A 72,089-nucleotide genomic window follows, 5' to 3' on the forward strand; every position below is an offset into this window, starting at 1 on the left:
AAGCCTGAAAGTGTGTATGTGTGTGTGTGTGTGGGTGACGTTTTATTGTTGTATGATGTTGTAAGTACATATTGTAAGCCACCTTGAACCATGGGGGAAAGGAGTGAAATGTTTTAATAAATTAATTAAAATTAATACCCACACCAAGTTCAAGGAAACCTGTTTCTCTAGTCTGTGCACAGTGCTGATTGGCTGACGCTTGCACCAGTCACAAAACCTGGCTGCCCCTCTTCTCAAACCAATTCTTCAATCATTAAGAACCTTGTGTAAAATGGGAGTGAGCATTAAACAAATCTTTAATCAGCTAAACAAATAATTTGCTAGACACAACAAGGATCCTGCCTGAAGCATGGAAGGAAAGGCAAAGAGGAAGAGGCAATCAGTACTGGATCTGGAGGCAATGTCTACTGAGGAACAAAGGAGGCAATGGGGGAAGGAGCTGAGCTCACCCCACAGCGAGGAAACCTGCAACATAGCTGTGAAAATACGAGCACATTCTATGTTGAATGAGCCTTCCAGATCTATCACTATTTTTATGTATTTAATACAAAACACTAAGCATCAATAATTCCCATAAATGTTTCTAGTTTCTAAGATCTCTGGCTTCAGAAGGATTTATGTAAACTGTGTACAGAATGATAGGTTTGGGGTATTCATTCAAACGCCATTTAAAGATTAGTACATTCACATTACAGAGCTGCAGCAGCATATGTGATAGAAAGTTGTAATTACAATAACAGAATATGGATTTCAGCATCATACCTGGGATTATGGCTTCAGGATACACTTTAGGATGACTTTTCATTACTGCACAGTAGATCAAAAAGTAGACGGTACTTGTAAGGAAGATGCCACTAAAGTGCGCAAAGACATAATCTAAATCTGAAACAGAAATGCAGATTTTGCACATTGCTACGTATGTGGCAAACAAAATACATTTTGAGAATTCACCAAAGATTATACCAAAAATATCATACAACCTCGCAGCTTTCTAGAAAGCATGATCACATTGATGGAACAGGCTCACACCCTAAATATACAGATTTAAAGCCTCCTGCATTTTTGTTAAATAAAGATGTTGGCGGAATCATACGTAGATGTATTACGTACATCAACTCATGTATAGATATTATCATAGATATCTCATTACTCTGATCTCAAAGTGTCATCAGTTGTAGTCCCATTCAGGGGAGAGGGAGTGGGGATATAAATTTGATAAATGAAAATAAATAAATGCTTCCATATCCTTTACAAAAATCATCACTACTACAAATTCTGTGACCAGAATCTGCTACAGCAGACTCGCTCAATATGGGGAGCTTCTAGACCACAAAGACTTAAGTGACTGTGGTGCTGTGATCTGTTTATCAGCCACCACCAATTTTCCCTCTAAACTGTGGAATCTTGTGAACAAAAATTCTACTTTATGAGCTACTGCCATTAAAGTTGTGAGTGAGCAATTTGGCTACTGCATAAATTAGTTTGCTCTGGAGCCATACTTCCTGAGCTAAGACAAAAATGTGTGAGCCAGAGGCTAAAAAACTGTGAGCTAGCCCACACTAAGCTTAGAGGGAACACTGGTCACCACTATGGAGGCCACTTTCTGAGACACCTGCTGCCACCAATCAACAAGCCAATTGAGCAGATGGACATGTTGGACATACAGAATTTCTGGGAGTTTCTACAAGTCAACTGCCTGCAGTGGGGCATACTGGCGGAGGCATGTAGGATGGAGGAAGCAAAGGAAGATATGGAGAATCTCCGCTCTTCCTCTTCTCTGCCCCTTTCCTTCTCTATAAATTAGCACAATCCCTTTGTATACTTTACATTCAAAAATGTCTCATCTGCCTTTACCAAACTGACTCGCTCCTGTATATGTCGTTCCATTTCTTCGGCCATGATCCTTGATGTAAAGCACAGGCACAAAACTAGAACCGTACAGTATTCCAGCTATCACAGCCAGGGAACAGCCTCTTAGAGAAAAGAAATACAAAGATAATCCAAATTCATTTCTTGAGTTATACTGCTTCCTGTAGATTCACAGGCTGTCACAGAAAATAACTGTTTATGGTATTCCAAGAACTGCTACCTGCTGAAGTCAGAGCTCTGAAAACTATAATGGCATCAGTGTAACTAATTCTCAGTGTGACCCCATCTATGGATACTTAAATCCAGAATTTGGAACCATGGACAGACAAGGCAGATGTTTCCACAAACTTGAGAAAAGCCCCAAGTATTCTGGTTAATCAAGTAGTGGATAACAAAGCTTTTACTGTAGTACCTCACATGCAATGGTATTACGGCAGGGTAGAGGGCATTCACCAGAAAGAAGAAAAGAACTTACATAATTCTCTTTCCTGATGGAGAAAGATTGTCCACCCATGATACATCATTTCGGTTTTCATTCCTACGTTCAGAAGTATTGATTGACTATTGATAAAATGAAAGTCACCGAGATTAAGATTTCTGAAAACAATAATTCAAGTGTACATTTTACTAGATACTATAACAATACGTTTAGATAGGAAAAACAGTCTTTACAACTTAGCATGCTCCTCCAGAATTCCCAACTGGTGTCTCTCCAGATTTTCTTGCCAAATATCAAAGGAAAGACATACTCCAATTTTCCACTGCTGTTCTTACCTCCTAATTAGGAAGATTTTTTCTTGATATTTAACTGATTTTATGACATCTTTTATAATATTCTGCTTTTAATTGTTAGCTGGCTTGGTGGCCCTCTTTGGGCCAAAAGCTAACTTCTATTAATTCATTGTTACCTATCTTCAGTGGATAAGAATTGTACTGTGGGCATACCTTCCTTTACTTTTGTGGAATTCAAAATATACCTCCAGGCCCTGACATCTGTCTAGAGAAAAGATAGGCTCTTAAGAATGCAAGTGGCCTCATTTGGTTCCTGTTACCCTCACTAACTGCAAATTTATTCTAGATCTTTCATATTTCTATGAAGATTTCCCCATTTGTAATGAATCTCTTGAATAATGGGAAGTACCAGTGAATTCTAGGCTCCAGAGGCTAGTTCACACATGCATGTACATCACATGATTGCTCAAAACTTGATCAGTTGTCACATGATGCGTGAACAACATTCATACAGAAGTTTTGAGATGGCAATGGGCAATGCAGAAATGCTCTCACTGGTGATTAATTTTGGTAATGAGCAGTTCATCATTTGATGCTGCTTATGAAGAACATCCTTGTGAGAAATTGCCAGAGAAATTACCAAAAAGGAGACAGCACTGTTTTCTGAGTATCTGATAAAAAGATGCCCTCAATACAACCTAAATATCATTAGTCTCTTGGGTCACAGTATTGACTCACATCCAGTTTGCTATCCAGCAACCTTTTTCAACAATGAAACTGCTTTACCAGATTTCTCTCACCTACATTTGAATTTTGGGCTCTTTTCTGTCACATATACATTGGATTGGATTGCATTTTTAGCAGAACCTGCTACAGCTCTCTTCTCTAACATATTTGCTAGTCCTCCACCATCTATTTCCACTGAACTATCAATGAAAATTTTTAAAAGCATCAGACCCAGAAATGAGCCCTGCAGAACTTCATTTGAATCAGGGGAACAGGGAAGTTGGGGGCTTCCTAGGAGTTAACTCAAAGCCTAGGAAAGATGTGGAATAATTCATGGATTTGTGCTTTCTTTCAGTGCAGACACATACCCTCACTGTTTTAAAGTAGTAGAAAAAATGAAATACTTACATGTTCTCTTAGTAATGGAGTGCTTTCTGATGATGAAGAAGAGCTCTGAACATCAGTTTTTACAAAAAGAAACAGGATAGTGCTGCAAAGGAAATGATTTCAAGCAGCACATTCATAATGACATAGCATATTAGATATATAAAAATTATGCAGACTATATTTCAAGCATATATCTTTTCCTCAAATTGTAATACATTTTTAGTATCTATAAAATACTTCCCGAGCATTAATAAATCTTCTACACACATGTACACAAACTCTAAATACCAATATGCATATATTTTATATACGTCTCATCTAATGATGTTTTAAAAATTGTTATTAATAAAAGGGAGATTTTTAAAAATACCTTAACACTGAAAGTCCAGCTCCAACATAATTTAAGACTGGGTTTGCCACAATTTCTGGATCAATTCCAAACCAGCCAAACCTGTTTCAACCAAAAAAGAACTCCTTTGAAAGTTCTTGAAATTAAATAACAGAGGGAAGGAAAAACAACATTAGATTGGCATACTCAGATTGTCTCTGGGAATGGTAATAAGAACATAAGAAGAAGCCTGAGGAGTCAGACCAGTGGTGCACCTAGTCCAGCATTCTGTTTCACACAGCTGCCAACCTCTTGCCCTGCAGGGCCAACAACCAGGGCACAGAGACCAAGGCCTTCCCCCGCTGTTGCCTCCTGGCACTGATATTCAGAGGTTTGCTGCTGCCCCTGTATGTGAAGGTTCCCTTCACCCACCATGGCTAGTAGCCACTGATGGACCTCTCTTCCATGAATCTGTCTAACCCCCCTTTTAAAACCACCTGTGTTCATGACCATTGCCACTGGCAGTGAATTCCACAATTTAATTACCCATTCTGTATGTCTTGAACCTATTTTTCAACAATTTCACTGGGCCTGGAGAGGAAGAAAAAGCTCTCTCCTATCCACTTTCTCCACACCACACATAACGTTATGAATCTGTCATGTTCCCCCTTTGCCAGGGCTCTAGTCGGGGGGGAGCTCTCAGGTACGGAGCTCTGGAAGAGAACCTCTAGGGGGCGGGGCGGTCACGTGGTGAAGCCCCGCCCCCTTCTTTACCCCGCCCTCTGCTTCGATCCTCATTCCGTTTGGGAATGAGGATGAAGCAGGAGGGTAAGTAGCCGGGCCTTCTGACACACTTCCGGTGATGTCAGGGGGTGTGGCCTTCTGTCACTTCCGGTGATGTCAGGGGGCGTGGCATATGCAAATAAGTTATGCTAATGAGTTATGCTAATGAGCTCCGGCAGCTCTTTTTCTACAACAAGACCCCTGCCCTTTGCTATCTTTTTTCTAAAGTCCCAGACACTTTAGCCCTTTCTCATAAGAAAGGTGCTCCAACCCCTTTCTATCTTGGTTTTCTCTTCTGTACTTCTCTCCAGCTCTGCAATATTCTTTTTGAGGTATAGCCTGTGACTAGGATCCCATATTTCCATTGCACAACTTATTACAAGTAAACAATAAGACAAATGCTTTTCATAAGAAACTTGATTTATTTGTTGTAAATATTTAAGTTAATCACAAACACATCAATTACTATCTAGTTAGGTATGTAGCAATTTTACCTTGAACTCGCCCAACCAGTTAGCAAGTTAAAAGAAGCCCAGATTAAGAGCCCAAGGCCCAGCCCAATGGTTTTAACAATGGGGACCACTGTTACATTACCTGCAATATGAAAAACACAAAAGCAAAATATGTCACAATTAGACGCTGATTATATAGATGAAAAATAACCCATTAGCATCTTTGGCTTGGGTCCCACTATCTTTTTCACCCACTCAATTAATCCCCCTCCTTACTGCAGCCTCTTTCCTACATGTTTTTTGTCCATGCAGGTCCCATTGTCCCCAGAACAGTCTTTTTGGTGGTCAGAGTGGATTCCCTCCTCTCTTTCAACAGCAGAAAAGTGGGTTAGATCCAAGTCTTTGATTACAATACACATAATTGCACCGTTTCCCTTGCTCGAAAGCCAGTCGAATCCGACTACAGCAGGCGGTGCTCATCTCCATTTCCAAGCCGAAGAGCCAGCGTTGTCCAAAGACTTTTCCATGGTCATGTGGCCGGTATGACTAAATGCTGAGGTGCACGGAACACTGTTACCTTCCCACGAAAGTGGTACCTATTTTTCTACTTGCAATTTCTTGTTTTTGAACTGCTAGGTTGGCAGGAGCTGGGGCCAGAGATGGGAGCTCACTCTTTCATGCGGCACTCAGGTCTCAAACTGCCAAGCTACCAACCTTCCGGTCTGCAGCTTGATACAAAAACTATCAGCTCAATATAAACCAAGTCCAGAAACTCCCAACATCTTAAATAAAATAATTACTACATCTGTCATTCTTTTTTCCAGCTATGTTGAAATTCTTTCTAACACTCACTTAATTAAACACAGAATCTCAGTCAGAGGGGAAAATGGCTATCATATCCATTCAACACCCATAAGCACAATTTAGAAACATACAAGTAACTGAAAGTATAAAAACTGTCAATCGTTAGGAAGATATACTTAGGAATACACCTTCTGCATGCAACAGTTATGTAATAAAATACTTCAAGCAGACTTTCTCGTACTGAATTACACAACAGTCGGTAGGTAAATGCAAGAATAGGTCACAATATTTATAATGTATTTTCTGTCCCAGGTCTAATTACTATATTTTATGGTGTGATGTTATCCCACTCTGTGATCTGTAAATTTACATGAGTGATTCTAGTTACATTCCAAAAAAATCAGGAGTATTTCAGCATTACCTGTAGCCCATAAAAAGCCCCCAACCATAGCAAGAGGCCAAAATCTAGGGCAGTTCTGAATAAGGTTGACGATTAATGAAACTATCCAGATAGAAGTGCAGAGAATCCACTGGAAGAACATCCCTAGAACACACAAAACGCCCAAATAGCTAAGTTCCATTGATATCACAACATTATCATTCTACAAAAAAGGATAGCAAATCATACTGAATTTAAACCTGTATTATAAAATGCTAAAGTGGTGATGAAGTCTCTTGTAGCGATTGATTGAGCTAACATCATGGAATGTTTACCGACTGCTCAAAGAATGCTGCTATCAACAATCCAAGTAGCTGCTGGGCCACAAATTTGAGCTGTCATATGTCAATTGCAGGAAGTGCCTTTAAGAATTTATGTAAAAGAGAGAATTGTTATAGGTGCAATTTCCCCAATGCAGGAGTTCCATTAACTGGCAGTACTAAGGGAACAGTAAAGGCCATTGAATCTCACAAATTAATCTGAACTAAATTGCCTGTCCTTTGCTTTAGGACTGCTAAATTGAATAACAAGACTAATCACCTGTATTGTCCTTTCAGTGTTCAAAGCATTTCACATACACAGTCACTGTAATATTTACTACATGCCTGTAAGGAGTCCTTTTTAGGAGAAAGGTGGGATAAAAGTTTTAAAGATAAAATGTGAAATAAATTGTAGACGGGGGAGCTACAGCTGAGAGTGAGTGGCTTGTCTAAGGCCTTCTACAGCTAAATGAGACCTGAACTGCTAACCTCCCAAGTCACAGCAAATACTCCTAGCCACTAGGCTATACCCACTCCATTTGCAAGGTCTGCTCCTGCCTTAGAAAGACATAGAGGAAATATGGGCTACACAAGCCTGTTGATACAATGACTCATTTTTCATTCTATTTATAAGGATAACTCTTTAATTACAACTAGTTCATATGGAATCTATCTACTTAATTTATTCATTTGAAACAAGTTGCCATTTGTCAGTATGTGAATATGACGCGACATGTGTATGAAGTAGGAATAAGAACATTTAAAGTTAGCACAAATTGTTTACCATCACCAGTGTCAAATTTCTTAACCGGTACAAAGTTTGAGCCAAATAACAAGACTGCTATTGCTGATGAGGTGAAACCAATGGTTAGATCTGTCCCATTGCTGCTGGTGGAACTGTTGCTTCCTTGCCAGCTGCCCATCTCTGTCCTTAGCAATGACATGACTTCTTTCAGGAATGGCTTCAATTCCCTTTCTTCCTGGCTGCTTCTGGAAATAGAGAGAAGAGAAAAACAAATGGTGTTGTTGGGCAAATAATCAACGCTGACAATCACAACAGTATTGATATATTCCCCTACATGGTCTACTGTGGCAAATATTATGAATACTGCTCTATTGGATAGCTAACTGACTGCTCCCCACATAGAGAACATAAGGCAGAAAGCACTGGCTTCTACAATGGATGCTCGGTGGGACTCTCCAGGTACGCAGAAAACCATGACAGTAAATTAACCAAAAGAAACGGAGTCTGGGAACCAGCAGCATGATAATCAAAACAAAATCTGCTCCAGAAGGGATAGAATGCTGAAAACAACTGAAGTGTCATTTAAAGGGGGGAAAGGTGGGGGATTAGCCCACTCAAGCCCTGAGAGTTTACAAAATCTTAGCAGGGAAGATTCTGAAAGGAGGGTGACACCACATGGGAGGCCTCCATGGATGGAGCGGCTGCCCGCTCCAACTGGTGAGCGTGAGTTTTTAAATTTTTATTTGAATTTTATTTTTGTGACATCAGTGCCCCCCAACTTATTTAAAGGCCCCAGAATTTAAAAAATCCTGGCTATGGGCCTGCTGACATTTACAAATTGCTTTCCCCATGATTCCTTGTGGGCCCTCAGATTTTTCTATAACAATGACTATCCAAATACTGTTCACACTATTCCCCAATAAGGGCAGTTTTTGCATTTTTCTCCTAATCAGATGTACACTTTCCATATTTACATTTCACTCTGTACTTCCCTCTGTATTTTGTGGCCTCTTGACCCTGCTTTCTCTCCCCCCCCCCAACTTCCTACATAAAATGACCGCATAGAGAAAATCCATTCATAATATCTAAAGATCATAAATCTTATTTCGTTTATAATAGCATAAATTGGTGCAATAGATGAACCTACCCCTCTGGAATTCATGAATGCTGAGCAGAAACTACAGTATGGACTAGCTTCAGAGCAAATTGTTTCACACAAACTGTTTCCTCTTGAAACATATTTTGGAAAATAAAATATTTAATCCATGACAGCTTTCACTGCAATGCACACAGTGATCTATCAACCCAGAATAAACTAACAGGAAGATACAGCCAAATTTAGGCACATTTATGTCCCATTGGTTTCAATGGGAGAGTAACTCAACAGGACCCCAAAATGCTTAACTGGGGCCAGATCTTTCCTAAGTAATAGCAGCCAACATGCTGTTCTCTGTATGGGGGGGGGGGGGAACAGATGACCACACTTTAATTTCATGCAAGAAAAGCAGGCTGTTGGGATTATAAATCACTTTCCCAGGTGTATTTTACAAAATTAGAGAAAAAATACTGATAATTCAGGATGAAATTATATCTTATGATTTGCTAAAATAATTTACTGTCCTGGGTTTAAATCCTGGTTTTTGAGGTTGCAGGTTAAGTTTTCAAAGGTTTTTGCCTCTGAATGCAACACAGATCTAAACTGTTAGATATTGTATATGTAGTATCTTCTCCTGCACTGAGAGTAATAGGAACTCACCAAGAACTGGCCAGTGAATGAATAAATTTACAAAGTTAGGATACCATGTAATTATCTACTTCTCACTAAATCCCCTATTCTGTTCTATTTTATAATCATTCGACGTCCCCCTTACAGAAACTGCCAATGCCGGTACTGAATTTCCCACCTCTGATTACAGCTAGTGGTGTCCTGCATAACATCCCTTTATCTTCCCATTAAGGCCGTGGGGAGCTTAGTCTGAATGAACCAGTGGATTTTTATGTTGAGGGAGGATTTGATCCTTTGAATCTACTCACAACTCTGGGCAGGAGAGGCTCATTACAACTGATTGACCCAAGGTCATCCTGTAAATTTCATGGCACAGGGAGGAATTTGAAATCCTCCTACTAGGATACACTTTAAAGAGTTTATTTTAATAGATAATAATAGTTATCATTTAATTTTGGCCTGTTGAAACGCTGGCTTTGATTGTTCTTTCCAGTTCTCAGTTCAGAACTTACTTACTTCCGCCTTTCAAAAACAGTATATTTTCCTTCTTTCCTCGAGATTCCCTGGCAAATCTATTTCTGTCTCCACATATATTTTACTTACAAAACTTCCCTACCAACCCGGCTTCCTGCTCAGACTTTCAATAGTAAACGACAGGAAAGTGCAAAGAACTCCACTCTGTTCTCCTGTCTGGCAGTCCTCTTTCCCCCGTTTGTTTTGGAAACCCAGCAGCCGAGGCTACAATTGGCACTCCACTGATCAGTCCTGTGCTAAAAACCAAAGGAGCAGCACGAAATCTGAAGTATTAAACCCATTCCTGTTATGCTGGCACTCTCGGTAACTCCCTCCCCCATCTGTTTCTGAAACCTCCGCCTTCAAAAATCACGTGCACGCCGGGCGTCAGGAGCTAAGGGCGAAAAAGAAGAGGAGGGGTGCTGGCTTGTTTAAGGTCGTCTGACTGCAGCTGTTGTAAAGGAGGAACGCTTTGTTTCGCGTGTCTCTTCTGATGATGAATAAAAGAAGCTGCTCGAATAGCACTTGCACAGAGAAAACTTTTATTGGATTTTGTATGTTAAAAGGAGTGTCTTCCCCTCCCCCCGTCGCTTTTAGTGCACCTTGAAATCTGCTTGGTATTCCGGCCGTCTAATCTGATTAATTTTGCAGCACGGCCTGAGGACTCTACACACTCCGCACTCGCGGATTCACTATGCAAAGAAACATAATATAATACTTTTCTATACCTCCACTTTTTTTTGGGTACTGAACTTCCAGGGGGTTATGAAGAGTGCTGGGAAACTTGCAAGCTTGTTTATTGTATTTTGGGTTATTTCTGTTGATGTTCAGAATGCTGAAGTTACAAAAAGGGAGAGAGGAAAGCAGCCTGAAACACCCCCCCCCCCACTTTATTTTATATATTTAGGTGTGTAGCCCTTGTTATGTTCTGAGTTATTTCTAAGCTGTTTAGTTATCCTTTGTGGGGATGTACTAAAAGGAAGGACAGGATTGCCCATTGGAAACAATGGGAGACGCTGGAAGGCCCATTGGAAATAATGGGGGCCAGGAGTGCCAATTGACTTGCATGGGCTCCATTGGAAAAAATTACGGTACAAGTAGAGTTGCAATAAAAATGCGGAATGGATTTTCAATTAGGGTCTCTGGGCCCAAATACACTACTTTGAGGATGGAATAGAGACCACAGAGTGGAATGACAGCCCTTGGGAGTAACAAAAGTGTTCTGGAACTGGGATGACAGGCTACTGAGTGGAATGACAGCCCCAGGGTGTACCAGGCGTGTTCTGGGACTGGGATGACAGGCCACAGAGTGGAATGACGGCCCCAAGGTGCAGAAGAAGTGATCATAGACTGGGATGACAGGCCACGGAGAGGAATGACAGCCCCAGGGTGTACCAGGAGTCTTCTAGTACTGGAATGACAGGCCACGGAGGGGAATGAAAGCCCCAGGGTGGAGCGGGAGTGTTGTGGAACTGAGATGACAGGCCACGGAGAGGAATGACAGCCCCAGGGTGTACCAGGAGTCTTCTAGTACTGGAATGACAGGCCACGGAGGGGAATGAAAGCCCCAGGGTGGAGCGGGAGTGTTGTGGAACTGAGATGACAGGCCACGGAGAGGAATGACAGCCCCAGGGTGTACCAGGAGTCTTCTAGTACTGGAATGACAGGCCACGGAGGGGAATGAAAGCCCCAGGGTGGAGCGGGAGTGTTGTGGAACTGAGATGACAGGCCACGGAGAGGAATGACAGCCCCAGGGTGTACCAGGAGTCTTCTAGTACTGGAATGACAGGCCACGGAGGGGAATGAAAGCCCCAGGGTGGAGCGGGAGTGTTGTGGAACTGAGATGACAGGCCACGGAGAGGAATGACAGCCCCAGGGTGTACCAGGAGTCTTCTAGTACTGGAATGACAGGCCACGGAGGGGAATGAAAGCCCCAGGGTGGAGCGGGAGTGTTGTGGAACTGAGATGACAGGCCACGGAGAGGAATGACAGCCCCAGGGTGTACCAGGAGTCTTCTAGTACTGGAATGACAGGCCACGGAGGGGAATGAAAGCCCCAGGGTGGAGCGGGAGTGTTGTGGAACTGAGATGACAGGCCACGGAGAGGAATGACAGCCCCAGGGTGTACCAGGAGTCTTCTAGTACTGGAATGACAGGCCACGGAGGGGAATGAAAGCCCCAGGGTGGAGCGGGAGTGTTGTGGAACTGAGATGACAGGCCACGGAGAGGAATGACAGCCCCAGGGTGTACCAGGAGTCTTCTAGTACTGGAATGACAGGCCACGGAGGGGAATGAAAGCCCCAGGGTGGAGCGGGAGTGTTGTGGAACTGAGATGACAGGCCACGGAGAGGAATGACAGCCCCAGGGTGTACCAGGAGTCTTCTAGTACTGGAATGACAGGCCACGGAGGGGAATGAAAGCCCCAGGGTGGAGCGGGAGTGTTGTGGAACTGAGATGACAGGCCACGGAGAGGAATGACAGCCCCAGGGTGTACCAGGAGTCTTCTAGTACTGGAATGACAGGCCACGGAGGGGAATGAAAGCCCCAGGGTGGAGCGGGAGTGTTGTGGAACTGAGATGACAGGCCACGGAGAGGAATGACAGCCCCAGGGTGTACCAGGAGTCTTCTAGTACTGGAATGACAGGCCACGGAGGGGAATGAAAGCCCCAGGGTGGAGCGGGAGTGTTGTGGAACTGAGATGACAGGCCACGGAGAGGAATGACAGCCCCAGGGTGTACCAGGAGTCTTCTAGTACTGGAATGACAGGCCACGGAGGGGAATGAAAGCCCCAGGGTGGAGCGGGAGTGTTGTGGAACTGAGATGACAGGCCACGGAGAGGAATGACAGCCCCAGGGTGTACCAGGAGTCTTCTAGTACTGGAATGACAGGCCACGGAGGGGAATGAAAGCCCCAGGGTGGAGCGGGAGTGTTGTGGAACTGAGATGACAGGCCACGGAGAGGAATGACAGCCCCAGGGTGTACCAGGAGTCTTCTAGTACTGGAATGACAGGCCACGGAGGGGAATGAAAGCCCCAGGGTGGAGCGGGAGTGTTGTGGAACTGAGATGACAGGCCACGGAGAGGAATGACAGCCCCAGGGTGTACCAGGAGTCTTCTAGTACTGGAATGACAGGCCACGGAGGGGAATGAAAGCCCCAGGGTGGAGCGGGAGTGTTGTGGAACTGAGATGACAGGCCACGGAGAGGAATGACAGCCCCAGGGTGTACCAGGAGTCTTCTAGTACTGGAATGACAGGCCACGGAGGGGAATGAAAGCCCCAGGGTGGAGCGGGAGTGTTGTGGAACTGAGATGACAGGCCACGGAGAGGAATGACAGCCCCAGGGTGTACCAGGAGTCTTCTAGTACTGGAATGACAGGCCACGGAGGGGAATGAAAGCCCCAGGGTGGAGCGGGAGTGTTGTGGAACTGAGATGACAGGCCACGGAGAGGAATGACAGCCCCAGGGTGTACCAGGAGTCTTCTAGTACTGGAATGACAGGCCACGGAGGGGAATGAAAGCCCCAGGGTGGAGCGGGAGTGTTGTGGAACTGAGATGACAGGCCACGGAGAGGAATGACAGCCCCAGGGTGTACCAGGAGTCTTCTAGTACTGGAATGACAGGCCACGGAGGGGAATGAAAGCCCCAGGGTGGAGCGGGAGTGTTGTGGAACTGAGATGACAGGCCACGGAGAGGAATGACAGCCCCAGGGTGTACCAGGAGTCTTCTAGTACTGGAATGACAGGCCACGGAGGGGAATGAAAGCCCCAGGGTGGAGCGGGAGTGTTGTGGAACTGAGATGACAGGCCACGGAGAGGAATGACAGCCCCAGGGTGTACCAGGAGTCTTCTAGTACTGGAATGACAGGCCACGGAGGGGAATGAAAGCCCCAGGGTGGAGCGGGAGTGTTGTGGAACTGAGATGACAGGCCACGGAGAGGAATGACAGCCCCAGGGTGTACCAGGAGTCTTCTAGTACTGGAATGACAGGCCACGGAGGGGAATGAAAGCCCCAGGGTGGAGCGGGAGTGTTGTGGAACTGAGATGACAGGCCACGGAGAGGAATGACAGCCCCAGGGTGTACCAGGAGTCTTCTAGTACTGGAATGACAGGCCACGGAGGGGAATGAAAGCCCCAGGGTGGAGCGGGAGTGTTGTGGAACTGAGATGACAGGCCACGGAGAGGAATGACAGCCCCAGGGTGTACCAGGAGTCTTCTAGTACTGGAATGACAGGCCACGGAGGGGAATGAAAGCCCCAGGGTGGAGCGGGAGTGTTGTGGAACTGAGATGACAGGCCACGGAGAGGAATGACAGCCCCAGGGTGTACCAGGAGTCTTCTAGTACTGGAATGACAGGCCACGGAGGGGAATGAAAGCCCCAGGGTGGAGCGGGAGTGTTGTGGAACTGAGATGACAGGCCACGGAGAGGAATGACAGCCCCAGGGTGTACCAGGAGTCTTCTAGTACTGGAATGACAGGCCACGGAGGGGAATGAAAGCCCCAGGGTGGAGCGGGAGTGTTGTGGAACTGAGATGACAGGCCACGGAGAGGAATGACAGCCCCAGGGTGTACCAGGAGTCTTCTAGTACTGGAATGACAGGCCACGGAGGGGAATGAAAGCCCCAGGGTGGAGCGGGAGTGTTGTGGAACTGAGATGACAGGCCACGGAGAGGAATGACAGCCCCAGGGTGTACCAGGAGTCTTCTAGTACTGGAATGACAGGCCACGGAGGGGAATGAAAGCCCCAGGGTGGAGCGGGAGTGTTGTGGAACTGAGATGACAGGCCACGGAGAGGAATGACAGCCCCAGGGTGTACCAGGAGTCTTCTAGTACTGGAATGACAGGCCACGGAGGGGAATGAAAGCCCCAGGGTGGAGCGGGAGTGTTGTGGAACTGAGATGACAGGCCACGGAGAGGAATGACAGCCCCAGGGTGGAGCTGGAGTGTACAGGGACTGGGATGATAGCCACGGAGTGGAATGACGGCCCCAGGGTAGAGCAAGAGTATTCTGGAACTGGGATGACTGGCCTCGAAGTGGAATGACAGCCCCAGGGTGCAGCACGAGTGTTCTGGAACTGGGATGACAGGCCACGGAGTGGAATGACAGCCCCAGGTTGGAGCAGGAGTGTTCAGGGACTGGGATGACAGGCCACAGAGTGGAATGACAGCCCCAGGTTGGAGCAGGAGTGTTCAGGGACTGGGATGACAGGCCACAGAGTGGAATGACAGCCCCAGGTTGGAGCAGGAGTGTTCAGGGACTGGGATGACAGGCCACAGAGTGGAATGACAGCCCCAGGTTGGAGCAGGAGTGTTCAGGGACTGGGATGACAGGCCACAGAGTGGAATGACAGCCCCAGGTTGGAGCAGGAGTGTTCAGGAACTGGAATGACAAGGCCAAGAGTGGAATGACGGCCCAGGGTTTACCTGGATTGTTCAGGGACTGGGATGACGGGCCACAGAGTGAAATCCTTAAAAAACAGGATCACGAAACTGCAGAGGAAATCGGGTAAAGCCACGGGTCAAAATCAGGCCTGCAGCTTCGGGTGTGAGATTGACCAATAGAACTGGGGCAAACGGCGGCACAACAGCAAGGCAGCTCTAGTGCAGAATCAGTCAGGAGGCTGAAGTTGGTTCCTTATTCACACTTCCTTATTCATTCCTTATTCGTTACTTATTTGTGCAGTCATTCAGAAGCACTAAGGAGAGTTGGAAAGCTCTGAACCCCAAAATAAGGTCTGGACCACCACATATCATATACCCCCACATTCACAGAACTCTCCCCTTCCAGGGGACATATCCTGTATCCTGCTCCAAAGCACGGTTCTGGTGCTAGCTGCTCCAAAGTGCATTGCCCCCACACAAGCACACAGGCAGAAAATGGGGCCAGGCTGCACCCCCCAAAATATTTGAACCACCCCAAATGACACATCCCCATGCTCTGGGGATTGTGCCCTGCAGGTTGATATGCAGTGATGCCCGGTCCAAACACCGGTTCTGATGCCATGAGCTTCAGTTTGCAGGTCTTCCCCGAGGCCTGTATTTCAAAGCACATTTGAATAAGGAAGTGACCCCTGCACCCAAAATAAGGTTTGCACCCCCACACTTCATACACCCCCGTCTTTAGCGGACCCTCTCCTTCGAGGGCACACATTCTGTGCACTGGTCCAAAGCGCGGTTCCGGTGCCAGTCGCTCCAAAGTGCATTGCCCCCAGACAAGCACACAGGCAGACACTGGGGCCAAGCTGCACCCCCAAAAAATATTTGAACCACCCCAAATGACACATTCCCACGCTCTGGGTACTGTGCCCTGCAGGGTGACATGCGAACTGAAGCTCGTGGCATCAGAACCGGTGTTTGGACCGGGCATCACTGCATGTCACCCTGCAGGGCACAGTCCCCAGAGCGTGGGAATGTGTCATTTGGGGTGGTTCAAATATTTTTTTGGGGTGCAGCCTGGCCCCATTTTCTGCCTGTGTGCTTGTGTGGGGGCAATGCACTTTGGAGCAGCTGGCACCAGAACCGTGCTTTGGAGCAGGATACAGGATATGTCCCCTCGAAGGGGCGAGTCCTGTGAATGTGGGGGTATATGATATGTGGTGGTCCGGACCTTATTTTGGGGTTCAGAGCTTTCCAACTCTCCTTAGTGCTTCTGAATGACTGCACGAATAAGTAACGAATAAGGAATGAATAAGGAAGTGTGAATAAGGAACCAACTTCAGCCTCCTGAATCAGTCCTTGAAAAAAACTTCGTTGGTCTTAAAGGTGCCAGTGCACTCAAATTTTGTTCTGCTGCTTCAGACCAACATCGCTACCCACCTGAATAAGTAACTAAAGAAAAGTAAAAGTAGTCTCCTTTTAATTCAATGGGACTTACTTTGTCAATTCAATGGGACTGACTTTGTCATCAATATGCTTAGGTAAACTCTTACAAATGTCCCAAATTTTCTTTTTCGGAAGGAATTATATAGTATTAAACTTTTTTGGTTGGCATACACTAGGGGGCCCTCAGGAGTCAGAAACAGATAGGACAGTGCTGTACTGGTTTTGGAAACAAGACAGCATACTCGGCTTTTCCACTGGAGAATGTAAAATAGCTGTGTTTCCTTAATTAATATTAATCACAAACCAACATTCACGTAATTGTGCAGCAGTAATCAGGAAACAACTGTCTTAACCAGTGAAAATATGTAGAAGGGCTATTAAGTCTGTAAAGAAATTTCTAAAGTGTGGTGGACTTCATCCAGATGTGTGTTTTATGTTTCTGAACTTTGAAAAACTACTTTGCATTAATATTAGAGATCTGTGAGGACAAGAACTGGGAGAAAGAGTTCGGAGAAGCTGTACAGGTAAGATTCCGAACCCAGAGAGAGATACCTCTTCTGCTATAAAAAGCATTATTGTGTTTGTTTATGTGTAATGTTCTATTTTTGTTTAAAAAGACAGCCACTGGAAAAAAATATTTTGGCTATGCAATGTCAGTTAGCTGCTACATTTACCAGCAAACATATGAATCATGGCTACTAAATTTAGCCCAGTCTATGCCTCATGTATTTATTTAATAATAAAAGCATTCTTGTTTGGCTTAGCAGACTTCTGACTTGTTAAAGTAATATTTTCTTATATTAATAGGAGGCAATAAACTATGTGGTTTTACTGCATATATCTCCTGTAATTATCATGGAGAGGGGAAAATATATCTTCATTAAATTTGAAAATATGTCTTCTATTCACAGCTGTTATTATATGCTTAGTTATTCTGGAACATAATTTAATTCCTAGCTATACTTAAAAGTGTTTTATTGTTTCCTATTAATTTGATGTAGATAGCATGAAATACCTGGATCTTCTTTCCCTTTGGGTGTGCACATATAATCACTATCTATGCCTTTTAAATGCTGATGTTTAGATTGTTAGAACTAATTATGTGGATAATGACTGAAAAACGTTATTTATAATTCTCTCCCTTGTAACAGTGTGCCAGCCCAGGAGGGACTCACAGACTTTTCAGACTGTGACTCAGTTAACTTTGTTTACACAGCCAACTCCATCCATCCTCTGAAATAAAATCACACCCTCTGTGGTGGCCGATAAGGAGTAGCCTGTCAGATTCATTAGGATTCATCATTCTCTTTCTTAGGGCATTCCCCTCCCCACACATGCAGATGGAAAAGGAGGAGGAGAAATCTGGTATTTTAGAAGGCACACATCATCCTTCTCGCTTGCAGCTACTGAAGTCTTTAAAGTACTTTCATCATGTTGATTCGCTGGAGAAATGAACTTCCTGGATCACGCATGCCAAATTATAAACTGGTTCATTTGTTCTTTGTGCACACCATGTTTGCTGAGACTTTGGAGTGGCAGGTGCCCAAGGACGAGAAGGAATTTGATATTGGGCACTGCTTTTGTGATTTACTTGGGGTTCCTTGTCAGCCAAGTAGGTCATGTTCTACCACAGCATAGAGCGGGATCACCGAAAGCGAATTCCAAGAATCTCCAAGATGCTGCCCAGACCCCTTTCCTTGAGATCCCACTGGATGGTACCCTGTCACTTCCTGATTTGCAAAGACCCCTGATGGAGACAAATGATACCTCAGCACTGCCCAATGTGGTCTACATTACTCTGCGGTCCAAGCGCAGCAAACCTGCCAACATCCAAGGCACTGTGAAGCCCAAGCAAAGGAAGAAACATACAGTACCTTTTCCCTATGGAAATAACAATCCATCAGTTTTCACTGTCCAGGAGAAGCATTTAATGCACAAGTCATCTCATGGGAATAGCAACTCCATAGGACTAAAGAGAGCAGTAGTCCAAAACAAAGCAAGGCGACGTCAGGAAAAGGACAAAGAGAAAGAAATACCCCCAAAGGGTAAGAGATATTGGCAATCTGTTAACATTCTAAGAGATGAAAATGTGCAGCCCCATACTCAGGAGAGCAATATCAGGATGTACAGTGAGAGGCCACCATCTTGGCTAAGCAAAGAGGACATCTTACATATGCATGTTCTGGCAGATTTCAAGATAAACGCTGTTCAAGAGGGACAATCTCAACATGGAACACTTCTGGTATTTGAGAGGAAGTCTGTTGTGAATGGATTGACCAAAGCTACTTCTTGCAGTCAAGGTTTTTGTGGCCTCCTCAAGAGACCTCTTGACATGAGTGAAGTGTTTGCTTTCCATTTGGACAGGATCCTGGGGCTGAACCGGACCTTGCCTACGGTAGGCAGAAAATCAGAGTTTGTCCAAGGTAATTGATTCATAAAAATCACAGCAACTATACTAGAACAGTTTCTCTCTTTGCAACAACCAGCAATAAATGTGGTTTAAAAACTATATAGAGCAGACTAAAAGTGTTTAAAAAAGCTAAGATAAATGATTGCTGATTATTTGGTTTCCAGTAAAACTCGTCCTTTCCTGGTCACAGTTTCCTCATAATTTATTGACTTCCCAGGTACCTTCATATATAGTTAGTGTAGAAAACAATTATAAGCTAATTGACTGGAAGCTAAATTCTGTGAAGTAAAGGGTATGGAGGATTCATTTTGATTCTATTTCTAGATAATAAGGAATTGTACTGCTTTGAGAGAGAGAAAATGGATTGTGTGACAGAATCTGAAAGCTGACATAAGACTAGACTTGCTTGATCTTGTCAAGGTTTTGTTCAGTTGGGCCTTTTGGGGCATTTTTTTTATGGGCCAGAGATGTCATTCAAGGGTATGGGCTACCACATGTTACAGCTATGCAGTTTTCATCATTTCAGCAAAGCTGTGGTAAACATTTAGAATAAATTGATAAAGTTAAGGAAGATTCTGAAGCAGCAAAGCCTGGTAGTTTGAATCATGGGCTTAAGCCTAGTAAACCATCAAGGTAATTTGACGGGCATGTAATACAGTTAACATTTACTCCCTTTCCATGCTGCTAGATTTTTTTAAAGTTATCATAATTACATAACAGTGGATTTATTTTGTTTCTTTGGACAGTTTAGAAGAGAGCCATTTGTGTCTAGTCTGGGTAACAGTTTTTAAAATTATCCTTCCAGTGCTAAAAAACAAATGTAACGACTAGCTTGCTTTTCATCCTTATTTTTCCTTGTGACTACAAAATGTCTGATATACATTATTCTGCACATTATGTAAATCCCAGCACAAAATGTAAATTAGACCAAATAAATGCAGTTTGATGTGGCATCTAAAACATCACTGGTGTTAAACTGTGGCTTCAGCAGAAGAGCTAGGCACAAATAGTCGCCTAGAAAGGGCTGCACTGCATTTTAATGAATCTCTGTTAAAACAGTTCACTGTTTTTTCCCTGGTGATTGCTTTCTAGTGCAACGATTACATTGTACAAAATCAATTATCAGGGTATATTTCTTATTAAAGACAAAGCAAAACATGCAGTAACAACAGAATGCAGATATAACTGCAGTCTCTGCTTTATTAGCTCTATACCTTCCTGTGGGCAGTATATATGACAGGGTTTGTAGATCCATAAGAGAAGCAATGTGCTTCCTTCATTGCCTCTCAGAGTATTAAGGCTACCAGAACATGGAAGACTCATTACGCATACATTATTTTGTTGCTGCAAAGCTGTCAGAAAGAACCCAACAGTTTAGTTCCAGGGATCATGGGTGGTGGGTTCATACACATTGCAGAATGCAGGCTTCCTTGTAAATGGCTCTTAGCCTAACCTTAGAAACAGTTGCTTTTGGTTGCAGGGTGTCAGGAAGAAAGAAGGAGAAATGCAGCCTCCGTCAGTCTCTAAGTGTAATTGGTGAGGTTCCCAAAGGCAAAGAACTGTTGCTAGGTGATGAGAAATGGGGAAAGGGATAGCCAGTTTTTCATTTTGGTTACTTTTTGCTGGGAATTTTCTTAGCTACGGATGAGATCAGAATGTGGAACAGCCACATCTTTCACTGGAAATATTTTTGGTCTGAAATGTCCAATTTTAGCCACCAATGATCATAGTTACTTTGAGTGTAATCTGCCATCTGAAAACACTGGTGAATTGGAGCTCTTATTATCTCCTACTTCAATGTGGCTTGTGCAGGAGCATTTCTCAACATACTGTACTTCTCATCTCTATTTTTTATTTGTCCATTGAGAAATTTAAATACAAACATCTTTATGCTGAAGTAGAATGGACTGGAAATTAATCCTCCCCCCAGTCTCATGAATTTTTATGTCAGAAAAGCAGTATGTGCATTTTATCGAAGTCAATAAGTAGTTTTAAAAATCTAGCTGCAAGGGCTGGCGTTTGAGCTGCTTTAATTAGAAGAAAGAAATCAAAGCTGGACTTTTGAGTTCACCAGTCCTATTCACTGACTGCATTGTCCTTTTTTTGTCATATGTGCTTATATGCATATCAGTTTCTACCATCTATGTGACTATGATGTTAACACCTCAACAGGATGCTCTGCTTTTGTGATTCTCACTCCTGATGTGATATAAAAAGACAAATATGCTGCCATGTTAACACTCCCCTTGAAAGCTGCCATTCATTTCATGGAAGCCCCTTTTCCAGAGATGTACTTAGGACCTGATATGAATCAACTGTAGTTTATGCTCCTCTCACCCTCCCTCCATCCTTCCCAGTGACTGGCTGCCCTCTGTTTGCTGTTGCCCAAATGAATGGCGAACCTTTGAAATGGAAGAATTCACATTGTTCTTTGATACATCTGCATTATCAGAAGGAAAAACTGACTCCTAACAAGTCTTGCATTAAAACTTCCTTACTTTTGACAGTTCAAAATTCAGACAGGCATGGGGACCACAAGAGAGGAAAGACTCCTGTAGTTTGGCTGGCAAAGCAAAGCACGCGTAATTTGTAATGTCAGTTGCAAACATGCTGCTTTTGTCAGGGAGCTGACATGTGATGGTAGCCAAATGAAGGCCCTTGATCTAAAGAGGTTTTTTAAAAAATGAACAGACCAGGATGTGAAAAGGGAGATAAACTTGTATAAGCACATAGATCTGTGTTTTCTGAAGCTAGGTTGTGGGGCAAGGTAAAATGGAACGGAATTTAGATTTCTACACAGTGTTTACTTAGGAACATTAGGACTAGGGTTCAAAGAGAGTTACTTAAACCCCAACCCCCCTTGTATGTACAGAACTAGTTGTGTATTTCTTTGGATCCAGGCTTAGTGAGATCTAAGCAGAAGGTCTTTTCTTAGAAAAATAAAACACTACTATTACTTAGCAATGCTGCTCACTCATCATTGGTCAAATAGAAGACAGGTTTGCCAAGTCTGGGTTGGGATATTCCTGGAGATTTGGGGGTAAAGCCTGGGGAGGGTGGGGTATGGGGAAGGGAGGGGAAGGACCTCAACAGGGTATAATGCCATACAGGCTACCCTCCAAGGCAGTTATTTTCTCCAGGGGAACTGAAGGCTGCAGATCTGCTGGCAACCCAAACATGGGGTTTCTAATCATGGGGAACTGAATCACCAGTGGAAAGAAGGAAAAACGGTAGGGTATGTCCATATGTATGTATGTATGTACGTGAAAATGCTGCCTTGGCAGGCCACTTGGTGAAAAGCTCAATTAAAAAAAGAGAAAACAAATGCATGGGATGATTGGCAGACCATGTACACTCTTTACCAGCAGATTAGACAAACTACTACAGCGGTACAGAAACATATTTTTCAGGTAGTGTCACAAACCATGATTGTAAACTGACGTTAGAATCAGCCCCTGAGATAAGAGTTCAGTCAGATATGTGAGCTGAGAACACAGGATGGAGATGGGCAATAGTTTTGTAAGAGAACCAAATGTGGTGTGATGGGGCATTATTCTCTGTGGTGTACATTTCTTGTGCCTCACACTCCCTTCTGCTCAAGATTTTGAAGGGCTTATAAAAACACGTAAAACCTATCAGATGGCTGTGGGATGAGTGCTATTGTAACACCTTGTAATGCAAATATGAACATAGCCCATTGTCTGTCTCCAGCCAAGTGCCCCACAGTGCAGTGAGAAGTACAGCTGAAACCCTCGTGCTGTCCGAACAGTTCCATGAACACAATTTCAGTCTACAACACTAGCTGAGGGGCCATCTCAAATGCAGAGCTGCTTTTGCTCTGAAAGTGTAGAAGAGCTTTTAACTTTGAGTCTCATTGTGTTTGCTCATTCCATGATCAGTCTTATAACAACAGAGGCTGGGAACTTGGCACAGACAAAAGAGGAAGCGCTGTTGATTCCGTTTACCATGTTACTTTTGCAGTCTCAACAGGCTGATAAGTGAAGTGAAAATGATGCCTTAAAAAAAGAAAGAAATTAATGAACGAGACACCAATTATGTTCTTTATGGCACATTTTAAAATTGTATTTATGTTGGTCAGTTGGGAAAGAGAAAACACATTTCGGCTGGTGCATTCAGCTTTATTGCATACTGTTTAACAGATCCAGCAGGTTTTTTTTGTAGCTTGCTCTCATATTCCACGATGGGGTCTCCATTGTGGTGTCCCTGCATGCCATGGCATCCACCGACATCCTTCCTGGCACCTTCCAAAGGTTTTTACAAAGTGGGTGGTGCCAGGTGGAGCTATGACCCAGCAGGGTTTCTGATTGGTCACTGACAATCTAATTGGCTGTGCAGATTTTTTAAAAGTTGCTTTGGCAGCCGCTTCCACCACAGCACATGTTCATTTTAAAAGGTATTCTGTGAAACAGAGCTTCTGCCTGAACTGCTGATGTTGTGTAGTGGATTAGCCGCATGGAAGAATTGATGAGGCACGCATGATACACTGCACACTTTACTAGTACACAACACGCACCCCCACCAACGGCCGACCGGCTGCTTATACACAGTCTGGGGAACCTTCCATTGGCCCATTCAAACCTCCCGCCAATGTCCCATTGGTTCCCTAGAGGCAGGGTGCAGGAGCCTGGTCCCCATTGTTCTCCGGACTCAAGCTCCACTGTATCGCGGGCGCCCAGTGGCGGTCCGCGGACACAACAGTTGAAGAGTTACTATTAGAACTATGCATGACCTTGCTCCTTGACATTTTGTGATTGGCTCTGTCTCTTGTGGCAACCATTTTGTGGTTGGCCCCACCTCCTACAGCAGCCATTTCTTACTTAGGTCCACAATGTCGTGTCAGAATTCCAAAGGTGCCTGTGGGCTCAAAAACATGGAAACAATACCTGTTCTAGTATTTGACATATTGACTAGAGTGCAAAATAATAGAGTGGACAATAACAACCTGTTGGAGAGCTGTGGTTTGTTTAGGGGGTGGTTAAAATCTACTGATGTGATCTCTTGATTATGTATGCCCTCCTACGTGTATTAATATTTGCATTTATACACAAAGCAAGAATGTTTTTCTTGTCCAAGATTTCCTCCAGATTGTGTAGTGCTTTTAAAATAAGACGGTACAGAGATTTTAAAAAGAGCAATTATGGTATCTTGAGACTTGGCTGATGGGTGTAAGACTGCCTGTTCAACCTGTGACCCACCAGGTTTGAACTGTCATAGAATGATATACCCATGTGGCTTGCAGGTTTCTTTCAAATGGCATTAAATTCTGCAGTAAACAAAGAGTTTGATAACAAGAACTTGATTCATGACCTGTCTCTAATATAGATACGTTGAATTCATAAACACACTGAGGTAGCTTTCTTACTCTGTTGGTAGCTTGATTGTCTCTATCATCTTAAAAAGTGGCAAGGAGGATTTTAACACATATCATGTGCAAACACATATGGCAAAACATGGGACAGAATGATCGTCAGTATCTGTTCAGTGTGCACCCTTGGGCAGTGATTTCTCATCTTGAGTTTCTCATATAGTCATCAAAGGAGAACAGGGCTTTTATGCTTTTCCAGATCCTGGAGTTTGTCATGCAAGAATGAGAAGACCCCCCAACACATATCATACCCTTGTTGTGAGATTCCTAGAGGTATCTCTGGCCAATGATGGTTGCAGAGTCTGGGCCAGATGGATCTTAGGTCTGAATCAGTTTAGAATTTAGTAAATTCCTCTGATAGATCTCTCTGAGGAGGAGAGGAGGAGGAGATTGGATTTATACCCCTCCCTTCACTACCCAAAGGTGTCTCAGAGTGGCTTACAAACTCCTTTCCCTTCCCCTCCCCACAACAGACACCCTGTGAGGTAGGTGGGGCTGAGAGAGCTCTTGACAGAAACTGCTCTTTTTCAAGAACAGCTCTTATCAGAACTACAGCTTGCCCAAGGTCATCCAGACAGGTGCTAGTGGAGGAGTGGGGAATCAAACCCGGTTCTCCCAGATTAGAGTCTGCACACTTAACCACTACACCAAACTGGCTCTCTACACCAAACTGGCTCTGAGATCACCGTTATTATTTGCTGGCCATTCGGTAATAGGCCACAACATATTTTTGTTTTAACCTTTCTTGGTCTGCATCCCATCCCTCAAATTATTCTAAATCAGTGCATTGCATCATACCATCCATCCACATACATATGTAGGTGTTCTGAATTATTTGGAGTTTATAAATCTGGTTTTAAAAAGTAGTGTATTTTAATCTGATGATTGAAGCTGTAGAAGGGAAGGTGACAAGGAGAAAGGAACCAATATGATACTTATAAAAAATCAGACAAGAGTTTTTAAGTCATTCCCCCCCCCAGCTATCGAGCTCTGCTTGTGCATCCTAATATAGAAAACTTGCAATTCTAATATTAGACATCTGGAGGATACATAAGTCAAGCCGAAGTACTATGTTGCTATGGAGATGGGCATGATGTAAGAAAAAATGCTGGGATTTCACTGGTACTATGTTCATCTCTAAAACCAGCGGCTCTGAGACAGATGGGCATTCAATTGCTGATTCTGCATTATTTTCTGTCTTTCCTATTATTATTATTATTATTTCAGAATAAGTCCTCTTAACAACGCACTTTAGCTTCATAGTTCCTCAGGTCAACAGAGATCAGCCAGAATAGGAGATGTTCAGTAACCTCCAGGGCATAGGCTCGGGCCATGCCTCCATGTGATGCAGAAGCATTGTAGAACTGGACTGAATAATATGGGGCATTGACTGAATGGATGGAACAGCAGACCCACTTCCATACAGAACAAGCACTTCCATGGCTCCAGTGCATTAAAAGAGAAGCAGTTAACTGAGCTGTGTCTTCCTTTCTATCCTTAAAGCTGCAATGCAACTAGTTGCAGAGTGCTTGCTGGGAGGAAGACATGGACAGATATGTTAACAGGGTTGTCTGAGAGCTGGGAAACTCTTCCCTCGAGGGAAGGAAAGTGGAAGGATTTCATCCAAGCTGCCATCCTAAGGACCCTTTCCATGGCATCTCCTGTTAAAGAAATGTAGATAGTGTGTTGAGAAAGACCTTTCTCTGACTGATATACTGGAAAGCATCTGCCAGTCAGAAAAGACAGTACTAAGCTACATGGGTCAGCGGTCTGCCTTGTGTATGTTTGTAGGGGGGGGCAGCTGATCAGATTGGCTGTCTGATCTGAGGTTGTCATGGTCAGTTGTGTGTAACATGAGCTAAACAGTTCTTTAACTGGAGTTGGATTCCCCCCCCCCTTTTTGAAGCATACAGTAATTTGGATATATGTTGGCAAATCGGTAGGCCGGTGCACTATGGATATGGAATTGTAGGCAGTCATCTTTTAGGGCAAGAGGTCAGAGCAAATACAATTCAGATCTCTTCTAGGTCTTGTCTGTTAGAACTATAATGTAATATTTAATGCTTTTTACCTTGGTACTTTATTTACAGGCAGAGTTCATTCATTTTAGTGGAACATATTGAAGAGCTCTATTTGGGTTGATTCATTTTTGCTGTGTCTGTTTCCTGTGAAACACAAACACTTCCTGTATTTAACATTTGTTCCATTTTGTTCTTCCAGAATTATCTGTCTCACCCTCTCTCATATAAACCCATGGGAGGAAGCAGGGAGAAAAGGAACCAGAGATCACTACATAAGGTTCCTCCTTTTGTAAAAGAGGAATGGATAAATTTGTTGACACTAGAAATAAAAAATAGTCACATATCCTTTATTTAGATATAAAGAAAGCGATTCATTTTGTGATCTCTTCCTAGAGTTGCCGCTGTTTTTTGCTGCACTTATGCTGATATTCAATGAGTTCCATTTATCAAGGATGAAAATATGGCGTTAAGGGGGGAAAAATCTCCCTTTGAATTTTTTCATTTTGTTCTGTATGTGAATTGTATGTGGACTGTACCACTTTAGACAGAAGGTAGGATCTTACTATTGAAATTCCTGCACACAGATCAATTGCCCCATATGAAAAGCCAGATGTCACAGATAAATTCTAGTGTTGTATTCCCTGACATGCCAGTGTTCTACATCTGTAATCTGAAGTGATACAGGCCAGTTCAAGGAAAACAATTCTGTCCCCAGATGAGGAGTGAAATAAAAGTAAAAGAACTTCCAGTTTTAAAACACAGGCCTTAAAATCTGTTTTGCGTAACATGTGAAAAATGCAGGGGAACTGCACATAGCATGCATAAAGCTTTGATTAACTTTTCTCTTAGATGTCTCACACGGTTTCATTATGACTTTTCAGACTTACAATGCAATCCTAAGCACACACAAACCTTTCTAAGATCCATTCAAATCAATGGGTTTAGAATGGTGTGATTCTGTGTAGGATTGCACTGCAAAACAGCCGCTCAGTCTTTATGCATCCCTTCTGTCTGTCTAAGTTATTTCTTAGTTAGGAAGTCTTACATTAACAACCAAAGCAATAAAGATGAGAATATTAATCTGCTTTTTGGGAGATTGAAATCCACTGCTTAATCATGCATATATCGTTAAAGGACGACACTCTCATAAATGTACATTGCTTTACTGAAACTGAATGAGCTACAGTGATTTACACTCAGTGATGATGTGCCAAACCATTTTCAATCCATTTAATAAATCTTCTCTTGCAGTATGGTTCCTTTTAAAATATCGCTTTTGTAGCAAAAAAGTGGGTGTTATTCTCAGACGTTGGAGACAATTATATGTCCAGAGTTCTTCCTTCAGTGTAGTGTCATCCTTTAGATGTGGCATATGACCACATTAACCAAAGGAAGAAAAATCATCACTGGTTTTAGATTCTTCCTGCCACATCTTTAAAATGCCTTTTTATAAACCTATGCTGTTAAACTATTATGACTTTAGACATTGCCTACGGATTGAACACGTGTTGTAAGTCCTAAATTCATGGTCTAGGTATGCTAGTGGCTCTGTATGTTTTATTTTTCTTTTTGTTCATATTAGATGATCAACCATGTCCTGTGGTTCTCTGGGATCCTTCCTTGTCTCAAACAGACAATGAGACACACTCTTCTTTGAAGCTAAACTGGGGGACCTACAAACAGCAACTAAAGCAGAGGTGTTGGCAGAATCATAAAGTGTCCAAAGCAGAGTGGGGATGTACAGATGTCCATTACCATGAATGGTCCAAGATGGCTCTCCTTGATTTCCTGTTACAGGTAGGAAAACAATAGCTACGTGGGACTAATTACCAATATATGAGATTTGTTTTAGGTAACTTTTTAAAGAGTGACTCATTGCCTGATTATATTTCCTCAGTGCATGCAGTAAGAGCTGTGGAAGGGAATGTGACTGAAAATCCTATACCCAACAGAAGTCTTTAAGTTCTCTATCTTTAATCTTCAGATTTAAATTCAAGTCAACAGTTTTCAAAGTTTTAATCCAGATATTCCATGCATCACATCATTTCCACTGTCTGAAACACAAATCCCACACCCCAAAATTTGATTTAGAAACCCTGAAAATTGAATGTGGTGTCTTGAAGAAAAATTTGGGGGAAATGGCATACAACTTGGCCTTCACAATGATCTGACTCCTGAGTGAGGAAAATTTGTGTGTGTGAGGGAGAGAAGGAAAAATCAGTTTGATTTGCACAAAATTTTGTAACATATTAGGGGAAGATTTCCACTATATTGAAACATTTACATTAGATATGAAATCAGGTTTGTGTCAAGAGTCTCTCTTTTAGGACTCCTCACATGATGAAGGGAAAAGTAAAAGGCTTGGATTGTTTACACCACAGAGTTAAATGGGCCTCTCTGTTGACAGGACGAAAGGGTGTTGTATCTTATTCCATTTTCAGCAGTTTTGTGGCAGACTGCTTTCATCACCAGTCAGTTGGCTATAGGGTTGCCATTTCCATTTCCCAGTTGGGGGCAGGGGATTGCCTGTTTTTGTGGGCTCCTGCCCACCACCTGCCAGCTGATCAGTGGGAGGAAATCCTTCCCCTAACAGCAACATTGCGGCACATGCTGACGTCACCTGGAAGTGAAGTGGGCACGCTAGTGGTGACGCTCTAGTTTTTAGGCAAAACTCTATGGTTTGAGCAAAATTTTACCATAGAGTTTTGCCCCAAAACCAGAGTGTCACCCCCAACATGCCTTCTGGGCGATGTAGGCATGGCGCGTGACATCACTTTTAGTGACGTTGGCATGTCGGGAGCGATGCTTCCAGCTCCTGGAACCTCCCCCTACCCCCCACTGGTGTCTCTAACAGACCTGGCAACCTGAGTTAGCTATAAGACTCTGCAGTATTCATTAGTGTGTAAGCTAAGATTGCCAACCTCCAGGTAGCACCTGGAGATCTCCTGTTATTACAATTGAACTCCAGATAACCAGATCTGTTGTCCTGGAGAAAATGGTGCTTTGGAGGGTGGACACCATGGAAACCCTGCTGAGGTCCCTCCAGATATTTCCCAACTCAGAGCTGGCAACCCTAGTATAAGCCCCAAATCAAGCTGAACATAGATGTGGACGTTTAGAGGTTTTCTAAGCATGTTAAGTTTTGCTTGGATTTTGTAGACAATTTATAAACTATTTTTCTATTTTATTTATTAAAACATTTATAACATGGCTTTCCTTGTACTTTAAGGAATTTCTACAGTTAAGCACAGAAGTGTTCAGACACAACAAGAGCACCATCTTCACTGTCAGTTCCTTTTTGCCCATTGGGGCATCAGTTTGGAAGGAGGCAGATCAGATAAAGGCTGGTTACAGAAAAAAAGAAAGACACACACAAAAAGGGAAACATTTGCTCCACAAAACAAAGACGGTGTCTGGTGATACATATTCTCAAAATTTTTTAATAATACACTGTCAGCAGTTCAGAAAGCAAAGAAGTCTCTGGAACCATCCTGGTGTTGCCCCTTTCTAAGCAAAAGGACGTGAATGGACTTAGAGAGGTGTTACTCTGCTTAGGATGCCACTGACAAAATCATAGTGGAATGGTCTAAACTGCCAGTTTTAATTCTCATAACTTTACCAGGACCTGCCATTTTTAAAAGACTTTAAAAAGTCAAACAACACATGACTGGTACCAGTGTTCCCTCTAAGCTGAGTTAGTGTGAGCTAGCTCAGTTTTTTAGCCTCCAGCTCACAGATTTTTGTCTTAGCTCCAGAGAAACTAATTTATGCAGTAGCCAAATCTCTCACACAGCTTTAATGCCAGTAGCTCACCAAGTAGAATTTTTTGCTCACAAGACTCCACAGCTTAGAGGGAGCATTGACTGGCACCACATGGTGAGTGACTCATCTGTTATTTTAAAAACCAGTGCGTTCTACTCTCAAACGGCGAAAAACAGATGACTGTGATCCAGAAAGAACAGTAAATAAGTAATCACAACAACAAGAACGTTCGTTCATTCCAAAGGCACATACCAGGGAAGGAAGTTTCTGCTACTTTGCAGATTCTGTCATTTGATTGTTCCCATTTTGGTATCTATTTCTAAAAGCCGGTTTGTTTTCTGTACATGGTCCCCTTTTATTCTTATACAGTTTGCCCTTGTATATTTTTTTTGGAATTATGGAGATGGTTGTAAGGCCTATATTACTGGTTTTATACAAAGAGGGAATCAGTGAGTCTTTTTATTTACGTTACATTTATAGAACATGTTCGTGATAATTATAGAACATTATGTTTTGCCTCCTGAAATAGACTGTCCTGTCTAATAATTCTCATTACTTCCATGAGTGTGTAATCTAACAATGTACAAATTATATGGATTCTAAATATAGCCATAGACTTACAAGAACAGCATAGTGCTCCAACATTTCATAATGGTGACATTAGATGCGGACATGGGTTAACGAGAATGTAGTAAAGACTGATCTTCAGGATCTTGTTAACTAGACTTATTTGCCTGCCTCTGGCACTCCCTGAGTGTAACTCATTGCTAACAGGCAGCTTTTATAGGCTTTCTGAGAAAAGGTAATCCCAGCCTGGCTCAAAATTCAGTGCATCCAAATGTGGCCAATATGTATCTTTCCTTGTCTGCACATAATCCTGTTCAGAGAGGTGAAATACCAGTCCCCAAGCACCTCCCTTCCCTCATATAACAGGCAGTGTTCAGCTGATGCTGCCCAGCACCAAGAAACCCCCTTCCCCTGACCTGTAAGAGCCAATAATAAGTTAAATGAGTTTAAGGAGATAAAGCAGGGGGAAGGAAGCTGTTTGCAGGGGGAGGCGTGTGGCCAATGGGGTCAGGGAGAGGCAGGGCAGAGAGGCTCTGAGAGTGGAAGGAGAGGCGGCCTGTTTAAAATTAATCCTTGGTTGGGCTGTCCCTTGCAAGGAGCAGGTCAGGAGGGATTCAAAAGTGGATGTGGTTGTTGTGGGAGACGGAGGTAGGAACCAGGAAGGTGCATTTCCTCTTGTGACTCCTTGTTTTTTCACTTCAGGCGAGCAGGTAGTTGTAGCTGTGCTTATTTTATGCTCAAGGGCAAAATGGAAGTAAAAACCCAGCCTTGTCTCTCCCCTCCCTGGCTCCCGTGTCTTGTCTGATCCCCTTGATGGTAACTGAGCTGCTTTTCCTTTGGGGCCCTCCATAAAGACATCCATGCCTCAGGGGTGGTGAATGAATAAAGTTTTGGCAAAGGAGGAATTGGGCTATCGATTATAAGGGGTCATGGTGGTGGTGGTGGTGGTTTAAAGGCCACGGAGAAATGCTTCCTGCTTCTTAGGCAGTCTCTGGCCTTTCTCTTCTACTCCCTCTGCTGGTAATGGCTTTTGGGTTTGTGGGGAAACTGTCAGACTGAATGCACCCCTTGTCTGGTTTATGATGGAACACTGGATCCTGTGTAATGGAGTCTGTAGATATCGAGTCAAAGCATAGCTACGTAGGAAGCTTTATTCAGCCTCCACATACAATATCCATTCCATTTGCTGACTTATAGTTGAAGAAGACAAAGGCTGTTGCAGCAGACACTCCTGCACCAAACAGCCAAGCTCTAGTGGCAGCTCTGAAAAGTCTTCAAGAAAAGATCCATTGCCTTGAGTTGGAGAGAGGTCACAGGCTGAGGATGACCTGAACAGCCTGTCCAGAGAAGCTGCCCAGTATAAAAAAAAACTTTGCAGCATGAATCAAATGAGAAGGATATGACTTCGGTTAAGTGCAGTATACTAGATTATATGAGGAAAACGATGATCAGTGCAGAGATGGAAAAGAAATTGATTCTGGAATAGCAAAGCCAGCTCCAGAAGAAAAAGGATCAGAACCCAGTAGAAATATGTGCAAAACCTGACAAGCTTGAAATTCTAGCAAAAGAGTATTGGGTCCCATTCATACTAGCCGAGAAACGTGGGGGGGGGGAGGTGTGGCTGTTTGTGGCGGCACAGTGTGTCCTGCTGCAAACACAATTAGATGCGATAGCAGTTTCCTTCATTGGTGCACATTCCCGGCGTGCTCCAACGACGCAAGAGGAGCGCGCTGGAGCGATCACACAAGGAGAGTCTGGCAGCGGCCTGTCACAAGCCGTTTGCTAGTGGACTTTCGGAAGTAGCTTTTTACTCTGCATCTTCGGCTGGCTGCGACGGGTGCACTACGCTGGCCAGATGTTGCTATGTGATCACGCCTTTATAATCTGCCTGGCATTCGTGCCGCTTCCGCGGCAACTTCTGCGTCTGATCGGAGCCGAGGAGACTTAATGGCACTCAGAAAGCTGCAAAAGAAAAGATCAAACATCTAGGGGCAAAGCTTCAGGAAGAACAACACCTTTGTAAGCTAATGCAAGACAAGGCAGCCCAGTTCCAAACAGGACTTGAGATGAACAGAATTTTAATGACCTCTCCTTCACCTCAAAAAGAAGCAAAAAAGAGAAGTCGGAAGAAGAAAACAGTGAAGAAAAACTCTAGTTTGAGGAAAGAATGCAGCTCACAACCGTACCTACCAGCTGGAGCGTTACTTTTTGTTACTGGCAAGTCTGCCAGCTCAAGTCATTCTGTTGCAGATGTTCAAAGTGTCTTGCATATGACGAAAAGTTGTGGTCCACATTTAATATCACGAAGTCCAGAAGGAGCTGAAAAGAGGCTATCTAGATGGACTTTTTATTTATTTATTAGATTTATATCCCATCCTCCCCACCAGGGCAGGCTTAGGGTGGCTGATATGTGTAGATTGGATCTTTTTGTTCTACATCTTCTTCTGCTACTGACAGTCTTTGTGACCTTCTCTTTGTCATGCAAGATGAGCTGGGACAAATGAGCTTTGAACATCAGGAACTGCTGAAGCAGATGCAAGAAACTAAAAACCATGAAGTTCAGGAAGAACTAGAACGTGAACTGTCGTGTCTGGTGAAGCAGATGGAAATTAAAGGAGAACAGATCACCGAGCTGAAAAGGCATCGGGACAGTGTTTATAAACTGAAGCAAAAGGCCTGATGACTTTAAAGTAACTAAGGAGGCCACAGTCCCTCCAAGAGTCAGTATGTATGGCACTTGCTCTGTGAATAAGAGTACAAATTCCATTCAGCTGCTAAAAAGTGCTCAGAAAATTCAGTCAGTGGGCACTTTCACTAATGCTAATTCAATCCACTTCAGTGACTATTTGTAAATGGATTTTTCCATTTTACACAGTAAAATCCAGTTGCAAAGTGCATTGAAAGTGGATTGAAAATGCATTATTTCGTGTGCGTGAAAGCACCCAGTGTTGAAGAAAGATGACATCCTATGGGAACCATAGCTCTCAAAACTAGTTTCATAGATCACTATCCATCAGGAACTGGATTGAACTTTGATGCCTGATAATTGACTTTTCCACACACCCATAAATTCTGAGATTTAGATCTGGAGAAATGAACTTCTATATAAATATATTTTTAAATATATATTTGTAATTTGTGTACCCAAGATAAAGCAGGATACATGGATGGATGGATGGATGGATAGATGATAGATAGGTAGATTGAGTTAGCTATCATCATCATTTGATGCCACAGAGTGCTCATCATTATTCTCTACTTACATATCAGAGAGCTGAACTAACTGTACTACCATTAGTCTTTCTCCATTGGCATGGTTAATGAGACAACCATGCTTTAATCCTTTTGAAGGAGGACAGGTAAACATAGACTTGAAAGTGCTCTCTTCAAGAGACACCCATTCATACAGGTTTAGGCACCAAAATGTAAGGCAGTCTTGTTATTTTTTATAATAAATGTCACAAGAAATTCAAAAGCTCAGAATGGTAAACTGCTGTTCTGTCCAATGATAGCAGTATGACTATGACTACTACTACTACTACTACTACTACTACTACTACTACTACTACTACTACTACTACTTTACTATGAACATGAGTCAGTTGATATTCATCACCTCAATGCCAGGTACCAGAGGGCACCAGCTGCTTGAATGTGTACATGTAGAAGAAACAGGCAGTGTGGATGCATTCTAGGGAACCCAACTCTTTGCCAAACCACCCCCCAAATTAGAAAAGGTGAGTATTTTTATGGAGGGGGGGGAATTAATTACCCATTTTGGTTCATTATTAGATTGATGCTATTACATATTTTGAAATAAAAGAGATGGGGAAAGGGGAAAGCGAGACATGAAATTGTATATAATGAATATAACGGAACCCTGTAAGAGACTACAAGAATGGAGAGGCAAGGCTGAGGGGATTTATATTTCATGTAATGTAGTACTTCAGAGATTAATAGGAATATAGAAGAAAGATATGGATGGAATTCAAATCAAGTCATCGAAGAGTGGGTGGGAGGACTGATTCATTGTAAGTGTGTAAAAATAAGCATAAAAATAAGCATGTGTGGGTGCTATTCAAAAGATTGCTGCTTGGAAGACACTAATACTGGGCTGCAAACCTATATGAACTGTGAATAATGGATGTGGGTGTTAGAAAAACACTCAGGTTGGCCCATTAGCTTGTTGTGTTAAAGAGAGGTCAAGTGAAGCAATTATGCGCTGACCATATATGAAAAGGTTGTTTGCCGTAGAGATATATAACAAGTGTAAGATGAAACATAGTGAGCAGATTCCATTAAAACATTACAGTGGTAAAGCCAAACAAATTAATATATAAGGAGTGGGATATGAAAGATATTAATACTTATAGCAAGTGAGAAATCCAGCATCCTTGGTAAGACCTAGCAAGTGGAGATAGTATTGATGTTCTGGATGAATATTAATGTAGCAATTTTGTGTTGGATTCTCTCTCTGAAATTTCAATATCACTGGGGGTAACCTACCATATTCACTTTCAGATCTATCACCGCTTGGACAAAAACTGCTGTGGATTCAAACCACACAAAGAGGATTCCTGTGTACAGAAAGGACTGCATCTGAACTGCAATGACCAGGATAGCATTGCTTTGACTCACATTATTCAGCGAAAGGAGGACCCACGACATTTGGTCTTTATAGATAACAAAGGTTTCTTTGACAGAAGTGAAGAAAATCTAGACTTCAAAATATTGCATGGCATACAAGAGTAAGTTCTATGACATATGTGCAAATACATGTAGGGTTCAGTAGCATCTCCCTGGTTCTTCACTTTAGATCCCCAATGCCTTTTGCAGGTGTTTCCACAGGGAGAATAAATTAGAGTTATAACTATTTTAAGTAATGAAACTTGCTGCCTGGATTAACAGCAATGGTTAAACTCAAACCACAGATATTCAAGAAACTGGGTGGAAAAGCTTAGGCAAGGGTCACTACTTATCTAGTGGCAGAGGGCTGTTTCCCAGCCCCTACTATCAGTTCCCCATTGGGATGCCAGGTGGAGCCTGGCAACTGGCAGGAGGGCTGGGCGTGGGGACATTGGAAGCACAACGTCAGCTGCATTTCTGCATCATTTCCAGGAAAACATATGATAGCTCTAGGAATCATTGGAAACTCTACAGCTACCCTACATCACTTCTGGTTTTCCCTGGAAGTGATAGAGCAATGCAGTCAACATCACCATTTAAACAAATTCTCGCAGCACTGCTCAGAGCAGCAATTTGCAGGTAGGGCTACCGGCAGAAGGCCTCTGGCCATAACTGGAAGCTTGGCAGCCCTTGTCCCCTACCCTTGATAATTTGAGAAATGGGAGAAAAAATAGGGAGAATGGTACTAATAGTGATGCTTGTGGAATTTCCTCTAATCTCTGTGCTAAAGAACATAGAGACCTGGAAGTGATGTCACATCCATCAACTATCCACCTGGGAGAGACATCACATCCTCCAGGCCACTCTTGGAATTCCCCCCCTCTCTATGGTAAAGACGATAGAGCTAGGGGAAATTCCTAGAAATGCCATCACATTCCCCTGAAACTCCACCTTACCCAGGCAGTGGCCCAAAAGTCTCCAGGCGCATGCTGATGCAGGGCTGGCAACCAGTGTTCCCTCTAAGCTGAGTTGGTGTGAGCTAGCTCACAGTTTTTTAGCCTCTGGCTCACCCATTTTTGTCTTAGCTCAGGAGGGATGGCTCCAGAGCAAACTAATTTAGGCAGGAGCCAAATTGCTCGCTCACAACTTTAATGCCAGTAGCCCACAAAGTAGAATTTTTGCTCACAAAACTTAACAGTTTAGAGGGAACATTGCTGGCAACCCTACATAGGCCTCCTGGGGGCCAAGTAGTTTTACTAGTTCTTTGTTTTGGTCTGCCATTGTACCTGCTCTCTTCTGGTTTTGCTAGCAGCCATTGGGTACAGTTCAAATCTCTGTGAGAACAATAAATTTATGGAAGCAATGTTTATCACCTTTCCCTTTACAAGAAGCTTAAAAAGCTTCTGCTGAGGGATAGAAGGGAGCGGGATCTCCAGAATAGTATGTCAGAGGAGTGTAGTATAAGCTACCCTGAACTCATTGGGAGAAGGACAGGATAAAATTAAATGAAAAAGAAAGTGGAATCACCCAGAATTACCACTTACACTCTTGCATGATCACAGCAAACTCTGAGAAGATGCAAAACTCATGCAAGAGTGATCAGGGTAGGAGGCCAATACTCTGATCTTTGGCAGCTTCCTGTGCAAAAGTGTAACCCGAATCTCAGCTTCTGGGGGTGTAGGGGGACTGTCTATGCCTACATGAACTCACATACATACACAGACCTTTATTGGCATATGCATGAACTCAGTCTGTTTTCAGAAGCCTTGGACTGAGACCCTTCATAGATGGTGTTTCTTCCTCTATCATTGCTTATCCTATACTGCTCCTTGGTCCTGCTAGCTTTTTTCATCTCCCATGGCTTTCCTCAGTACTGTTTTTCACTCCTCATCTGACATATATTTTGGGAACTGATGTCCAATTGCCATTCTTGTTTATGGCCAAAATATCATTCTGTTACAAATTATTTAGCAGATGTGAAAAAATGCTGAATCACATTTTCGATTAAAATTACAGGACATTAAAGCTAACATTTATATTTACTTTCAGGTTCCCTGAATCTGCAGTCTCAGTGCTGAAAAGCCAACGTTTGCGAGAGAAGCTTCTTCAGTCTCTGTTCCTTGACAGAATTTTTTGGGAGAGCCAAGGAGGTCGTCAAGGGATTGAAAAACTCATCGATGTGATAGAAAGAAGGGCGAAAATTCTTCTTACTTACATTAATGCACATGGGGCAAAAGTACTGCCAATGAACAAGTAAAATTCTGTGGGGGAAAAGACACACACACACACACAAAGCCTACCATAGAGCTTGCTGGTAATTATAATTTCCCTTTTTTCACTTTCAGAGTACCATGAACAAATGGTCAAACTTAACATTTTAAATTGGATATTCTATAAATGTAATCTGGAACATATCAATTCAATTGCTTTAATGAGTTAAATATGTGGGCAAAATTTTTGCTATTTTTAATGAACAAAAACAGAGGTGCTATTAGCTTTGAAAAAGTCCAAAAAGGGTGCAACCCCCCCCCCAAGCTATTTATTTCAATGGGACTCTTCTATGATAAGTGATTTTTAGTATCGCTACAAATAATTCCTTTTTTTCTAAATTCTACAGGGATTTTTCTTTTTTTCCTTCCAACAAAAAAATGACAGACCTCAAGTGTTGTCCTTATTTCTGCTATGTGTCTAAGACTGTTTAGTCAAATAACCATATTCATTCTTCATGTGTATTTCTTTCAGCTCAGGTTGCACATAAACATGCCATCCAAGGGGCTGAGGGTGGATATGTTACATATTTGCTGTTTCTTGTTCTTGTTTTGGTTAACGTCTACAATGTTCTTTGTTTGTAGAAGATTCTGTAGAAAACTAGAAGTTTCTATCATCAGTCGTTTCCTCAGGTCCTACTTTTCAGGCTACGGCCTACATTATCCCCCTCCCTTTAGCTACTCTGTCTCTCAACTAGCCATGCCAGATTCCTCTGTCCTTCTCTTTATCACATAATCCCTCCACATTTTGTGCTTTGATGAGCCCTTTCTTGTCTCAGTTCCTTTTCATCAAAATTCTCTATCAACTAGTTCTTCAGGTTTATTTTTGGCTGCATCCACATGGTGAGTATTCTCTGTTTTGTTCTGGCTACCACTGAGAATACAGAGGCATTGACATTGGGAACAGATCTGAAACTCTTGATGGTCTCTAAGGCGCTACTGGACTCAAATCTAACTGTTCATCTACAGTCTGAGAAGATCTGCCACAAAAGATTTTTGTTCACACTGTCCTCTCTCGGCTGCCATTTTCCCTGCAGCTTTCTCCTGCTGTGTCATCAGAGTACTTGAGGGCTTCTATTATTATATTGGTAGTTGCTGTAGCCCACTGTGAAAATGGCACTGATATGGGTGGGACTTTGGAAAATGTGGACCTTCCTGTGCAGGTGGCATGATAACTGGACTGTGTACTTCCCTCCAAAAATTGCAGCAAAGCTGATTTGGGAAAAAACATATGAAGGGTGCAGAAGGGATGATTAGAATATGATGTCATGTGAAAAAGAACACAGTGTTTCAGTTTGTCTCACCCAGGGGTCATTTCGGGGGGGATCATGGGGGAATCACAGTCCCCCCAGGTGAGGTACGGGGGGACGGGGCACATGACGAAGCCCCGCCCCCTGCTTCTGGCCACCCCGCTTCCGGCCCTCATTTAGCCAGGAGGAGGCAGGAGAAGAGGGAGGGTAAGTTGCTTCCTCCCTGCCTCTCCCTACCCCTGCCTGCCTGCCTGGGGCCAGGGAGGGCCTTCATGGGGCTTCCTTGCACTCCCGCCGGCCTTGCAGGTCCACCGCCGGGCCCCTCATGGGAGCTGCAGTGGAGCTGCAAGGCCGGCGGCGGCAGCTAATGAGTTATGCTAATGAGTTCCCCTAGCTCTTTTTCTACGAAACGACCCCTGGTCTCGCCCAACTCGCCTCAGTACTACAGCAACCCATCCTCTTGGCTTTTGTACACTCTTAGCATAACCTTTCTGGATGGTCAAAGAGGATGCTTCCTTCCTGTTTCATCAGCAGAAAATCCAGTTGGGTCGAACACTTAAAAGGGATTTGAAGGTCACGTTTGCCAGTAGATAGAATGTTTTCTTGAACTTTGTTCCAGTTTTATCATTTTCTAATTTGTGTGTAAAGTTCTGGACTCACAGAAAGCTGAGAGCCATATACCATGTGCTAGGAGGCAGCATCAGGGGAAGATTTCGGCCTCTACATCCTATTGTTTGGCCCCTGAGAGCAGCTGTTTGGCTGCTGTGTGAAACATGATGCTGGACTAGATGGACCACAGGTCTGATCCAGTGGGGCTCTTTTTATATCCCTATACCGAGAAATAGTGCCGAGGGTTCCTTGGAAAGACAGAATGGATATTGAACAGGTTTGTGGTGTAGGTCTGCTCTTCTAGGCTCCAGTTCAGCATCCCCTGGGCATATGGATTTTCGCCGTGAATGCTTGTGATTTCAGAGATTTTAATGATTCAGCTGTGATTCATATACCAAAAAGGGAGTTATCTTCAGGAATGTCAAGCACAAAAAAATGCTGCCTCCAAAACTTTTAATGCTGCTTCTCAAAGTGGTTGTTTTTCCTTTGTCTTGTTTGCCTTTGGAATGTCTGAGACTGTCCTGAATTCCTGTTTTATTAATCATTCACAACCAGGAGGGTTGAATCAAATGGGACTACTGAATAACTAAATAGGAAAGATGGCTTGTTTGTTTATGAAAAAGGATTGGTCCCTTTCTTATCAACAAATCCAGTTCTGTGTGCTTCAAGTGCCCTTCTCCCCTGCTGTGGCTTGTGTAAAAACAGGCATTCTCCAGGGCCATTTATGTGCTGTTAATTATTTCCTCAGACCTCAACGTCTGGGGCAAGGGTGACAGCAAAATTAATTTCCTTGATTTTAAAGCCCCAGGTTTACAGCAGCAGGGACTCTTATTCCATTCTGGAAAACAGGACAAAGTGAATTAGAAGCTGTTCCCCATGGTAGTCTTCCAGGCAAAGAAGGAGCTGTTTACCCTTGTTTCATTCACATCTTTTGTAAACATCTGTACTGGGCTATTTTCCATTTATGGGCATAAGGGACCAGAAATATTTTCACGTTCCAGACTAGTCCAAAGGGAGTAGAGGAATCCAAGAGTTATGAGTGGGAGAAATGACTGTGTGTTAAAATTCTTGGGTGAAATGCCGACCTTTTAACAACCCTGAATGTTTTTGTATCAGTAGAAAACATGATACTGGCTTGTTCTCACACAAAGCAGGATACTTTTCCCAGCTCTGTTCAATAGGTCATTGCAATAGATCACAGTAACAAAATTGTGTATATTTTCTTTACATTAAGGAGAAATGCCCTAATTGAGAACCTAAGCCATGCACAAATGGAGCTTCTCTCTGTGCCATCTTCCTCATTCATTTCGATAGAGATTAGCAGTGGCATCGTTTTGCATACATTCTTCATACAAGTTAATGGGAAAGCCCTTGTGTGCTCTGGAGGTATTTGAGTACATCCTCCTTGTCCCCCAAAGGACCACCTAGTTGGGCTGATAGAATGCTGTCCTTTTCGTGCCCTGATGGAGTTGTGAGCAGATGGAGACCAATAAAATTCAACCTGGCATTAATAAAGCCTGAAAATTCCAAGAAGTTTCCTTGTGGTCAATGGTACATGCAAAATCTGTTGTGTAAAACCAAATATTGTGTTAGTCCATAAATACAACTAAATACAATTGAAGCTGCCATTCAAATATTAAACTAAAATCTGTTGATGATATGAAACTCCAGAAATGAGAATAAGGGTGTAAGAAATGTTCTATTGAATTTAAAAAGTGGAAGTTAAAAAAGTTTGTCTTCTAAATATTAACAAGATGCATTAGAACACTAATGAGAAGAGAGGTGGATGGTGCAGTTGTGACATCACAGTTTGTTGTTACATTTGTGGTTCAATTTTGTATATTTGTGCAGCATTAACATATTGCACATACATTGCTTGTTACTGGTAAATATATTTTAGTTTTTATAATGATTAACTTTTTCAACTGTTCTCTGTGTTGCTGTGCTCTGTAAAATAAACAATAAAAGCAGTTATCTTCCACATTTTGAGCTGAAGACCGTACAATATAAACCTTGCTTTGAAAACATTGGGTTAACTCTATTGCAAAGTGCAGAGAGTTTTGAAAACATCTTATAATTTTGATTGCTATTCTCTTAAAACACATACACAAAACCCACGACAGATTATGTAACTTTGCTGGAACCTTTGTTAGCTGTTTACTCATAAGACTTCAAGCTGTTGCCAAGTTGCTTGCCTTTAAAACATCCTCTGAATATGTGTTTGATATTCAAATCATATGTTAGTCCTTTCTTGCTATTCCAATTTAGTATGCATTATGTACTTGAAGAGGAAAAGAAGCACATTCGTTTCACAGAGAGCTGGTTGATGTGGGCATCATTATATGTTTAAATCTCCCCCCAAAGTAAAAAAGCTCCCCGCACATAAAAAGCTTGCCTGTCTGAGAGAAGGGAAGAAAAGCTCTCTCCTCTCTCTCGCTGACATGCTGTTTTTCATTGGCAATGATTTTTTAAAATGTGGGACAGCATTAAAAACAATCTTCCACCATTTGAAGTGACTTAGTCCAGGAACAGCAGTAGGGCATGATATGTCTGAACATACAGACTGAACGTGAGATATCATTTACTTGTTAGATTGACGTACAAAGTCTGATGTGGATGAAATACTACAATGGACTCTTTTTTTGCCTCCATCTAATTTTGGAACTCCTGTCCTGGGCTTAGGTTACTTACGATGCCATCCTAAGCAGAGTTACACCCATTGACGTCAATAGATTTAAAGGGGTATCATTCTGCTTAGGACAGTACCGTTACTCAAATCCACTTTTCTTCTTGCTCCAGTGGGCCTCTATTCCCATTGCTGAAGCTGCCGTCTAATAGAATACTTCACTTATCCCCTGTCCTCCACACTTTTCAGTGACCTTTGGTTCCAGGTCCTCCATTTATATAGGACATTGCTAGCATCTTCATATGGTCAACCCTCCAGCCTGCAACCCATTGTCTGCCCTCTTCTTTCCTAGATCACACCAGTCACTTCATTCTACTTTCACTTGTTTTTCCTTCTGCCTGCATGAAGGTGGTCTTGAGAAAGGAAAGGGAATCTGTTGGTGCTGTCTGCAATATCACATCCTATTCACAAAGGACTCACCTGCTGAGTAGAGGTGGCCTTGCTGACATTTCTCCTTTTACAATCACATCTCAATCAAAACTTCCTTCAAGGAGATTTGGAAAGCATATGTAGGGTAACACCATTTTATCCTCACTACAACTGTATGCTTGTACACATTTTATTATTTAAGATATGTCTGCCCCACCTTCTCCTCAACAAGGGGCCCATGGGGGCTTACAACAAATGTGCACAAAAAGGAACACACGTTTTAAAAATGTCAACAGTTTAAAACATTATAAACCATCAACTCAGTTATCTAGACCTGAGTTATCCAGTTTTGTTGACCCAGGGAATTTTGGAAATGGGGAGTGGGAACCGCCACAAAATTGTGGTCATGGGGGCAATCACATAGTGGCTACCATGGGGTGCTGGGCTAATAATGAATTGTAAGGAAATTCCAACCAAAGTGCTCCACTTATGGTAGTGGCAGCTGTTTCTGAATGGATGCAGCTCTTGGGATGCAAAGTAATGCTTTCTTGATTTTTCTGAATCACTTGCTGCTCCAGCAAAGATGGAGGAAGACCAGAAGTAGCTCTTTGCTCTGGAGGAGAGTTGCTTTCTTAATTAAGCAAATAGGTGCCAGGACAACTACTGGTGGCCCCATGATGCCTGTAGGAGCTACGCTGGAGATTGCTGACCTAGACTGTAACTGCTTGCCAAAAAGTCAGTCCTCAATCAATAATCAATCCCTCAGATAAATGCCCATCACATCAATCACCAAAATTCCTCTGGAACAATACTGTCATATAATGGCATCTAAAGATCACTAAAGAAGGTGCCTGTCTCACCTCTTCTGGGAAACCATTCCTGAGGAACTGAGCTACAAATGAGAAGGTTAGGATCTAAAGCAACACTGGCCTCAGCATCCAGGTGGATACAATGTTGAGAATTGGTTCTGGGTGGAGCTAGGCAAACATTCAGGCTCATACCAAGAGAGACAGTCCTTCAGCTAAGAGGAATCTGGGCTGCAAAGAACTGAATAGTGAGAACTGAACCCAGAGAGATGCAGTCAATGAAGCTGTTTCATTATAGGTGTTAGGTGCTCATAGCATTATGTGCCAGCCAAAAGACAGGCTGCCACATTCTGTACAAACTAAAGTTTCTAAGATGTCTTCAAGGGGTGTCCATGATGCATGTATACAGTATCTATGAGACTGAGTAACGATGTCTTGCTTAAAACCACCTGGTGAACCTCATGGCTGACTGAGGATTTCAGTCCAGTCCAACACACCACATGAGTTCAAGCTTCATTAGGGCTTTGCACATCCCTGCACAGCAGGCCCACCACTAGGCTAAATTGAGAATGTTTTTCCCAACGGAAAAACAAACATCTGCTGCTTGTAAGCAGCTGTGAAACTAAAGAGGCAAAGTAGCCCAAGTAATTTAAAACTTCAGTCTCTAGAGCCTGTTCTTTTTACAAGCCAGGAACACTACACGAAGAACAATAGTCTTAAATCAGTGAACCAATTTCCCCTGTTCTCCAACAAAAATCAAACCTGTTGTGGAAGCAGATCCTGACGGGCTTGCAACAATTCCCTTTGTTTGGGGTCAAAAGCTTTTTTGAGAGCTAGTGATGTGTTAGGGGTATCTCTGTATGGTCTCGTTATACAACTTCTGTCATGGCTCATTGATTACATAAGGTGACTGTCAACCCCATTGTAGCTGTTTATGGATACCCGTATGGCCAAGGACAAGATTCAGCATGTGTAGGCATTTTTCTCATCACTTGCCAACATAGCAAAACTCTATGTCTTGCAATGGGTACACATGACTGACTCCAATAGGGGAAGAGTGATCAGACTCCACATGTGGATGGGTTAGAAAAATGGGTATACTTCACCAGAGGTTCAGGAGTTCAGTGGCCCTGACATGGGCAGTGGGCCTATTATTATCATTTGTGTGTGTGTGTTAAATGACATAGCTTCTGACTTACGGCAACCCTGTGAATTGATGTCCTTCAAAACTTCTTATTGCTCAGGTCCTGCAGACTCAGGGCTGTGGGTTCCTTTATAGAGTCAATCCATCTCATTTTGAGTTTTCCTCTTTTCCTGCTTCCTTCAACTTTTTCTATCGTTATTGTATTTTCCATTGACTCTTGTCTAGCAGTGTGCATTTGGCTGTATCCAAGCTGAAAAAAATACCCGAAAAATACCTTACTGATATTTTGGGTATTTGTAAAGCCATCTACAGATCAGAGAATCTGACCAGCAGAGAATCTGACCAGCAACCGGTATAGTTGATCCCAAATACAGCCAAATGTTTTGATGCTTTCCCCCAGGTATTTTAAGCTATACCAAATAGCCAGTGGTGGAGAGGTTTAAGGGGCTGCAGACACTTCCAGGGCAACAGGAGGGAGGGGGAAGAGGCATCTCTGCAGCCCAATGGCAAAAGCACCATAGGGGGAGCTGTAGTGTCTTAGAACCAATCATTGCAATTCTTTTGCAAATGGCACTGCATTGCAGGTTTGCAACTTGCAAAGTTATTGGCTTCAAAGGTGAAGTCCAAACTACCTTGCTTTCCCCACCCATTTTCCAGGAGACGGGGGGGGGGGGAGAGGAGCAGTGGCAATTTGGTGAATAGGATTTCAGGTTAGGGGGAATATTGCTCTTCAGCTGATCATAGAAGTTTTGTTCTTTTTTGAAATTCTTCTGTGCATGGGCAAAGAGCATAAAAGCAAGGGTCTGGCTGAACTAGACTCTATTGCTGAGAGAGGTTTGGAGAGTGTACAGCTGGCTTTGGCTTCAGCTGCTGCTCCGAGCCTGACTCCTGCTGCCTGGGACACTTTGCTGTGGACTTCCTGCCTGCCTGCCTGCCTGCCTGGAGAAGAGTGTAGACAGTGATTGATTTGACTGAACAACATTTTTAGAAAAGTTTTCATATTTTACTGTTAGTTGTTCTTTGGGCTTGGTAGGTGGTAGGTTGTGGGGGGAGGGCATTTTTGGGTTCCCTTTGGTTAAGTTTTAGTTCCTTCTGATTCTTGTTGCTTGCAGTTTGGAGTTTTTTGTTACTTGTTGATTGGGCCTGGTGGTAGGTTGTATGTGTGTGAGGGGGTGAGGCCAAGGGCCTCAGACCTTTTTTTAGTTCTCTTTGTTTTTATTCTTGGGTTTTAGTTCCTTCTGGTTTTGTGGCTTTGTTGTTGTGTGGGCCTGGTGATAGGTTATGTGCAGGTACCTTGGACTGAACGACTCTGTTTTGCCTGACTTCTGGACCTCTGAACTTGGACCGAATGACCCTGCATTGCATCTGATAATAAGAGCCTGCAAGGCAGTAAGGGAGCGGGGGGAGGCCAAGGGTTCCTTCCTTCTGCTTTGGTTCATGGCTTTGATTCTTTGGAGTTGCTTTAGTACTTGGTTAACTTATTCATTTTTTGTTCTGTTTTGGGAGTTGTGAGTATGTGGGATTCTGCTTGTGTTTTTAAAAAAAAAATCTGTTATTTTACTAGAATTTTCTCTCTCTCTTCTTCACCATCCTTTGCTGTTTTCTTCTTTTTCTCTTTTTTTGAGAGTTGGGGAGGTGAGGCTTTGTTGCTTGTTTCCTCTGCCCCCCCCCCTCTTGTTTTGGTCTGGTGTGTGTGTGTGTGTAGAAGGGCTTTTGGTTTAGGTTCTTCTTGCTTTCTCTTCTCTAAAGTCCTTTCCCCCACCTTTCCGCCCAGTAGTCCCCCACCCTGTATTTCTTCCCTTTAATTTCTAGAAGGCTGGGTTTTTTGGTGGTGTGGTGTTGGGGTTCATTGTTCTGTATTGCAAGTGTGTGCTTCTGGTTTCATGGGCTGAGTACAAACTTAGGTGCTGCTAAATAGGCTTTTAGTAATCAGGGTCTGTTTTAGGAATTGTTTAATTAAATTACAGCTCAGGGCTTTATTTCCTCCTTAACTAGGCCAGTGCTAGGAGGATATTAAAAGAGGCAAGGTTGTGTGTGTCTTCAAACAGTGGTATAATAGCCTAGACCTAGATTAACATTTAAAAAGCAGTGTGCGGTGCTCTGAGCTTCAGTGAAAGCAGGTGCTTTTAGACAAATTTCCCTTTAGGTTGTCCTGTAGCTTTTCAGTGTTCAGGAGGAGTGCCTACATTTCCATAAAGAAAAGCAGGCTTGTTCCAATAGAATCTAGTCAGGAGAAGTGTAATAAAGAGTTTTAAACTTTTAAAAAGTTCTGCTGGTTCTGCCACTGGGCACTAGTAGGTTGGCACTGGGTTGTGCTGCTGGACACTATTGCACTGGTTCTGCTGTCCTTGCAACTCCCTCTCTCCCCCTCACTCAGATTGTGATTCTGTACTTGACATCAGTCCTGTTGAGCTGGCATTTGGGTTCTGCCGCTGGGCACTATTAAGTTGGCTCTGGGTTCTGCTGCTGGGCACTAGTACATTGCACTGGTTCTGCTGTCCTTGCAGAAATGCTGCCCCTCAGTTTCTACTTCAGAGATTCTCAGATTTGACCTTAACCCTGTTGGGTTTCGGCACTATGATAATGGCACTGGTTCTGCTGCTGGCCTTGCAAAAATGCCCCCCCCCCTTCTACTGCAGAGATTCTCTGGGACATTCTACTCAGTGTGCGATGGGAATAAAAAAAGGCAAATGCTATGCTGGGGATTATTAGAAAGGGATTTGAAAACAAATCTGTATTGGTTGGATGATGCTACTGGAACTAGGAGCTCAAATCGGGGTGAAAGGTTTTTTAAAAATAATATGGGATTGAAAAGGCCATTAGAAACATACATATTCTAAACAGTTGATATTATTATAACACCTAATAAGCAAGTCTGCTTTCAGATTCACATCATGATGTGTAGTATTTCTGATGTATTATGTAGCCAAAAATGTATCAAAGAAAGATTTCCCTTCTGTTGAAAAACCTATATTAAAACTCAAATTGTAGATTTTCTTTAAAAAGATATCTTGTTTGCAAGCAGAAATCTTGTTTGCAAGCTTTAGTTCCATTTCGTAGAACAGCTGCCTGTATTTTAGAGTAGAATAACAGGCTTTTGAGAGAAGGAAACATGACAAGCTGAAGGCAGCTGTTATTTTTTTATGCTGTGCCAACATTTTTTCTGTGCTACATCTCTGACAAATGAATCTGCATTCATAAGGATGGAGAGGATTATTATTCCTGAATAAATTTGGTTCTATTATCATTTGAAAGGGTACAAATAACTTTTTTTTAAAATGAATTGTTGTCATTTTAGATCGGCAAGGATCTTCTAAGACAGATTTTTGTTAACAAAGTGGGAATGTGGATAAAATATGGGAGCAACTATTCACTGGACTGGAGAATGAACTGGTGAAGGGAAGCAGGTTTATTCCTGCTGCTGTCTCTGCCTCCAACACATCCGGTCAAATGCAGATGTCTGTGGTGGAGCTTGTCACCATGATCTTGCCATCTGATGCCATATATTAATTCTGTGTCCAGTATCTAAAAATATGCACACCAGAGTTGCCACTCGAGTTCATATACCCTGGGCTTAGAATATGCACTTCCTCAGTTCATATAGCTTGTCTTCAACATGAAGGGAAGCATTATAATCCTGAATACTTCTCTGATTTGGACTGTATCTCTGAGCCAGAGAAAAACTCTTCTTTCCCATCCTTGCGAGTGCCACGTATCCTGCAGCTGCAGCAGCCATAACAGATGACTAACCAGGTGATGTGTGTGGGTGAATGAATGGATAGAACATCTTCCTCTCCCTGACACCGACTCCTCCTCTTCTTCCTTCCCTGGTACCTTGGATGCTGTTTGGGAAGGTCCAAGAGAGCAATCCTAAACAGGCCTACTAAGAGTCATACTCAGATCTCTCAGGATTGCATTGCAAAGCATCAGGGTGTACTCTGGGAAGAAGAAGAAGAAGAGGAAGAGGAAGAGGAAGAAGAGGAAGAGGAAGAGGAAGAGGAAGAGGAAGAAGAAGAAGAAGAAGAAGAAGAAGAAGAGATTGGATTTATACCCTGCCCTGTCTCAGAGCGGCTTACAACTCCTTTCCCTTCCCCTCCCCACAGCAGACACCCTGTGAGTAGTGTTCCCTCTAAGCTGTGTTAGTGTGAGCTAGCTCAGTTTTTTAGCCTCCGGCTCACACATTTTTGTCTCAGCTTAGGAAGGACAGCTCCAGAGCAAAGTAATTTATGCAGCGGCCAAATCGCTTGCTCACAACTTTAATACCAGGAGCCCACAAAGTGGAATTTTTGCTCCCAAGACTCCACAGCTTAGAGGGAGCATTGCCTGTGAGGTAGGTGGGGCGGAGAGAGCTCTAACAAAAACTGCTCTTTTTCAAGGACAGCTCTTATCAGAACTATGGCTTGCCCAAGGTCATCCAGCCAGGTGGAAGTGGAGGAGTGGGGAATCAAACCCTGTTCTCCCAGATTAGAGTCCGCGCACTTAACCACTACACCAAACTGGAAAACGAAAGATAGAGTTGGGGGGGGGGGGAGAAAAGGAGATAACAGGCTTTTGTTTCCTTATCCACTCATCTGTCCATTGGTAAGCTGCTTTTCAGCTATTTCACAGAGAATACAAGACTGTACAGGAGAAGAAGGAATTCCTGCCTTCTCCCCCATTCTGTTTTCAGAAGGCCACTGTGGTGGGGGGGGGTTGCTCCATTAGGCACCAGTATGTGCAAGTCAGGTGGTATCAAGTCATCCAGAGGGTGCTGCCTAGGGATACCAGCCTCCAGGTGGGACCTGGGGATCCCCTGGAATTACTGCTCATCTCAAGACTACAGAGAAGTTTCCCATGGAGAAAGTGGATGCTTTGGAGGGGCTTTATGACATTGTACCTCACTGAGGTCCCTGTCCTCCCCAGGCTCCACCCCCAAATCTCCAGGAATCTCCCAGCCTGGATCTGAAAACTTTACCTCCCAATCCCCTGCCGGTGGCCAGGGGGGACCTGGCAACACTACACTGCTGCTAGGCCTAGGGTGCCAGCCTCCAAGTGGGACCTGGAGACCCCTAAAAATTACAGCTGCACTCTAGACAGCAGAGATCCATCTCCCTGGAGAAATGGCTGCTTTGGAGGGTGGACTCTGTGGCATTATACCCAGCTGTGGCCTCTCCCTTCCCTAAAACCAGCCATCCTCCTTAGAGTCCACTGCAAAACCTCTGGGAATTCCCCATTCCGGCACTGGCAACCTTTATCAGGCCTGGCCTCAAGGCTCCCTCCCTGAAAGGCCAAAATAGGCCTGGAAAGGGTCATTCCCCCTCCCCTTTACTGACAGAGCCAGTTAGAAGCCACTCCCCTCCCCAAACATTCTAATCTCTCACCATTGATGCCTGGAGTATATCAAAAGTTATTTGGGGGAATTCAACCCTCCCTAAGTGGTTTTTTAAAAAACTTTTTAGATTTTTCTGCAAACCCAGAAAGTCCCCTGAGTCTGTAGAAAAAGCTGTTGGGGGAGAGTGAGGCCACTGTTGGTGGAAATAAGTATCTGCATGGAAAACAGACCTTAGCTATTAGATGTATAGAAGTGTGAGAGGGTCTAATCAGGTATTCAGGCTGAGAAAGCCTGACAGGACCTTTCCTTAGAAACAGGGAGTATATAACAGGCTGAATAAATATCATTCAGAGGTGTCTCTCTGATTCTAATAAGTTAATGTGTACTTCAATCCTTAGTGCAGCTGTTATTACAATGTAAGCAAATAAGTGCCTCAGCCAAGTTATTTCATGCCTGTATTTGGAAGCCTGTGCTTGCTGAAGTATTTAAACAACTATCCTAAGTTAAACATTTTGATGCTGTTCTTTTTTACTCTTGCCTCAGAAACTATGTGACCATAATTTCACTTTAGGTAGGTGTGGAGAAGGTTTATAGCGACAAGCCTACATTCCCCCCCAAATTATAGGAGGCTGCCCCAAAGGACTTTCATAGAACCTTATATCAACTGCTGCTGACTTAGATCTGGAGATACTAAATACTGAACCCAGGACCATGAGGGTCAAAAGCAAGCAGTCTGACAATGAGACACAAAGCTGAATCCCGTCAGGAAATGAGCTTGACAGATTTTCCTCTGGAATGACAATTGGGAAGATTTTTGTGGCTTGAGTGGGTACCTCTGGAAATTGTCTCCATGGAGACAGCTCCTTGGGGGCTCCAAAAGTAGAGATCCATAAAATGTGGAAACTGAGCCTTTCTCTCTGCCCTGTGCTCCTCACTCACTGTGGATGATCAGGGCATCTCATTTGTCCATTTGTTGAGGTATAACAGGCATTACCATAAGAGACCTTCAAATTAATGCATGGAATAGTTCAGTATTTCAAAAGGAATTTTCCTCACAAGATTTTTGGGCTGTATTTGTCACCTCATTGTGTCACATTAGCATCATCTGAAGAATGATATTTACCCACCAGGAATCAATCTGGCCTTCCTTGGAGGCTGTCTAAGCAATGCAAGCATGACTTATCAGTAATAGTCTTTGACTAGTCATATGAAATATGTCCAGATCTGAAGGGAATTCATAACAAATGCTTACTGAAAATGGTACTAGTATTTTTTAAAAAGAGCCGTATGAAGTGTGAGAACCATGTTTGACAGATGGGGAAAGCTGGCTAAGATCCGGAGCTTTGGGGAATGTTAAACACAACAACAGAGAAATCCTCCCAAGGACTAAGTAACACTAAGGAGACATAACAATTCAGTGATATTAAAAATGCTATACTTCCCATTTCCTCTCTTTCTGCAAAAGGAAATACAAACTCATAAAATGAAAAATACTCATGACCTATTTTTAGAGCCATAACGACAGCAAATTCCGTTACCCTGTATTAACCCCTTCTATAAGCACAATTTAACGAGTATGCTATTTCAAGTTTAAAAAGCTTTATAAGAACTTCAGGTATTTCCCTCTCCCATATTCTCCCACCTTGCCCACATAGTTCCAGTATCCTTTCCCCCCTCCTATCCCCTGCAGCAACCTAAAATGCCCTCTGAATATAATTTTTTCCCTTCTTTATTTCCCTTTCTGGGGTTTTAATCACCATCCCATCCCTCCATCCCCCGTTTTCAGATTTTTCTACAAATCTGTGATTTGTGATTTTTCTACAAATCTGTGATTTTTCTACAAATCTGTGATTTGTAGATTTAGATCAAATAATATCAGCATCAATATTAATCCCACAAAATAATCAATAAAAATCAATGTCCAATAATAAATCAGTCTAATCGTTTATCTTGGGTATAATTTATAAACTCCCTCACTCAACATACAACAATAATAAAAGTAATATAAAGCACAGTAACTCATTTTTAGTGTTAGGACTGCAAGAGTGTGTCAACGGTGGAAGCAGCATCCAGGACAGACTAGGGCAAAGAGACTGACACCTACAGCACCTCCTCCAAGTGATTTTTATTGCAGCAGAGGGGCATGGGAACCACAGGAGAAGACATTTGTCAGCCTCAGATGAGGAAGTCCCATCATTATACTGACAATTAACATCCAAGTACTCTAGAAGCGACTTGGAAGGCAGGAGTTGTTTTCCCCAAGGATGGAGGATTGCTACTACTGGGTCACTACAGAAGGGGCAACACTACTGGAGATCTTCCTTTCGGGGTTGCTGCTTCTGGAGGCAGCAATGGAAGGTTACTTATGCTGTAGGTAAAGATGTGCAACAGTGGGCTGTTGTGGGTGTTAGGTTGGGCTGATAAAACTCAGAGCCAGGTGAGAGCTGAGCATGATATGGATAGCTTAGCCCTTGGTTAGTGGAGGGGAGCTTTCCCATACTATGAACTGACACAGCTTGAGTAGCCCAAGGAAACTGGTGGTGTGTACTACCCCAGTTATCTCTGCTATTTTTATGGTTTTCTAGCTATCTGCTAGAATATCTGGAGAAGAGTATGTGCACATGAAAGGTGCCACTGGACTCAAACTTTGTTTAGCTATCTACTGACATTTTTGACATATGTGACCAGAAACTCATGCTGGTATGGGGAAGTGGGAGGGAGGCATTCCTCCCCCCCCCCAGCTTGCAGTAGAACTGTGATGGAAGATAGATGGACCCCACATGAAAGTAGGGGAGGCAGCGAGATGGTTAGTGCCTATTCCCCTTTTTGTTTCTTCTCACAGTCAAGGACATCTGATTGTCATCCCAACAAGTCACCAGATTTACAAGTGTTGCTGCTAAAGGGCGGTATAGTACTAGGAAAAATATCTGCCATTCCTGACTTTATTATAAGTTAGAAGTTTGACCAGGCTGGACAAATCTGGTAGGACTAGTCCCACCCAGTTGTGTTCAACAGGGGTTTTAGTTCACTGCCAGCCTAGACAGCAGTCAGGGAGAGGTGTTACATAATGCCACTTGTGCTTTTGCTTCTAGCTATGTACAACAAACTATATAAGCAGAACATAAGATGATAAATGCAATGCATCTGGCTGGAGACAGTGTGGATATATTGCAAAGGCTCACATGGGCAAAGAACAGAAAATGTTAAAAGCCCTCCCATCACAGCCTTCCACTTCATTTTACTTTGTGAGCAGATATGTTTAAACTTCAACTTCAGTTCTGATGTTGCAAGTAGATCTTATGGCTGACTACAGCTTTTGTCAACTAATTAGCACATGTGCATTGAAGCAAGAAATCTGAAAGGGACAGAGCAACAGACCAAATGGCAACACCATGGCTGGAAGAAGAAAAAAAAGAACCCGATTTTTCACACTGGTCCAGTGTGAGTGATAATGAAGATGATTTTGGACAGTTGACAAGTTTTTAATTACATTATTGGCTTAGTGCTTAAAAAAAAGATGTGCTATCAGCATTACCTCTCTATGGTATCATGGTTCTTCCACTTCTAAATGGTTTTATTTTTTGGTATGCCAGCATATTCCTGTACTTCATAGGACCACAACTTTCACTTAAAAGTTCCATTTATATTTTATGTCTTCCAAGAAATCATAACTTACACCAGCTCACAAGCTTTCCCTGTGACCTCACTAGGATATTTCTGTTCATTCTTACCCCCCAAAGCACCTGTCTTCTTGACCCTGTGGTAATGTGTCATGGCAGGTCACTGCCAACATAGTACTCTTTTCTTTTCTAGGCATGGTTCATGGGGGATCAGTATTCCAAGTGACAACAGGATCAAGTGAGGTCAGGAGAGATCAAGAGTGTCATCATAAGTAGAGTTACACCCTTCTTTACATCCCTTAACTTGAATGAATTTAGAGGGGTGGCACTATGAGCCAGGTACATAAAATATATCTTTTCCTTTATACCTCTGTAACAGAAGGTGTTTAAAATGTACCTTTTAAGGAAATGAAAGTTGGGAATTCAGAAAACTGCGTACACACATTGCTATACCATTATACTGATATAAAACTATTCAGTTGCTGATTTTTTTAAAAATAAAAAGTCCTCATAGTGGGGAAGAAAAGGCTCCTGCAGGATTCCAGGAGCCCAGAGAACTGCCTACTTGTTCTGCTCTCTTCAATGTTGGCAGTGGTGAGAAACCTCTAGTGGGGCAGATGTGTAAGTCTGGGACTCACATCCTCTCTTTCCCTCTCCCCCTTCTCAATGCTGTTGTGTCCTGGGGAAGGGGGAGACAAAAATAATGGTTTTGAATTTTTGAGATCTCAGAAAACCCTGAAAAAAATCCCAAATCAGAAATAATACTTTCAAAAAACCCAAGATAATGAAAACAGTGACCTTCCCAAAATCTAGATCTGAAATTATTACTTATTTGGGGTGGAAATGTACACCCCTGGTTTATACTACTGTACTGAGTTTATACTACTGTATACAGTAGTTTATACTACTGTACTGAGAGTCCCTTGGACTGCAAGAAGATCAAATCAGTCAATCCTAAAGGCAATCAAACCTGACTTCCCTGGAAGGCCAGATACTGAAGCTGAAGCTCAAATACTTTGGCCACTAAATGAGAAGGGAGCACTCACTGGAGAAGACCCTAATGCTGGGAAAGATTGAAGGTAAAAGAAGATGGGGACGGCAAAGGATGAGATGGTTAGACAGTGTTACCAATGCAATGAACATGAAATTGAGCAAACTCCAGAGGACGGCGGAAGACAAGAGGGCCTGGCGTGATATGGTTCATGGGGTCACAAAGAGTTGAACTGAACTGTGTGACTGAACAACAACACTGAGTTTTTCACCCTTTATCTCCTTCATCTGACATGCTGCCTTGGTAGCACAGGAAGGAAGGTGCTGGAGTTTAGGCCTGATCTGCACAGTCAGCTCAACAAGGTAGTAAGTTTCTGAGGCAGTAGAAGGGGCTGTAATATTTTAGCCAGGAAGTGGGGGTTGCTAGGTACAATTCTTTTTCATCAATAGAGTTTTGTCAAAATTATTTCAGAACATCAGCATTGCACCTCTCATGGTTTGAATGGTTAGAAATGGAATTCACTGCCACAGGAAGTGGTGGGAGCTACAAGCATGGACGGCTTCAAAAGGGAATTAGATAAGCATATGGAGCAGAGGTCCATCAGTGGCTATTAGCCACAAGGTATAGCTAGGGGCTCTGGGGCAAGTGATGCTCTGTCTTCTTGGTGCTTGGGGGGGGTCAACAGTGGGAGGGCTTCTAATGTCCTGGCCCCACTGCTGGACCTCCTGATGGCACTGGTATTTCTGGCCACTGTGTGACACAGAGTGTTGGACTGGATGGGCCTTTGGCCTGATCCAACATTGGCGTCTCTGATGTTCTGAATGTTATGTGATAGAATAATCCCAGTTTCTTGGAATTGGGATCCAAGACTTGCAAATCTGAGAATGTGTAAAGATACTAAATGAAATGCTATCCAATGATGTCCTATAATTTCACCAGCTTTTGTTTTGAGTTCAGCCACAGATAGTAAGTCTCAGAAGAAAAATCTTAAGAGTTATTCTGAAAGATATGCAAACACTGGGAGAAGAAATTATAAATGTGTGCTTTGTGTCCCACAGCTGAGCAACAGACTCTAAAACATCGGTCCTTGTGCCCTCATCATGTAAATAGGGCTTTTAGATGGTGCAATCATAGGGATCCCAAGTCCCACCGGGGGGGTGCTTTGGACAAGGTGGAGGAGACAGGCACCACTTCCAGCCATTTGGTGTATGAGTCTACCACGGCGTGCACGTGCTTCGTGCACGCACGCGTGCACAAGACGCCAGCCGGGAGCCCCCCACTCCCGGCGAAGATAGACTTGGCAACCCTATGCAATCATGGAAATGTACACAGTGATTTGAAACACTATATGAAGATATATGGCAAGGTGTTTAGCACTTGAACGGTTTAAATTGCCAGTTCCCAGAGCTCCAATCCCACGCTGCTTAGCAAAGCCTGGATTTAGGAACCCAGGAGGTGAGTAGATAATGTGGTTTTTTCCTGTGTGAACATCACTTAACCCCCCCCCCCCATAGAGGGTGTGAGGGTGTTGTGAGAAAGAACCACAGTATTTAATTGCCACATGTGTTACATCCTGAATCCAACTGGCCCTTCTTGGTAGCACTCTTCTCACTTTTCTGACCTGAGTATAAGAGCTGATAGATTTTAATTCTTATTTGTGTCTGATGACATGAACATTGACTTATGAAAGCATGTACCCTAGACAATTTTGTTGTGCTTTAAGGTGCTAAAGGTTTCCCTTGCTTGAAAGCTAGTTGAATCGGACTCTTGGGGGTGGTGATCATCTCCATTTCCAAGCCAGAGAGACAGCGCTGTCCAAAGACGTTTTTGTGGACATGTGGCCGGCATGACTAAACACTGAGGTTCACGGAACACTGTTACATTCCCACTGAAGCGGTATCTAATTATCTACTTGCAATTTTGTGGTTTCGAACTGCTAGGTTATCAGGAACTGGGGCCAGAGACGGGAGCTCACTCTGTCATGCGGCACTAGGGTCGAACTTCTGACCTACAGATCTTCTGGTCTGCAGCTCAGCATCTTAGCCTGGATACTAATTAAGCTACTAATGGGAAATTTAAGATCTGAGGGTATAAACTGCTAGGAGCTACACTGCAGCCATGGAATATCTTGAGGGAGACTGCTTCCTTGCCACTTAATTAACATGTGTTTTGTACTTCACTCAGGCTTACAAAATTATCTCCCTGGGATGTGTCAGGAACACACATTGCTTCCTCCCATGCCACTGGCCAGGAGCTACACAATCCTCAGCAGCTGTGTTAAATCACTGCTATGGACACTGTTCTTGATCCCCCCCCCTCTTCAGTGCTCAGTTCACGTTCCCCAGGGTTTCTGAGAATGGTTTTGTGGCGGGGTTTCCCCTTGCTTCCCTTCCAAGCTGGAGGTAAAATTCAAAAACATACAGATTCCCTCAGATCTTCGTTCCCCCTTTCCTGGCCCCTGATGGTCTCTTCCCTGCCCACATGGAGGTTGTTCCACCCACTCTGCCTCTTCTGCCATCCTTTGGTGTGCAAACTCCTTTGTCCCTCATTGTTTTACATTTAAAACTTTTAAAGAAGCAGCGATGTGAGTCTAGTGTTAATCTCCTTACGCTAGACCCATGCCATTTGTAAAGAACGTTAAATGTAAAACAATGAGGGACCTCCCCCCTTCCTTTCTGCTGCCCCCTCCACCAAGCACAGTGAGGATGGGACTCTCCCAGGCGGCTGTTCAGCTCCAGGGCTCAGGGTGATGCTGAAAAGCTCCTGTTCTGTGCCTCTCCCTGGGGCACAGAGCTGCTTCCAGTGGAGAAGGGTGACAAATCAGACCTTCATCCCATTTGGGAAGACAGCCAAGGCCGTGCTGGGCTTTGCTGGGCTGGGGGAGGAAGAGGAAGGGCATAGGTGAGATCTGCCCTAGAAGACACTTTCCCTGGCTCGCTCCATGTGGAGATGTCTATTTCTATAACTGGATTAAAAAAATAGTAATTCAGGTTGTAGCAAGGCTTCTGAAGTTACCAACTCAATGATCACTTGCAGATTCAAAGGTAGGGCTTTCCTGATACCTATCTGCATATCTCAGAGTTACCTTTGTGTTTAAATCAGCTAATGTTGAAATTGTCCTCTGATCTTCCTCTCAGAGTTCCCAGTAGTGCTCTGATCTGCTTCCAGGCTGTTTCTTCCTTTCTCCAGACTCTCTCCATGCTTCCTGTTCCCCAGAAAGGGCACTAGTGGTGGAGGCTACTGGGGGATATAATCTCTAGACTCAACCTTTCTAGTGCACTCATCAAAACAGTTTTCCTTGTTCAAAGTCATGCTCCTTAAGAACCTGTGAGAGTTATAACAGGAGAAATCCAAGAAATCCCTTCTTCTGCATGTTAGCCCCAAATAGTTCTAACCGTAACCACTGTTTTGCTTGCAGAGAACTCCCCTTTAAAGTTGACTTGGAACTGAGACTCCAGACACACTGATGTACAACACACTCACATATAAGGTGACACCTCGCCCCTCCAAAGGGCTCTCCTCCTGAAAAGTACACAGACGGAGAGTGATTTCAGCAAAGCGTACTTTATTCGAACAGGAACAAGACGACTTTGGCCGGCTCGCAGGCTGGCTTATATCCCCTGAGAAACAGCCACCCAAAACACACCCCTACTTCCCAATAGGTTATTTACAGTGGCCAAGAGTCCCATAGGCTCTCGGCCGGGAACCTAGCCCCTGATTTGAGTGGGCTAGGATCCGCATAATCCATTGTCTCCTGGAGCAAAGCTCGATGTTTGTCTCTGACCGCGTGGAGCCTGAGCCAGCCATGCGGTCTGGACTGGATACATTACACCTCACAACTGGCTGATGACTGCAGTAGGGCTATGTAAGAAATCTTTTGCTGCTGGCAGGGTTGCCTCCCCCTCCCCCTGCCACAGTCCTACAGTTCCTGGGTCTGGGGACGCCTGAACTTTTGGGCAGGAAACAGCAGCCGGTCTTTCCTCCTTCCCCCCTTAGAGCTTGTGAAGAGGCAACTCATGCAACTTTTTTTTAAAAATAAAGTTAAATGAGGGGAAAAGTGGAGCTTGCCCATCCATGAATGGTGGAGGAGGCAGAGTGGGCAGAATGACTCCCATGTTGGCAGTCTTGGGGGAGTGACCTTTGTGGGGCAGGAAAGGGGAGAAATCCAAGGGAATCTGTAAGCTCCTTTGGACACCCCCCCACGCACGTCACAAGTGATGTTCCCATTCCAGTTAAGAAAAACTGTTGATTTTTGTCACAGCTGCAGAATAAATACAGGCACATTCTGCATACTGTAAATAAATACACTGGAGAAAAGAGAATGGTGTGTGCAGCAGGCACACAGATCCAAAGTCAAGCTTAAAGGCTTGTGTACAGGATTTGCCCACCCAAGCCAGTCCAGGAATGGGAGGGAACCCTGTACTTTTACAGTACATTAAACAACAACCCAAGAGGTAGGTTATACCCTCTCTGGATTTCAGAACAGTTTGCCACCAGAACCTCATCAGCTGGGGTCCCCCGCTCAGCCTAAGAGCAGAGGTTCAAACTCTTAGCTGGCCTCTTGGACTTAACAATTACTATCACAGTGGTAGCTCCCTGTGGTCAGTGTTTAGGCTACAAGATTTAGACTTGGAACTCAGGTACAACATCAGAGACCATTTATAAACAAGAATAATTTTTATTCAGTACAGAACATAACAACAGACTATATAAGAGATTACTGAAAACAAGAAAAACCTATGGCTCCTTGCCTTAACTACACATTAGAGATATTCATAATTACCAGTGAAGTGTCCATAGTCCAAGAATGTCCAATGTATACAGTCCAGTTAGTCACCAAGGGATTTTGAAGGGAAAGCCCATCTTTGCACTCCATGTGGTTTAAGTCACAAAGCAGTCTTTTGTCTCTCAAAAGACAGCATTTCCAGGTACAATAAAACAAGCAGAGAGAGCAGGAATAAAGAGCAAGAACAAGAGACTCTCTCTCATTGGGATCAATCAATTATAGCCCAATTCCAGTCACAAATTAGATGTGGCTATTATCCAATTGCGAGTGGGCATGGGTGTGCCCAATTGTTGGTTGTCATGGCTACATGTGGGGATAGCCAAAAAAAAGGGGGGGGAAGCCAGTGTACAATGCAAGATACAAAAAAGAACACCACTGGCAAAAAATAACTCACAAGCAAATAAGCAAGTATATAATGATCAAATAAGCATAACAGCAAGTAATATGTAAATCAAATAAGCATAACAACAAGTATGATATAAATCAATTGGCCAAAGTGCAATAATAAATCAATAGAAACAGTCACAGTCTTCTCCAGCATAGAAGCAATATCAGAGTCCAAATTGGAGTGCCAATCATCAAATTTTCTGAGCCATAAAAAGCCGACGCGTAATCCGGATGCCTGATGCTGCGTTTCGAATTATTCTTATTCAAGCATGGCTGTAATGGGACTGAATGCAAATTCAAAGCATATATAAATGAGAATGCATACAAAATATAAATATTAGAACAATACACAAGTGAGAATGCATACAGGATATAAATATTTGAAAAATTAGGAGCTGCAAAGAAAACTCACCCCAGTCTCAAAAGCTGGCATATACTAAGCCAGAATGGTCAGTCAAGGAGGATTAAGGGTCCTTAACCTGCCATGTGCTGCACCTTAATTTATACCTAATATTCAGGCTGCATCAACACAGGCAAAGTTTCTTAAAAGGTCATAGTGCCATGCATACTGCTCAAAAATCCAGAAGCAGCAAGTGCACTAAACTGCCATCACTTAGAACAACATATTTAAATTTCATTTAGGCAACTATCATTGATTGATATAAGGTGTAAAATCCATACTCTGATTCATACCATGAGGATGATATGTCTTTAAATTGTAAATGAATCTAGTTTCCTTTTGCAAATTTAAAGACATATCATCCTCATGGTATGAATCAGAGTATGGATTTTACACCTTATATCAATGCATGGCACTATGACCTTTTAAGAAACTTTGCCTGTGTTGATGCAGCCTGAAATTAGGTATAAATTAAGGTGCAGCACATGGCAGGTTAAGGAACCTTAATCCTCCTTGACTGACCATTCTGGCTTAGTGTATGCCAGCTTTTGAGACTGGGGTGAGTTTTCTTTGCAGCTCCTATTTTTTCAAATATTTATATCCTGTATGCATTCTCACTTGTGTATTGTTCCAATATTTATATTTTGTATGCATTCTCATTTGTATATGCTTTGAATTTGCATTCAGTCCCATTACAGCCATGCTTGAATAAGAATAATTCGAAACGCGGCATCAGGCATCCGGATTACGCGTCGGCTTTTTATGGCTCAGAATATTTGATGATTGGCACTCCAATTTGGACTCTGATATTGCTTCTATGCTGGAGAAGACTGTGACTGTTTCTATTATGATTTATTATTGCACTTTGGCCAATTGATTTATATCATACTTGTTGTTATGCTTATTTGATTTACATATTACTTGCTGTTATGCTTATTTGATCATTATATACTTGCTTATTTGCTTGTGAGTTATTTTTTGCCAGTGGTGTTCTTTTTTGTATCTTACATGTGGGGATAGGCTAGAAGTTTGGGAACTCCTCCTGCAGTCAGGTGACCCAACTTCCAGCTTCTCCATGATGTACGTGACATGGCCCATGTAGCCTTAAAGCAGGCACCTTGAATTCTAGCTCTTCCACTTAGAGGTGTGAAAGAATGTGTGGCTATGTGGAATGGCTATTGAGGTTGTTCAGGCCATCTGGTCTGCCCTGGACCATTTGGCCTGCACAGGAAACAGAGACATAGAATGTCATCACAGGAGAAGGCATGAGACTTGTAGAAATCAATATTTCTATACACCCTCCCCCTAAAGATGGAAATTCGGTGTGACCTCTTGTGAGGCTGGGAGGAAGCCCAAGTGTTTCTCATTGGAATGGGTCTCAGAATGCGATTGCTGATGCTTTATCAAGGATCCACTGTGACCAAGACCCCTCCTCTACTGTTGCTTAACTGGTCTAACCTGTTTGTTTGCTTGAATGCTCAGACTCTCTACAGTAAGCTGTGCATGCAGAATGGGCCTATATGACTCAGCCACAGAGCACATACTTTGCATACAGAAGGCCCTAGGTTTAATCTCTGCCATCTGCTGTTAAATTATGTCAGGTATTTGTTGTTGGGGAAGATCTTTCTCTGTTGGAGACCATAAGGAACTGTTGTTATTTTGAGAAGACAATACTGAAATAAATGGACCAGTGTTCTGACTCATTGTAAGGCCTGTTAATATAGCACTGTTCCCTAATGAAGGACACTACTTTTGTACTTTTGTACAAGCAATTACCAAATACATTACCCTCTTCCCAAGGCCTATAGAAGGAGTGGGGCTTGGCAGAGAATAGAAAGAGGAGAAAGCCTAAAATCTGAGGGAAATAGCTATGATGTACGGTCAGAATGTGTGTGCTTTGAATATTACTCCCATGTGTTATTTATGTTCACATCTTGATTGTCTGTGCCCTGATGTACTGCCCAAGTAGACAAATTATTGCCTTCCTGATGCAATGCTCAGCACAGCATACTAAAATAGAATAGCACGGTAAAGATTTCCACCATCACTTCGTATGTATTTCCTTTCAGGCCTCTATCCTCGCTTCCTGTACCGGTTTTCAAATTAAGGTTACAGACAGAAGTAGTAAGTTTCCTGAATGCAATTCTTCTAATACTAAACTTGTCCCTTACCCCCCAGCTAAAACATAACCCTTTCCTAGTAAATATTTTCTGTAAAAGCTGTGCATTTTGGACAAAGATATTAGGTTCAAACATGGGCAGATTTAGTCACCATTCACCTATTAGTGATTTATTCAATTTACTTATTTAGGATAATTCTATGCCACCTCTTCAAAGAACTGCTCGAAGTGGTGAACAATTAAAACAATGTAACAATATAAAAACAAGCCATTAAAACCAAGCTATAACTCATTGGACATAAACAACATAAAAACTATCCATAAAACAGAAGCTGACCATTTAAAACAACTGGTAAAATAAAAGCCTTAATTAAAAACCTGGGGAAAAGATGTGTTTGGACCTGGTACCTAAAAGGTACTGAAACAGGTACCTGGCAAGCCTCAAGGGAGGTGGTCATTCCAGGGACATAGCACCACCCAGGAAATGCCCTGTCTCTAATTGCTACCTACCTCACCTCTCCAGGCAGGGCACAGTCAGCAGGGCTCTTGAGAGGCAAATCTTGACTGTTGTGCTGAAGGGCTCAGTAGTACTTGTATTGTGTAAAGAATTCTGCTGACTTCTATGCTAAACCAGATTAAAACAAGAATAAACATCTATTCCATAAAGAAGAAAAAAGTCTCTCCCTAGAGTGGCATAGAACCATAAAGTTTTCTGGCTATGGTGAGTATTCAGCCACAGTTCTCACTAAGGGTGTGCAAAACAAACAAACAAAAATCAGTATTCTTCAGATTTGGGTATATTGGATGAAAAAAATACCAGTATCCCCGAATATCAAATATTAGTATGATATTTCTATTCAGGTTTTTTTCAGGCTTCTAAGGTTTTTTTGGGTCTCTATATTCCCTATGGAGAAACTTTCTGGGTGGCTGGGAGGTTGTTTTTAAAGGTACAGGCACAAAAAAATCGCAGCAGAGCTTCTGGTGCCTGTCCTTTAAATAATCCCCAAATTTCAAGTAGGTTGGACCAAGGGATCTAATTTCCCTTTATTCCCTAAGGAGGGGGGGGCCCTCCTAGCTGTTTCCAATTGGTCAAATGCCTCCCATGAAAGAACCAACACACCCAACAGAACCATGCAGAACCCAGTAATCCCAGTAGAACTATAAGACAATGTGCCAAGGCAAACAGAATGAAAATCAAACCACAGAATCGTTGCAGTGGAAACTTAAGGAGAGGGACACTTTTACAAGCACAACAGAACCAGCTGTAATGTGCAGAAGCCCAGAAGAAACCAGGGCTACTGTGGTAGTGCAAGCCCAACAGAACCAAAGTCAACCAGAGAACCTCTACAGTAGAAACTGAACGTGGGGACACTTTTGCAATGACAATGTATCAATGTCCAGCAGAACTCAGTGCCACTGTGGCAGTTCAAGCCCACAAAAGTAATGTCAGACTGGAGAATCACAGCAGAAAAATTGAAGCGGGGGGAGGGAGACACAAAGCAACTCTGGCAAAGAAGAAAAAAAATCTTGAAACTGACACAGACTTGAAATAGACAGAAGCAGCCTGGCAAAATGATAGAAACCCTGGGAGATAGAAACCCTATAAGGAATAGCAGAAGGGGGGGGGAGAAAAAAACCCACTCTTTTTTGTTGTTCAGTCGCACAGTCGAGTCCGACTCTTCGCGACCCCATGGACCAGATCACACCAGGCCTTCCTGGCTTCCACCGTCCTCTGAGGTTTGCTCAATTTCATGTTCGTTGCATCTATGACTTTTTCTAACCATCTCATCCTTTGCCATCCCCGTCTTCTTTGACCTTCAGTCTTTCCCAGCATCAGGGTCTTCTCCTGGGAGTGCTCCCTTCTCATTTGGTGGCCAAAGTATTTGAGCTTCAGTTTCATTATCTGGCCTTCCAGGGAACAGTCAGGGTTGATTTCTTTTAGGATTGACCGATTTGATCTTCTTGCAGTCCAAGGGACTCTCAAGAGTCTTCTCCAGCACCATAGTTCAAAAGAATCTATTCTTTGGCGCTCGGCCTTCCTTATAGTCCAACTCACGCAGCCATACATGACTACTGGGAATACCATTGCTTATATCCAGCATTAAACTTTATTTATTTATATTTATTATTTGCATTTATATCCTGCCCATCCTGCGGGTGGGCTCAGGGCGGGTAACATCATTAGGATAAATACAATTTCAGGTTAAAACATTAAACATTAAAACACGATAAGACATTTGTTAGCCGAATTGCTCTTTATGAGAGACAATTGGAACAGTTTAATAATTGGGATTCAGGTCTATGTCTACGGAGGATGGGCTGCGCCGATATGTTTCCAATGAAGAGACAGAGACAGGAATAAAATTCTCTTTAGTTTACTAAATATCAATTAATGCACGCAAGTTACATACACACACACACAAAAACTAGATAAAGTCAGAGAGATTTGGTAAAGCACTTTTCGCATTAACAGGATATCGTTGGTGAAAGATATTTACCTCAGGCGATGCGTGGCTCCTAAATCTTCCAGTTGGAGGTATTAGGGTGGGGAGAAAAACTAGAAAAGGGGAAGGCGCGTGCAGTCAGACCGGCTGAAAGCACGTGTGGCATTCTAGCTGCGCAGACTAGAATGTGAAGCGAAGTAAAGGTTGGGTACAGGAGGCAAAGGGAAGGATAGATGGCTGGCTACTCTGTGTTCTAAGTTTAAAACTGCTTGGGGGCAGGAGGGGGTGGGCTCAGGCGGCTTACCTGATGGCCCTTCCCCTCAGGTCAGGGATTGGCTAGAGGGTCAATTTCCAATCTATTGATTAACCTGATGGGAGGTACCTGGGCGGGTGTAGAAGCTACGTGCTGAGAACCTCGTGCTGCTGACTCATCTCTCATCTCTGGCCATGTGGACTTGACTTCTATTGTTGTCTGGCAAAGGGGGAACTCCAGGTTAAGCCATTTAGCTTGAAGACACGAAGTCTGGGCTAGCTGATGGGTTTCTGTGTTTGCTGTAATGCTTATGTTTGCATATACATGATAAGCAGGAGACACTGGAACACCTCTGGAATACTGTTGGCTCAGCAGATTATCAACTCGGCTGGTCTTCTTTTCTGGGTGCCCTCAAAGTGAACTCTGTATCACACAGTCTCTTTTTATTAACCCTTGCATCAAGCTTTATTCCAGTATATCATAGCCCAATAAAAGTCCAATACAAGCACCTCTCCTAACACCATGAAACTGCAGGACGTTTGTAAACACTGACAACATCTACTTCCCCAAATTATATCACAATTGTGTGGATGTCATTGTGGACATTGGTCAATACCAGCTTCACATTTTTAATATTGCTTCAGGCATAAGTCATTATGCTTTAGGTATAATGGTATGTGATGCTAATAACATCATTATTAGCATCACATACCATTATACGCCCGCATACGCGGGGAGCCCGCATATGTGGGGAGGGCGGGGTATAAATTGAATTAAATAATAATAATAATAATAATCATATCCTGAAATGTTTGCTCTGAGGTGGGCTTGATTTTCATTATTAAGATGAGTTTCTTGAACAAGAACTAAATCTATTTTATTGGCCAATAAGATTTGTGACAAATATTGGCATTTAGACTTGCTTACCATCAATATTCATTTGGCAGATTTGGATGCAGTCTTCTATACCCCTTGTCAAGTAGTCCTGAAAAAGACTTTTGGATCAGTTGATGGTTTCTATGTGTGTAGTGTAGCCAGGAGGTCCTACAATTGTCTGGCAGCCAGAAGTTCTAGCTTCTTTAACATTATCCAGGGTGCACCACAAGGAGGTGAGCTAGAATAACACCCCAGCAGAGGGGTGTGACTGTATGAAGCTTGACCTTACACGTTTCAGCCAAATAGGCCTTCCTCAGAGGTTATATATATGTGGCAAAATGGCTAATAATATATTCACATACACACAATCAAAAATATATACAAAGTATAAATTCAATAAGGACCATAAAGTAAATTGTTCAAAAATAAAATCAGCAGGCACAGGGTAAATATGCACATAAGGCCTTTAAAGTGCTATCACTAGCCCAGTGATTATAAAGTAGACGTTTGGTCCAAAAATTTCCTTCTTTGATTGTGTTGCCACAGTGTGTGGCAACACAATCAAAGAAGGAAACTTTTGGACCACAAGTCTACTTTATAATCACTGGGCTAGTGATCACTGGATTCTATTGTTAGGTTCAGTTTTATTTCCCTTTTTGTTTCTGCCCATCTGGTAATGTCCATGTGTAGAGTCGCCTCTTAGGTTGTTGGGAAAGGGTGTTCGCTATGACCAGTGTGTTCTCTTGACAAAACTCTGTTAGCCTTCGCCCTGCTTCATTTTGCTTTCCAAGGCCAAACTTGTCTGTTATTCCGGTTACCTTTTGACTTCCTACTAGCATTCAATCATTTTTTGGTGTTAGTTCTATGAGGTGTTGTAGGTCTTCATAGAACCGGTCCAGCCTCTTCTGCATCAGTGGTTGGGGCATAGACTTGGATTACTGTGATGTTGAATGGTTTGCCTTGGAATCTGCAAATGCTGGCTCCCAGTCTTCCTGGTTAATCCCAAATATTTTAAGGATGTTTTGGGATCATTTTTTTGGTATCCTGAAAAATTCTCAAATACATTTGGGAAGCCGAATATATCTGAAAAATAGCAATTTTGGAGATATATTTGCAGCTTGGTTTTCCTTGAATGCACATCCCTAGTCCTCATATATCAGTATATTTTCAAAATGAACCAAGGAAGATTTGATATAGTGGCTGGTTATTAGTAATAAAGTGCAGAGGTATTTGTTGATTATTAAATATATTATATGCTTCACAGGAACCAAAGAGTGTTTTTTCAGAACATTTTTAAACTGGATTAAATGGTTAAGTAGTGATGAGGTGATAAAGTGATCAAATTACTTAAATCTAGTAAAGCTTCTGGCCCAGATGGTGGAACAATATATTAAAGAGTTGATATCTTAAAAACTGCTTTGATTGGAGCATTTCAGGAATAGCTACAGAAAGGAAATTCCCAGAAACTCAGTCAGAAGGAATTAACAGGAGAACTGGGGAGAGGTGAAATGGATGTTATATCTTATTGTCCAATATCTTTATTGAATTATCTTTATAAAATCCTGGCAACCTTCCTAACAATGAGGTTAACACAAATAATAGGAAATAACTTTAATGCTGAACAAACAGGATTTTATAATCTGACATAATATCTTGAAGCCATTGAATTTTACACCTTCAATGTCTTCCGTGATATTGAATTTCATTTCTTCAATTTAAGGAATTGAAGAAATGGCTGAGTTGTAGAGCACATCCTTTGCATATTGATGGTTTCTGCTCCCATCCACAATATTTCCATTTAAACAATTTTTAGGAGGCAGAAATAGATAAAGACCCTAAGACTTTATAGAGCTGGTATCAGCCAGAGCAGACAATACTCAAATAGACAGACCAACTGTATAAGGCAAATATTAATATTATGAAATAAAATTGAAATACCTACTGCCTTTTTGGTTTCAGGAACTACAGAAAACTTCAGTAGAGAAGAATGTGAATTCTTTCAGTCTTGTCTAAGAATATTAAACACTGTTTTGTTGTTCAGTCGCACAGTCGAGTCTGACTCTTTGCGACCCCATGGACCAGATCACGCCAGGCCTTCTGGTCTTCCGCTGTCCTCTTAAGTTTGCTCAACTTCATGTTCGTTGCATCTATGACACTGTCTAACCATCTCATCCTTTGCCGTCCCCGTCTTCTTTGAACTTCAATCTTTCAAACACTGAGGTTATCTAAAAAGTATAACTTAAGGGTTGCATTGTTAGACTGGATCAGTATCATATATTAATATAAATTATTACTAATTGGATTATATCAGATTTAATTAGTATACTTAAGAGGTATTCTGTCAGAGCATCCATTTTTACTTATCAAGATGGAAGGTCCTTGTGCACTAGAGCCCCACTACCCAGATCTGTCTCTCTGTGTCCTGGAATACAGGCAGAGTAAGGCAACAGAGCTAGATCACAGTCAAGAGTCCAGTCTAGAGATCAAATACCAGTTTAGCAGCAGTCAGAGTTCATGGACTGTTCAGGAAAACAGAGTCAAGGCAGTCCAAGGTCATTGATCAACAAGGTTCAGGCAGGTCCAAAAAGCAGAGAAGGGTCCATCCAAAGGTCACAGGAGGTAGGCAGAGTCTAGAGTTGTGGTCACAGTTCTCCAGGTCTGATTTTTATAGGCATTCCTTAATGTTCCTTAACAAGCCTGATTTACAGCCATCTGCTTGGAGGTGCTCCTGCACTTACTCAGAACTGCTATCATTAAGCAGCTGGCACCGAGCCAAGAGGCGAGCACTCTGTCTGCGTGTTCTTGTCTTGTAAGAGCCTTTTCCTTCACTGTTCAATTAACAACAGGGAACCTTGTGAGCTATTTTCCTGCAGCTGTGCTTCATCGGCTACTTCAGAGCTGTGGTGGGTGCATCAAGGTCAGCTGCTGGCAATGAATCTTGAGACTCCTGTATCTCTAATTCACTGACTTTAGCTGGAACAGAGCTGTCTGCATGTGGCTCCTCGATTCCTGAGGGGTCTTCAACCAGTTTGGTGTAGTGGTTAAGTGCGTGGACTCTAATCTGGGAGAACCGGGTTTGAGTCCCCACTCCTCCACTTGCACCTGGCTGGATGACCTTGGGCAAGCCGTAGCTCTGGCACAGCTGTTCTTTAAAAAGAGCAGTTTCTGTCAAGAGCTCTCTCAGCCCCACTTACCTCACAGGGTGTCACAGGGTGTGGGGAGGGGAAGGGAAAGGAGTTTGTAAGCCGCTCTGAGACACCTTTGGGTAGTGAAGGGCGGGGGATAAATCCAATCTCCTCCTCCTCCAAACTGGACTCACGTTGGTCAAGCTGGCCCATGACGCTCTGAGCCAGGATCTGAAGGAGCTCCTTGGCCTCAGATTGGGAGGATAGAGGGTATTCTCTGTTCCCAACTGTTATCACTTGAGCTGTGAATCAAAGCATCTCCTCTTTGACTAGCTTCCTCCTTGACATTAAATAATGCATGACAAGCTATGAATGCATCCCACCTTTCACCAACATCTTGCAAAACCCACTGATCACAGTTCATAGCTGAGCCCCTACCCAATCCTCAATTAATATCTGAAAGAGGCATCAGCTCCTTGGGGTCTTCCTTCTCCTGCACTAATGGTGTCTCTGAGGTCATTATCCTCCTCTGGAGATATACTTGACAGGCTGCTGGGAAGAGGCTGCCTGCTGAATTGGGATGCCCAATCTAGATAGGCCATGTACCAAGAAACCAGAGAAGTCAGTTGGATTTAGCGATTATTTGTCTACATTTTTGAAGAGCGAGACATCAGGGGCGCTTCTGATATTTTTGGGGGGGGGGATTGACTGATGTTGCTTTGAGACTTGGCTATTTTTCTTTGTACATTGTTGCTTCCAAGCTACCAACTTGTCTATTTATAAACAAATTTTATTACAAGTTCCAGAGATCTCCAGAGTTTTTCCTAGAAAAAAGAAGCTTATGCTATAAAAGGGTATTCATATTTAGCATTGTTGAAGGAATCTGAAACAGTATTATTTGTAATTATTGGAGGATGTTTAACACATTGGAGTCATACACAACATGTAGAAAATAGACTGTTGAAAATACAGGATAGGTTAAAATACGATGTTGCAAATACATTTCTTCCACTTCCAGTTCTAGGTTCCTTGGTTTCTGTGGCACTCTGAACATATCATATTCAATGAGAAGGAAGGGAAGTATTCATTATGGTTGAAGTGTTCCATAATTTGACACATGTGCCCTGATGAGGTTGCTGTTAATGAAAGACTCCTTTCTTAAAGGCTCTCTTGGAACTTGGCACTCTGGCATTCAAAACAAATTGTCCTAGAAATATTGTTCATGAAGAAATTTCTGTTGTCTGTTCCAGAGTTATAAAGTAATCAGAACAGAGTGCTGAACTGAAAACCAGGCCTAGGGTCGCTCCCAGTCAGCCATGAAATGTGTTGGGTGGAACTGGGCAAATTATCACTCAGCCTGCCTAGTCTCATAGAAAACTGTTTCTATGATCAACCTTCAGTAACTCCATGCCTCCTATTTTTGCATTCATTTTCTACTGTGTGTCTTACAAGTTTCCTGCAGATATTGGGCAATGCTGTTATTTCCAAGGAGTTCTGCTCTCAAGAGGCTACCACTGGTTTAACCATATTTAACCACAAGGGAATAAAAAACCAGCAAGGGATGATTTATGTAAACTCATTTCAGTAGGAAAGCAATTATTCCTATTTCTCCTAAGGACATAAAGCTGGAACCCCGGATTTAAAGGTTCATGATGAATTTTGAATGAGATTATGTCTCTGATTGTAAGGTTGTTTTTTTTTAGAAACAATATAGGAAGAATAGTCTGTATGAGTATCATGGCATCCGGCTATATGGATGCAGTAATCTGTATTGCTCTAATCTGTATTTCTTCTGGTAAATGCTGCATCTAAAAACTCAAGTGACCTTCATTCACTTCAAAGTAGACCCAACAATGTGAATAAATTCTGTACAACATCTCTGAGTCTCCTTCATTCCTCATAAAATACAAACTTCACGGTTATATCTAGTATGATAAGTATGCTATGCCCTTCACTAGATCTCAACATGGGACTGGTCAATTTACAGCAGATTTGGGCTGATAGATATTCTGTAAAGAAAGCAAAGAAAACATAGCAAGATTGTGAATATCTGAAGGATTATTCACTATTTAGACAACATTTCATGACTCCTGAAAACTCTCTAGTTAAGGTTGTACATGTGAAATGACTATTTCTATACAATTAAGAGGGCATGTCAAAGGGTGATTATTTAACCTGTGTTGATTGCCTGTGTTGCTATGGTAATTATGAGGCGTGACAAACTGGAGGTGGTGAAGCATAGGGAGTAAGAGAAGGAGCTATGATCCATGAAGTCCCCAATGCAAATCTCATTTATATCTTGAACTCACTAGGTGGCCTTAGGTAAGACACATTTATCTTACCTTTAGCTCCTCCCTCCCATGTACGATAGGATAATAATAATGCTGGCCTAACAATTCCTACAGCAAACATAACTGAAACCAACCAGTTGATGTATAGTGTGGTGGTTGTAATAACAAGTGAGCTGGGAATGGAATGAAAGGAAACTTAAGAATGAAAGAAGAAAAGCAAACCTCAGAAAGAAATATCAGTTAAATATAAAAACAATAGTCCAAGCTGCAGAATACGTCTAAGAAAGAATTGTTACAATATCCAAGAAGACCAAGAGATACAATGGTAGGATACAGCAATAAAGACAAAACTTCCCATTCCAAACTAACCAAGACAGTTCTACAAATTGCTAGAGGGAGATGAAAAAGTAGAAGTAAAACCAGACAAAATAAAGACAGCAACCTTCTGGAAAGAACTTGGGAAGAATACAGTAAAAAAGAATACAGTAAAAAAGTTACCTGGATCACAAATGTAAAAAACAAACTGAAAGGAAAGCAAATAAAGGATCTTACAGTAACACTGGAAAGCCTGCAAAAACAATAGAAGAAAGTGAAAAACTGGACAGATCCTGGAAGAGGTGAAGTCCACAGCTATTGGCTTAAAAAGTTGATGTTTTCGTCCATGAATGGTACAACAGCTTAATGATGTGCTGTGTTCCAAAGCAGTAGGAGATTGGATAACAACTGGCTGGAGATTTCTCATTTTGAAGATCAAAGAGAAAAGAGCCGTGCCAAGCAACCCCCCACCCATAACCTGCCTCCCAACAACTTTTAAACTACTGACAGGAATTGTAGCCAATTCCATTCAAGAATATCTACAGCTCAATTCAATGTTTCCACATGAACAAAAAGAAATTTTCTGTAAAACCCAAGGCACTAAAGATCTGTTACTGATTGAAAAAATGGTCTTACAAAATTGTAAATGGTGGGAAACCAGCCTGAATGTTGCTTGGATTGACTACA

At 42.7% G+C, this 72,089-nt stretch overlaps 2 protein-coding genes across 2 annotated transcripts in view; one reads left to right on the plus strand and one right to left on the minus strand.

Annotated features, from left to right (window-relative positions):
• The window catches only part of TMEM144 (transmembrane protein 144), a 17,213-nt gene extending 7,181 nt beyond the window's left edge, over nt 1-10,032 (minus strand). The window contains exons 1-9 of the mRNA XM_015424763.1: nt 9,855-10,032; nt 7,565-7,770; nt 6,503-6,625; nt 5,320-5,419; nt 4,085-4,165; nt 3,736-3,817; nt 2,345-2,430; nt 1,855-1,973; nt 763-882 (exon numbers count right to left, since the gene is read on the minus strand). Of these exons, the coding sequence (XP_015280249.1) occupies nt 763-882; nt 1,855-1,973; nt 2,345-2,430; nt 3,736-3,817; nt 4,085-4,165; nt 5,320-5,419; nt 6,503-6,625; nt 7,565-7,724 (871 nt within the window). The 5' untranslated portion in view covers nt 7,725-7,770; nt 9,855-10,032. The remainder of the gene's footprint in view (nt 1-762; nt 883-1,854; nt 1,974-2,344; nt 2,431-3,735; nt 3,818-4,084; nt 4,166-5,319; nt 5,420-6,502; nt 6,626-7,564; nt 7,771-9,854) is intronic.
• A 7,938-nt stretch (nt 10,033-17,970) lies between these two features.
• Nucleotides 17,971-37,901, plus strand: FAM198B (family with sequence similarity 198 member B). Its single transcript, XM_015424761.1, has 4 exons — nt 17,971-19,004; nt 27,981-28,195; nt 35,249-35,475; nt 37,403-37,901. The coding sequence occupies exons 1-4, from the start codon at nt 18,032-18,034 to the stop codon at nt 37,608-37,610; spliced, it is 1,623 nt and encodes a 540-aa protein (XP_015280247.1). The 5' UTR covers nt 17,971-18,031; the 3' UTR covers nt 37,611-37,901.
• The last annotated feature ends 34,188 nt before the right edge of the window (nt 37,902-72,089 follow it).

Source organism: Gekko japonicus, unplaced genomic scaffold, assembly GCF_001447785.1.
Source record: "Gekko japonicus isolate JY-2015 unplaced genomic scaffold, Gekko_japonicus_V1.1 scaffold827, whole genome shotgun sequence".
NCBI classification, from domain to species: Eukaryota; Metazoa; Chordata; class Lepidosauria; order Squamata; family Gekkonidae; genus Gekko; species Gekko japonicus.

Coding starts and splice junctions, on each gene's coding strand:
- FAM198B (XM_015424761.1), top strand. CDS start 18,032: ATGAACTTCCTGGATCACGCATGCCAAATTATAAACTGGTTCATTTGT. Junction 19,005..27,980: donor AAAATCAGAGTTTGTCCAAG/GTAATTGATTCA, acceptor TGTTCATATTAG/ATGATCAACCATGTCCTGTG. Junction 35,476..37,402: donor ATATTGCATGGCATACAAGA/GTAAGTTCTATG, acceptor ATTTACTTTCAG/GTTCCCTGAATCTGCAGTCT.